The following is a 72089-nucleotide window of genomic DNA, read 5'->3' on the forward strand; positions in this document are numbered from 1 at the left end:
GTTTTGGAAGGAGCTGCTCTTGGGAGGCTAATCTACACACTGCCTGCTACTGGGGACGGAGGCTATGCAAGACAAAAGCTGGGCCCTTGGGAGCAGCAAAGGCAATGGGTATGCCCAGGAGGAGGAGCAGCAGAATGGCGGGTAGGGGCTCCCGACTCCTTCCCCGACCCCAGGTCTGTCCAGCAGAAGCCTCAAATCCTGTGCTGTGATCTCAAGTTTGCAGGAACAAGGCAAGAGGAGGGTTAAAGGTAGCGAGTAGAGAGTCCTAGAGGGTCCTAGAGAGACCTGCATGTAAAGAAAATGTCTCATTCACTCACCCACTTGCGGAAGGCAATAGTTGATTTCTCCTGCTAGCGTTAACCTCTGTGGGAGCCTGAAGAGTGCAGAGAGGAAGTAGGATGCAGCACACAAGCATGGAGGGAATGTGGGTGCAGCAATGAGGGAGGGAGGGAGGGCATGTGGACAGTCCCCCCAAGCAGGTTCAGACTCTGTGACTCCCAATTTCTCTTTTGACAGGGATTAAAGCAGTAGCCCTGTCATTGCCCAACCTCGTCTTGCACTCCTCCCCTGCTTAAGGACGGGGCTCAGCTAGGAAAGTCAACCAACTCTTATCTGTGTGGTTTTTTGTGTGTGATTTGTTCCCCCCCCCCCGCTTCCGATATTTATGGAGAGAGAGAGAGAGAGAGTCTATCCCCAACTGAAAGCCTTCCTTGTTCCTTTATGTGCTCCCACCACACAAAAAATGACCCTTGCTCCCAGTGAGGGTTTGTTGAGGAAGAGTGGAGTGAGCCTAGCATCCGGATTGTTTGCTAAATTTAAACTGGTTTTCCTTGTTATCCCTTCACCTGCCTTTTCAAAATGAAAAATATTGGATTTTTAAAAAATCCCGCCATGCTACAGCCCTGACAAAAATTGTTAAGCTTGGAACAGAAGCTTCCTTTGGAACCCACAAAAGGAGAGGAGAGCTGGACTTGTGGTAGGAAGCATGAATTGCCCTCTTGTATTTTACAAAGTTGATACTGTTGTATTATTTGGTTCTGCTGTTGTTTACACCTTGTAACTGTGTAGATTCCTGTCCTCTCTTAATCTACTACTCTATATTACACGTTTTTACACATGTCCTTAATGTTCTTCTGCAGCAGAGACATGGGGCCAGGTGAAGGAGAGGAAGGCAGCGAGGGGCCCATTTTAAAATCTTGTCTCGGGGCCCACTCCAATCTTGGTACGGCCCTGCCTGTTGCTGCCACTTTTTGAAGTCCAATTCTTCCCTATGTGCCCTGACTGTGTATTTGTGAATAAAGTAAACAAAGGGTACCATAATTGAGCAGTGCACTCTTATCCAGAAGAAACTAAACCCAGTAGCTCTATGCCCAGACTTACTACTTACCTTCTTTAACTCCATCTTGACTACAATTGGTGAATACTAACAAAATATTTCTTTTAATTTTTATCTGTATTCAGCTGCCATTATTAAAATGCTACCTCAGACAAGTATGGATAAGGGAGAGTGTGATTACCCATTTTATGTGAAATCTAACCTAAACCAAACACATTTTGTTATCAATGGAAATGAAGCCAGAGGAAATATAGGCTGTCACAGAAATCTTTATATTGGGCATAATGTTATGGCTTTTCCAGTGATAAATTATAGTAGATCCTAAAGGGGCTGTGAATGCTGATGATATATAAAGTAACACATCATATACTATGTACACAGGTCTATGGAACAAAATAATTTGTCACAAAGCAGCCTGATCTTTGAGTAATTTGCCTTCCAGTCTCTTTGTGAACAAAGACAAAGTATTAACATAATAGTATTTCCCTTTGTGAACATTTTTTAAATGTATTTTTTTAAATGAATTGAATCTCTGATTGTTTAATCTGGCTCGTAACCAACAAAGACATGAAGTGTCTATAGGGTACTGAAAACAACCATGACTCTGGGAGAACTGAGTGGGCTTTGTTCACCTCATTAAATGTATGTTTTCTTTTCCAAAGAAGAGAAAAGGGGAGTGATATTGTCTCACCAAATATTTTTAAAAGGTGGACTTTTAGTTTACTCATTACTACTACTATGAATATTTATGTGCCGCTCTTCAACCAAAGTTCTCAAAGTGGTTTACATAGAAAAACAAATAATACTTAAATAAGATGGTTGCCTGTCCCCAAAGGGCTCACAATCTAAAAATAAACATAAGATAGCCACCAGCAACAGCCACTGGAAGGATGCTGTGCTGGGGTTGGATAGGGCCAGATGCTCTCCCCCTGGTAGAGAATCCCCACTTTAAAAGGTCTGTTTGCTCAGCATACATGGAGTATTTGTATAACTGGTACTACAATGTAAGAAAATGATGATATGCAACTGGGGCTTCTACCTGTTCTTATTTTTGTACAAAAGGATTGTGATAGAACTGTATGGATTGAAAAAAATGCAGGGTAAAGCTGTGCCTTCAAGAAAGGGATAGCTTGTATTTTCCACACAAAACCCTATTGTTACAAATAATAATTATGTTATTTGTATCATTGAACTAAAGATACCTATTTCAGAACTCTTTATAATTTAACATACATAAACAGATTATGCCTTTAGTGCACAAATCACTTTCCCCCATTTTGTTTCTATGACTATGTAAATGTTTTGCAAAAAATGCAAAGGTGTGCAGTTTTATAGCCTCGACCACAGTATTTTATTGGAACAGCAATATAATGCCCTTGCATTGCTGACAGAATGCCACAATTTTTATTTTACGGCTACAGCATTCAATATGTACATTTCATTTGAACATCTTCCAACTAAAGAAATGTGGTCAGTGCTCTGTAACTGTATTCCACATTCCATGGCAGTAAACAGTAAAACAGCTGCTGGTTCTAACTGTTGATTGTGAACAATTGGTACTCCATTATTTACCTTACTAACTGTAGTAGCTTATTCTTGTGAAATGATCATGCCCCCAAATGAAGTATAGGTTTCAGTTCTCAATTCAGTCCAGGGGCTTTGATCTTAGTAAATTCTTAAAAATAAAGGTAATAAACACTTTAGAAATTGAGACATGTATAGTAAGGAGGATCTAATCTTGGAAAGTTTCCTATTGTTAATGGAACTGCCATGGGGTGATTGTGAAAACCCCTAAATTTTGTTCGGGCTTGTGTAGGGAAATTAGCTCAGAAAGGAACAGTTCCTCGTCAGATTTATTTTATTTATTTATTTAATTATTTAACACATTTTACCGCCCAAAACACAAGTTCTCTGGGCAGTTTACAAGGCAATAAAAACAACCAATAAAAAGATTAACACATTTCAACAATTAAAATTTAAAACATTAAAACTATTAAAATACAATTAAAACAATATCTAATTAAAAGCCTGGGTGAACAAATGCATCTTGACTGCCTTTTAAAATGTTGTAAGATATGGGGAGGCTCTTATTTCAGCAGGAAGTGTGTTCCAAAGCCGTAGGGCAGCAATGGAATAAGGCCCGGGCCCGAGTAGCCACCAGACGAGCCAGTGGCAACTGCAGATGAACCTCTTCAGATAATCTCAATGGGCAGTGTAGTTCTCTTAAGTACCAGGGCCCAAGCTGTTTAGGGCTTTATAGGTTATAGCCAAAATCTTGTACTTTGCCTGGAAACCTATCAGCAGCCAGTGTAGATCTTTTAAGATAGGAGTAATATGGTCTCTCCAAGATGACCCAGAGACCAACCTTGCTGCTGCATTCTGGGCTAACTGCAGTTTCCAGACTACGTACAAAGGCAGCCCCACACAGAGCACATTCCAATAGTCAAATCTGGAGGTGACTAGCAGATGTACTACTGTTCTGAGGTCATTTATTGATGCAGCTGGCGTATCAGCCGAAGCTGATAAAAGGCACGTCTGACCACTGCCTCAACCTGGGATACCAGGAAGAGTTTTGTGGCCAGAAGAACCCCAAGACTGTTTACCTGTTCCTTCTGGGGAAGTGTAACCCCATCCAGAACAGGAGGATCAAAATCATCTCCTGAGTTCCAACCATGAACAATAAGTATCTCCGTCTCATCTAGATTCAGCCTCAGCCTGTTAACTTTCATCCAGCCCATCACTGCCTCCAGACAGGCACTGAGGAAGGTTATGCCTTCTCCTGATGATGTTGACATGGAAAAAAAGCTTTGGGTGTCATCAGCATACTGATAACACCCTGCACCATATCTCCTGATTATCTGTCCCAGCGGTTTCATGTAGATGTTAAACAACAACGGAGTCAATATGGAGCCCTGAGGGACAGCATACCAAAGCTCAGTTTTCGAAGAACAACAGTCCCCAAAGGACACCATCTTGAATCTGCCCCAGAGGTAAGAGTGGAACCACTGCAAAGCAGTGCCTTTGGGGGTGTAACCACCCCCAACCCTTCAGATGCTCCAGAAGGATACTATGGTTGATAGTATTGAAAGTCTCCAAGAGGTCCAAAAGGACCAACAGAGTCACTTCCTCTGTCAGTTCCCATTTGGAGATCATCCATCAGGCTGACCAAGGCAGTCTCAGCCCCATAGCCCACCTGAAAGCCGGTCTGAAACAAGTCTAGATAATCAGTTTCATCCAAGACCTCCTGGAGTTGGGAGGCCACTACACTCTCATTTACTTTGCCCAGCCACGGAAGGTTGGAAACAGGCCTATAGATGCTCAAATCTGAGGAATCCAAGGCAGGCTTCTTCAGAAGCGGTCTAATAATTGCCTTCTTAAGGCAAAGAGGCATCCTGCCCTCCCTCAGAGAAGCATTTATGATCTCTACTAGATCTTTTACAACAACCTCCCTGCCAGATAGTATTAGCCATGTTAGGCAAGGGTCAAGAGAACAGGTGGTAGGCCACATCACTCCAAGCAGCTTATCCACATCCTCACAAATCACAAACTGAAACTGATTCAGCCTAACCACATAAGAGGAATCGCTAGACACCTCCAATTCAGACACTGCAGTAATTTGGGGGTCAAAATCCAAGTTGGCCAGAATTAGAGAGATTTTATGCACACACAAATCATTAAACATGTCACAGCAGGTAATAGATTCTCCCGAATTCTGCCTGACTTTTGTAGCCAAGATTTGAAATTTGCAGAAGAAGTTGGGAAAATCTTGGTAACATGGTGCAGTAACTTGACTTGGGTTGGGTGATATATTTGAAAGGCACCTGTGCTTTCATGTTAACTCTGGTTCCTGGATTATTGACTTTTGGACAGTCGTGTGAAGCCATACTCTGTGAATGCTCTGCCTTGAAAGCTAATTCGATGAGCTCTGCATCACTGAAAACAACCATTTCGAAGCATTCACACTGCTGAGGTAACTCAGGATATTCGTGGTGTACTGCTCAGTCCACTACTTCATTATTATTGTTGTTGTTGTTGTTGTTGTTGTTGTTGTTGTTGTTTACACAGTCAGACAGATGTTATTTACTGGTTTGTTTTATCCAGACATCGAGTTCTTCCCAAGGACCTGGGATAGCTGAATTTTCTTACCAATATGGTTGCTCTTGTTATTATAGATATTGTTGCAGAATATAGGGTGTTCTCAGTAAAGTTACTTTTTGTAATTGGCTGATTGTGATTTATGTCGCCCCTATGGTGTTGAGGTGCTCTTCAAGTTGTTTTGGAATTGCACCTAGGGAGCAAATTACCACTGGGATTATTTTGGTCTTTTTCTGCCACAGTCTTTCAATTTCAATTTGGAGATATTTGTATTTTGTGATTTTTTTCTATTTCTTTTTCTTCTATTCTGCTATCCCCTGGTATTGCTATATCGATTATTTTAACTTGTTTTTCTTTCTTCTCGACTACAGTTATATCTGGTGTATTGTGTGGCAGATGTTTGTCTGTTTGTAGTCAGAAGTCCCATAATATTTTTGTATCTTCATTTTCGACAACTTTTTCAACTTTATGGTCCCACCAATTTTTGGCTACAGGTAGCTTGTATTTTTTGTAGATGTTCCAGTGTATCATCCCTGCTACCTTGTCATGCCTTTGTTTGTAGTCAGTCTGTGCGATCTTCTTACAACAGCTGATCAGGTGGTCCACTGTTTCATCTGCTTCTTTACAAAGGCGGCACTTGCTGTTGTGGATTTTTCAACTTTTGCTCTTATTGCATTTGTTCTTAGTGCCTGTTCTTGTGCAGCCAATATTAAACCCTCTGTTTCTTTCTTCAAGTTGCCATTCTTAAGCCTTTGCCAGGTCTTGGTGATGTTTGATTTTCCGCTTATATTGTGCAAATATTGACCATGCAGTGGCTTATTTTTCCATTTTTCTGCTCGGTTCTTGACTTGTTCTTTCTTGTAGGCCTGCTCTCTTTCATTGTTGTTTAATAGTTTCTCGTTCTTGACCATTTGAAGTGCATCTTATTCACTGTCCTTGATATATTCTTCAAGGCCTCTTTTCTCCTCCTCTACTGTTTGATGGACTTGAAGCATTCCGCTTCCACCTGAGCTGCGAGGGAGGTATAGCCTATCTACATCAGTGTGGGGGTGCAGAGGATGATTGATGGTCATTATTTTCCTTGTCTTACGATCTAGGGTCTCTAGCTCTGCCTGGGTCCAGTCTATTATTATTATTTTTTTATTATTATTTTTACATTTATATCCTACTCTTCCTCCAAGGCACTGTGTCTGATAACAGGTATAGCCCAGGTGTTTATGGCTTGTATGTTGTTCCCACCATTGAGTTTGATTTTTCTAACTCTCCTGATGTATTCACTTCCCATTTTTCTTTTAACTTCAGTGTGTGCAATATCATCAGCCTGGAGAATGCCCAAGTATTTGTAATGTTCTTTCTCTTCCAGGTTCTTGATCTTGCTTCCATTGGGCAGTTCTATTCCTTTTGTTTTTCTTATTTTTCCACTGTTCATTATTAATGCAGCACACTTGTCTATTCCAAACTCCAGTGCTATATCGCTAATGAATATACGGACAGTGCTTAGCAGTGATTTAATTTCTGACTGGGATTTTCCATACAACTTCAGATCGTGCATGTACAGCAGATAGTTGATTTGAGTTGACGTTTTAGATGTTTGGTATCCAAGGCCTGTTTTTTTTTTTAGTATTTGTGAAAGTGGAGTCATGGCAATTACAAACAACAGAGGGGATAATGAGTCCCCTTGGAAAATGCCTCTTCTAATGCTAACCTGTCCAAGTGTCTCGCCATTGATTGTTAACTGTGTACTGCACATGCTTATTGCTTTTTTTAAAATAAATATCTGAATGTTTTTGCTGACACCAGTTGTTTCTAAACAGTTTAGTATCCATGTGTGAGGCAATGAGTTGAAGGTCTTGTTGTAGTCAATCCATGCAACACTTTGATTGGTTTTTCTTCTCTTGCAATTTTCTAAAATCATTTTGTCAATCAGCAGCTGGTCTTTCATGCCTCTGGTGTTTGGGCAATTTCCTTTCTGTTCAACTGGAAGCTGCTTATTAGTTAATAAGTGCTGCATTACTTCATCTTCTATTATTCCAGTTAATAATTTGAACATCGTTGGCAGGCAGGTTATCAGTCTATAATTACTTGGAACTGCACCTTTTGATGGGTCTTTCATGATGAGATGAGTTTTCCCAGTTGTTAGCCATTGTTCAATATCACCTCCTTGCAAATGTGATTGAAATGTTTTGATAGTTGTTTATGAAGGCTTGTTAGGTGTTTAAGCCAAAAGCCATGCAGTTCATCGTCACCTGGTGCAGTCCAATTTTTAATTTTCTTTGCTCTTTCACTTATTAATTTTGGTGTCATTATTAGATCTTGCATTTGTTGGTTGCATTTTTCAACCTCTTTTATCCAGCCTGCTTTTTTATTATAATCTATTGGATTGTCCCATAATTTCCCCCAGAACTGCACTGTTTCTTCTTCATTTGGTGTTTCTACATTTCTTGCAGTTTCTCCTTCTATGCTTTGGTAGAAACGTCTCTGATTCGACTGGAATTGGAGATTCTGCCGGTGTTGTGTAATTCTGGCTTCATATCTGCTAATCTTCTTTGACACTACTGTTATTTGCTGCTTTATTATTTCCAGGACTTCTCTAATTTTCCTTGAATCTAGGTAGCATTTTTGGATCAGATACTGTTTGGTGTTTTCATTCTTCAGCTTCTTGTCTTTCATAAATTTCAGTTTATTAACATCCATTCTAAGCCTGGCGATTTTATTTTCTAGTCTAATCTTCCATTTAGGTGATGTACTACTTTCTTTTTTTACAGGTCCACTGATCTTATATCCGAGCTCTTGTGTTGTTATTGTTGCTGCACTGTACATTAGTTGGTTTGTTTTTTACAAATTATTGGTTGTTATTTCTGCAGGTGCAGCATTGACATCTTTTAATGCTTGAGCAAGTTGTTTTTTGGCAACTGTTTTTAGAGGTTGAAGTTGAACCCTGGTGGTTGTTTGGTTCATGTGCTCAGTTATTTTTTGCTTTAGTTCTTGTTGCTTTTCTTTTAAACGGCATTCGGGTTTTGAGGTGAAGGCAAAGGGGAGGTTGCCTAGTTTTGATTTTGAAACAGTTTCGCAACAGTGGCATCCTCTATTTCCAACACTTCCTCCACCTGTACCTGAGCGACTTCTTCAGTTGGTGGTAATTCTTCTTCCATATCTTGAGCCTGTGTTGCTCTTTGCAGTTCTTCCAGCTCAACTCCTGTGAATACTTTATTTCTTATTATGAATCTTCTCTGGTCTGCTAGCCTTTGTTCTGTTATTTCTGTATCTGGATGCTTCTCTTTCTAAATTTGGTACATTCTTTTAAAATAACCTCTTCTACTTGGACTAGACTTGTAATAGCAGATCATTATTTCCTTGTTGGCATTTTTCATATATTTTTTCCAGTTAAGCGACGTTTCTTCCAGTAACCCTGCAGTCTCTAGCCCTGGTTGCTCAACTGAAGATCCTGAGTCCTGTAGCCCATTTGCCACCAGATGTCCAGGGACTATAGCACCTGGCGCGGTCCTTGTTGACCTGGGCGATGACTGATCCAGTATAGATTTATTAAAGTTATGTCTCACCATATTGTTGATTAATATTAATATTATTATCATTGTTGTTGTTGTTATATTCGATTTCTATACCTCTCTTCCAAAAATTGTTCAGGGTGGTTTACACAGAGAAATAAACAAATAGGATGGAACCCTGTCTCCAAAGGGCTCACAGATTCAGTCCAGACTTATTAAAAACCAGTCAATACATATTGAAAATAAGCTACATTAGTTAATCAGACCTTAGAATAAATACAATGCAATAGTTGCCATGTTGATATGATCAGAATCAGCACTCTAGCCTGCAGCATGGCAATTTTTGTTTTGTAATATACAGAATACCTATAATACTAATTTATACTGAATGACTTTTTTTACTTTGAAAAAACAAGTCTAGGGTGTGAGGTTTTTTGTTGTTGCTAATTTTCTTTCTAGGAAGTGTTCTTTCCTCCCAAAATTGATTTTTAGTGGAAAATGTATGCATGGACGAATGGACAATAGTTAGGTGTCTGCCTGAGATTACTTCTTTCAAGTTTAAGAAAGATAATTTGTCTTTAAAACTGATGGTATTTGAAGCCACAAAACAACTATCATTAAAGAAAAATGCCCTGCAATGTTAGATGTTATTTCTCAGAAGGTATGCTGTATATTTCATGGCTTCTTGATATATTATTAGGCAGGTGAGATCCTACTTCATCCATGCTTATATTTCCTAAGTTCTCATAATATCTGGAAATGAAATGAGAGTTAAACTGTTAGAATGTTTTAAAAGGACTTACGAGTCCTAATTCCTCAGAGTGTGTATGGTTTAAATGGCAGTGGTAAGTGAGCATCATAGTAAATATCTGACAAATGCATAGCAAGATTTTTTGTTGACTGCCTTGAAACTATGATTTCGCAGGAGAAAAATGTGATGTAAATAAATATAATCAAGAGCGCACCCTTCATGCCATCCTCCACAGATATCATGATGCCCTCCTGGTATATCCCTTTGTTGCAAGGGAGAGCTGTTAATCCAAATGGCTTCTATACACATGTTCGAAATACTTATTTAAACAAGTATTTCAAGCACATGTATTGAGGCTATTTGGATTAACACCTGCCCCACATGATGAAAGGATGTACTAGAAGGCTGTTGGGTCATCCACAGTGTGACTTACTGCTCTTGGCACTTCCCTTTCCTAAACATGTGTGTTGGAGGCTGTGTCATCCAAGCCCACTCAACAAACATATAAAGCAAATGGGAAGGGTATAAGGAATGAGTTGTGTGTATATGCTACCCAATCAGATTTCCATCTCTTTTATTTGACCTTTCTCTAAAGCTGAAGTCTCTAAAACTTAACAAATAATTATATTTGTGAAGTACAATGGAGTACTGAATGAGGGACGAGGATAAGCAACTTTATTAACTTTAGAAATGTTACAAAGTGATTTATATTTCTCAAAGAACAGCAGACTTGAAAGTGAAGGAGCAAAAATTACTTATTTTCTAAGGATTTGATGGCTGCTCAGGAAGTTTTTTAAGCACTAAAATTTATTACTGCTGCTTATAAAGAATGTCAACTTTCTATGGAAGGAAAAAGAAAAGAGGAGGTATTATTAAGATTATTATCTAACATATTATTTTAGATTCCATCAGCAGTCAAATCTCAGTGGTTTTTTTTTTTTTTAGTTATATCATAAATGTAAGTATCAATATTCCCAGGACATTTCAACTTTTACCCTTTCCTTATACATACAATTCTTTCTATAAAGCATGAATTGTTTCCCTCACTGTCCACAAATCTTGCAAATAAAACAGTAGCAGAAGGCCATAAATTCAACAGTTGTATAAATCACCCCAGCTGGGACACATGAAATATTTTCTAATGTACTTCAGAATGTGATTATCTTGAAAGACACCCATCTTCCTTAAAATTCAGCAATTCAAGATGAAGTTTGTAAAAGTTAGAATTTTGATCACACGCACACACACACACACACATCATGAGTCAATGTTTTATTATATTTAGCTGCATATGCACGTGCACGTATAATAGAGCTGAGCTGCTCTGAAGGAAGATAATAGGTTCTTAATGTGAAATCCTGGCTGCAATGAAATTGATGGCATTGGGGATACAATCCTACATGCACTTTCCCAGGAGTAAATCCCAATTAAATAAAATAGGACCTGTTTCTGAGTAAACAAGCATAGCTTGTTTGCACAACCAAAAGAACCCTACTGCTCTGCGCTGGTAGAAAACTACCAAAAAGTCTGAAGCGCAAAAGCTTTTTAAGATTGCATTCTATTTTAAATTAAAGGATAACACTGTTTGTTTGTTTGTTTGTTGTTACATTTTTATACCACCCTTCATTAAAATAATCTCATTTTACAAGATATTTAAAACAATATAAAACTATATTTATTATTTCTCTATGTAAACCGCCCTGAGCCATTTTTGGAAGAGTGGTATAGAAATCAAATCAAATCAAATACATACATACATACATACATACATACATACTGTACAATAACAATTAAATTGGAATATAAAAATACAAATCTAATTTAAAAGTTTAAAAAACATTTACAATATAACCATAGGATTCAAAACAGCAGCAATAAATCTCTCATATAAAAGCCCAGATATAAAGCCAAGATTTTACTTGATTTTTAAAAACTGTCGAGTCTGGAGAGTGGATGCCCACCAGGAGAACATTCCAAAGTTTGGGGTAATAACTGAGAAGGCCCTGGACTGCATGCATGAAAGGCAAGCCTCCCTCATTGTTAGCACACAGAGCAGGCCTCCTTCAATTACCTCAATGAGTCGGCAGAAACCCTTGAGATCAGCTAGTCCCTCAGGTATCCAGGGTCCAAACCTTTAGGAGATTTAAAGGTCAAAACCAGCACCCTGAATTGGGCCCAGAAACAGATTGGCAGCCAATGTAGCTCTTTCAGAATTGCTGTAATATGGTCCCAGTGGGCAGCTCTGGATTACATCCTGGCTGCCACATTTTGCACTAGCTGCAGTTTCTGAATATTCTTCAAGGGCAGCCCCACATAGAGTGCTTTACAGTAATCTAGCCGTGAGGTGACTAAGGTGTGAGTAACAGTGCCCGGATATGCCTTCTCAAGAAAGGGATGCAGCTAGAGCACTATCTGAAGCCATGCAAAGTCACCCTGACCACCATCTCACCTGAGCTTTCAAAAGCAGAGCTGGGTCCAGCAATACCCCCAAACTGTGTATCTCCCTTTCAAAGGGAGTACAACATCGATCCAGAATCTCTTCATCACCATTGGGTCTCCTACTGTCCAACAGTACCTCCATTTTGCCCGGATTCAATCTCAGTTTGTTAGTCCACATCCAACCCATCACTGTCTCCAGCACATGATTCAGGACATCCTCTGCCTTCCTAGGATCAGGTAACAAGAAGAGATAGTGTGTGTCATCTGCGTATTGCTGACAACACAGTCCAAGTCCCTGGATGACCTATCTCAGCAGTTTCATGTAGATGATAAACAGCATGGGAGACAAAACCAGACCCTACAGTACACCACAGGCCAAAGGCCACAGAACTGAGCAGTAGTCCCCCAGCAAAACCATCTGGACCCTTCTTCCAAGAAAGGGCTGAAACCACTCCAAAGTAGTGCCTCCAATCCCTATACTTGAGAGGCAGTAGAGAAGGATACCGTGGTCGATGGTATCAAATGCAGCTGAGAGGTCCAGCAGAACCAATGAGGACTCACTCCCCCTGTCTAGCTCTCAGTGTAGGTCAGTCATCACTAGAGTGACCAAGGCTGTTACAGTCCCATATGCAGGATGGAAGCCAGACTGAAAAGGATATAGATAATCCATATCATCCAAAACCCTCTGCAGCTGGTACACCTGCTCTACCACCACACACACGCTCTACCACCTTGCCCACAAAGGGAAGTTCAGAAACAGGTCTGTCGTTTTCCAGGTTGGAGGGATCAAGGGAGGGCATTTTAAAGTTCATTTTTACTGTTCATTCTACTACTCAGTTAACGTCTGATATGATGATTCAAAAACCACATTTGTATGTAGCTTAACATTGTGCATAGCTCTACATCAAAGACAGTGCACAAGATCCAATAGTAGACTCTCAGAGCAAACATGCTTTACCCACTTTCTCTCTTGCTGTGACCTGGCATGGTTCTGGGACAACAGCGTCCCTCTATGCAAGCACTGCAATGTTCAAAGGAGCATCTAAACTGCAAAAGGGTGCTGGAAGTGCATAAGGAAGATAAGGCTTCTGGCAGCTCCTTTGCTTCATCCTGAGAGCAGCCTCCTAGCAAAGGCATAGCTTTTTGCTAGGCAAATAATGTTACTAGGTGGACTGTAGAAGTTGCCAAGTCCAAACCCTTCAAAGGCTCTTGTGTCCATTAGGTACAACACAGTGAAATTTTGGTGTTCCTTTTGTTTCATCTCAGCAGTAAAGGGAAAAACTACACTGGGCAAACTACTTCCTTCTACAGAATTGACAAACATACATGAGCTCAAGGTGCAAGGTCTCTGCTTATGCCTCCTTAGCTGAATTTCAGAACTGATTTCCACATTTCTGTTACTAGGAGTATAGTATGAATTACTTCCCCATATTGGTCTCTATGCTGGTAAGTCTTCTTAAAACTATTTTTGAGATTTGGACTGGATATATTCCACAAGTTTTCATGTTTTTCTACAGCTTTCATTTATTTCTTATACTACAGATAGTATAGCAAACTTCTATTAAAAAATTCAGGGGAGTCCCATTATGTCTCACTGGAATAAACTGTTCCTGTCATGAGCTCTTTTTATTAATAACATTTCACTTTGAATTGCATTTAAAACTAAGTGCTGAAGTAGTTTCCTGTGTAATAACTAGAATTTACTACCTCATTCTTCGTTCAGCAACATTTCATCTTATACAGTTGAAAAATTACAAATCTAGCCAATTAAAATATAGGCTATATTTTTTCCAACTTTATTACTAGTGTTCACTTTGCCTAGAGGAGACATAATAGCTTTAATTGCTGTCACTGTTTACTTAGGAAACAGTAGTACATTTACCAAAAGAAAACTAGCATCCTTCAGAAATAATATTGTGCCGCTGCAGCCACTGGATCGATCCAGCCTTGCAATCACGGAAGTGCGTGGCCACCATCATGCTTAGGGCTCTTCTGTCTTCAGACAAGCATTCAGTGTAAACCATGGGGTATGGGGGTGATTGATATAGCAGGGCAGGACTTCCTCTCATTTTGCACCAATGTACACAGCTGCAGCAGGCCAATTTTACAACTTCTGAAGGAGGCTACTGTGTGCTAAAGTTAAGGGACAAAGTTCTACGGGTGGATGGGTGGATGAATGACTCCACATGCAGGTGTGGTGTTCTAGTGTAACTATCAGTCTGTTTCTGCAGCTGCTGGTTTTTAACATCTGTCAACCAGCCTGGCCTGTAGTTGATAGTGAAAAGGAATCAACAAATGCAGTGATTAACTACCACCACACTTTGTAATTATTCTTCTTTAATATTTTTGGTATTAGGAAACATTTATATTTTTGCCAAAAAAAAAAAAGCAAAAAAGCATGATGAGAGATAAGAATCCCTCCCAAATATTTAATTATAATCAGAAATATGTTTTATGTTGTGCATTAGCTTTCGGTTTGCGTTTATTTTATCCTGATTTGGAGCACTGGATCAAATTTTAATCTGACTCATTTGAGAATTGTATTTTGATCCATTTGAATATGATTTTTAGGCTGCAGTGACCTAAGTAAGCAGCCCCTTAAATACATGAACAGCACTATAAGAAGACCAGAGGTCCATCACAGCATTCCTTCCATTAGCGATCCTGCAGATCTTTCAGACCAGCTGAATGTTTCAAACCAACATTATATAATTCTGCTTATGGCAGTGATCTTTTTTAAATTTTGGGGCGGGGGGGGGCACTTTGGCAAAAAAACAAAACAAAAAACCCACCCCAAAATCTTCAATGGAAGAGCCATTTCCTCACTGTGCTCTTCTCTCAGTGCTTTTCTTTCAGGACCATTCAGAGAGATGGAGCCTTCTCTCAAGAATCTTCTCATCTCTGGTTGTTTTTAAATGGCTTTTGAAAACATGCCTGTTTCATCAGGCTTTTTGTTTATGATGTTTTAAAATGTCAAAGTTTTATTTATGGTAATTTTTATCTTCTTTTTTTTTCTTGTATGATTTGGTTTGGTTTGGTTCAAGTTGCTGTTGGGTTGTATTGTGAAGTGGCAGACATGTAGAAAACTGCCGCCAGTGTGAATCCAACCCACCAGCAGCAGCCCCTCTACATCTGGCATGCCCTCTGCATCTGTCATCAGACCCAGGGAGCATGGCCATATGCAGAAACAGGGCCGCACAGCCCCATTTCCACATATGCCTCCTGCATCTGATGGCAAAAGCAGGGGGCATGGCTAGATGAATAGGACAGTTCTACTTGGAGTGGCAACTGGGTTCTTTGGACCCTTCCACACAATGATAGCTCCACCCCTGCAAACTGCCCTGATATTTTATTTAGGATAGTATATAAATCCAATAAATAAATAAACAAATAAACATAACAACATACAGTGGTCTATGAATAATCCAATATGGTGAACAGGAGTATGTGGCCAAACCACTTTGGAATTTCTGCTAAATGTATTCATGGCTTTTTTCTAGGACAAAAGCCTCTGAAGTAACATCGGACTCTTTATTTGTGTAAACAGAGTCAAGATAACTGTAAATTGTAGGTTTGGGTGCACTTCTGACATAATCTCAGATTGGAAACCACACAAAATCATTAAGAACAAAATTTTCAATGTGACCTATCAAGAAGAATTAGACACAAAAGTTCCATTAAAAATAAATGGAGTTGCAGGTTTAATTTTCGCAGACTACAGCTGAAAATGTACCCGGAGTCTATTTTACCCTACTAAAATTGAACCAAGTGAATAATTTATATAGTTCAATTTTTGCATTATTCCTTGGCTGATTTCTAAAGATGGAATGCATTATTTCCTAGGATTTCCTTAAGAAAAAAAGTGTTTAAAAGGACAAACTAATTATTATTTCTAACAGCTAAAAGATTGGTTTTGATCCTTATAACACCCCTTTCACTATTAAGTTCTGATTGTAATCCCTACAGCAATGTAAGTTATCTGGAGAGGAAAATGATGGTATGGTAAGAAAGACTGAAATAAAATTAAAACCTCTCTCTATAGTGCATAAGATCCAGGTGCAGTCAAATGCTGCTGTTAAGTGAACTCAGGATAGAGAAAGTCTCTTGATGAGGTGTTACATCTCATTATTTGAGCAGGTTCTAGTATTTAGAAGCATTCACAATTCTGGTAGACTTGGCTAGTGGATTGCATCTGCAAATGTCTCACTGAAAGTTTCCTGCTGTACATTTTCTAACCTCTTGAGAAAGCTACAAAAGGGAAAGAAAGGGCCTTATTCCCCAACCCTAGATGCTGCTGCCTTTAACATGGTTAATTCCAGGAGCATTTGCAACATTACTTTTGAGACTTGTAATGTTGACTATTGATTGGAGTGTCTCTGTTCTGTAACTGCATAGAGAACAGGAATAGGAACTTTATTTGACTCAGGTAGGTTCTCTAGCAGGCCTTGAGGAAAGTGTCCATCACAGCTTTAAAAACTATTATCAAGTATTCCATCTAAGAAAAATGAGCTGTTTGTACACAGAAGATCCCAAGATATATTAACCTTTCTAGCAGGTCTTGTCCTTGTTTTTCTGTGAAGTTTAAAGAATAAAACAGGCATATCAAGGTTTCCAGTTTTTAAAAATCAAGATTCAGAACTGTGCATTTTGTTATTCTTTTAACAGGTGAATCGATTTCTGTGTATTAACACATTTGTCTCAGCCCCAGAATCCCTCTTATAATTTTATCAGCCTAGCTTTGGGCATCATTTGTCAGACAAGTTACCTGCTGCTAAACCAGCAGAGGGAGCACAGAACACATGATTAATTCCATTTAATTTTAATCAGACTGTTGAATTGCTAAAGCTAAGCATCCGCTTAAGTATTTTATAGGCTACAGTTCTCTCTAGCTGGTCAAAGAGGCACCTTTTAAAGTGCTGACTCTCTTATATTTAGTAGGAAGATAGCAGTTGTCTTTTTCATCACAGGATAGTTTCCTTTCCAGTGGCTGTTACTGGTGCTTATCTCCTCAGGTTGTGCATGCTTTTGTGACAGGGATAAAATATATTCTCATTTCTTTTGTCGTGTAAAGCAACTTCTTCCCTTTAGTTCTCAATGAATGCCAGGGGAGGTAGGATGCATCATGCTGTTGCTGGTCAGGCAACTGTATAGCTATATAAGCTGGCTCTTCATTGAATCTACTGGGCACCCACCTACCCTCCTGCTATCAGTGTGGGAAACCTGGTCACCATTGCTGCTAAGCTGGAAGTGTTGATCTCCACCTCAATAGACCTTAGGTAGAGATTTGTTTTTGTCTATTGCACACAGAACCCCAATAAAGACAGGATGAGCATGTTTGGATAAACTAGAGCCACTTTTATTGAATAATAACATTGTAAGGATCAGCAACAAACAATGCACCTAAGCTAGAGTGTGGGCACTCCACTCCCTTGTGGATAAGTTCAGCCTCCTAAAGAGGACAGGCCTCCCCTTCCAGTTAGGTGAAGTAGCCGGGCTTGGCAGCTGCCAGCTAAAGCCTCAGCATGGCCCCGCCAAGCCACACAGTTACCTATGTCAAGGAGGTAGCCATCCAGGTCACCACCACCCAAACCACAAGGCTCTGAGTGGGTAAATTGGACAGCCCCCTCCCAAGTGGTTCATTCCCAGACACCCCACAAGCTGCAAGACCCTGAAGGGTCTGTTCCATGAACTACTCATCATCTTTAAGGTGCCTCCGGCTAAACATCATTTCAGATATTAACCTCCAAAGCCTGCACTCACCTGCTACAGAAAGGGGGCAAATCTCAATTTAGCCCCCTATTCCCCACCACCTATGAACCACTTCACGAATGCCTTGCGGCAGATGTCTCAAAAGGATGTCATTGTCCTGTTCCGAAAGGTGAATGCCATAATCCCTGTACAAACGCTTCTCACTGTGCCTAATGGCCCCATGAGGGATACACATCCCTCCAGTCAACTGCACAATACTGCCCACCTCACGGTTGCCTCCCCCTATGTGCCCTGACTATTGCACAGGGGTCCTAGGCTCTGGGCCAGCAGTGCCAAGGAATTACACAATATCATACAACTATTAAATGTGGCCAGCGGGCCAAAAGGACTTGTAAATCTCCTGCAGCTTGCAGAATAAGGGCCTTGCCCTTCAACAGTCCTAGGTGGTTGCCACCAAGGTAAAGGACCAATACTTGTGAGTAAGGGAGGGGGTTAAATTTTGGAACAGCAGGGGCAGCAGCCAACACCATATTATGTCTCATCTTCCAAGCCAGTCCATCTGAGCAAAGATGGTGCAATCCAACTGGGCTCCTCAGTTACTACAGCAGGCGCGATGACTGCCCCTGAACATGAAACTATGTCTGTGGATCAAAATGCAGACAAACCATGGTGGCTCCCGACATCTGCAAAAGAAACAAAAGTTAACCACTGAAAACTATTTCCTAGGCCCCTCAAAGGGCCAAACATAACTCTGATAGTGAGAAGAGCGCCAATGACCAATACTTTGAATGGAAACTGAGGGCAGGCTGGCTGTTGCTGCTGTGGATGCCACCCCATCCTAAAAGAGTGAGTCCCAGATGAACCCACAGGCACTCCTGCCTCATACAATGCAGACTTGGTGAGGGCCCAAAACTGGTAACAAGTCAAAGGAACACCAAGAGAGTGAATAAAAAGAGGACTGTGAGAATCCCCATGGACCGAAAGATACGCCTGCATGGCTGATACAGGGCAAATCAATGGGTCAGAGCAATGCCTAAGCTGGGAAGTCAACCCCTGAACCTCTGATCCATTTTTGAGACCCTCAAATAAACCTGCATCACAGCCTGAGTCACCTGAACATCGCCCCTGAATAATGCCCAGCTTGATGAGTCCGATTTAGAGAAGACCACTAAATTGCTAATCCGCAAAGCCCCCCAAAAGGCCAGCAGTGCAGCCGCCTGAAAAAGCAGGGTCTTGAAATGGGACGCACAAAATGTCCAAAAATGGTCAACAACCTGAGCCAGAATCATTGGCAAAATAGGTGACCTTCCATCACCTGCCCGGGGTGGATTCCTAAACCAGTCTTCAATCATGCGCCTAATCCTGAAGTCCTCAGTATTATCCACAAAGCCACCCTTGGCTATAAAAGAAAGAGCTAAAAGCCTCCCTGAAATAGAAAGAGGGGCCAAGCCTCACTTTCTATTTTAAGCGCTACACAGTGCATTGAGTGCTCCACCAGTATGGACCAAGCTTCCAACAGGCCAGACTCCGATCTGAACCACCTAAATTCACTGCTGGCTGCTTCATACCAAACTCTGGTGCTGGCTGCAAGGGACTATTCTATGGCCTGATCAGCCTCAAACCTCCAATTGTCCACAGGTCCACAGGTAGTGCCAGGGGTGCAGGATCGGCTTCTGGGGAGAGCTGGCAGAATCGCTCAACCTGCATCTGAGACAAAGCAGCAGCTATGCTGTTATCCAGTCCCAGTACATGATGAGCAAGGAACATGACGTTAAATCACAAGCATCTCAAAGAAAAGATACACACTAGCTGCATGACCCTCCAGTTACGGGAAGAAAGGGTGTTGATAATGTGAACCATAGCCTGATTATCATACTGAAAGTGCACTAAATGATTCTGGAGATCAGGTGTCCAAATAAACACTCCCACCACAATAGGAAAAAACTCCAAAAATGTAAGGTCACGGATCAACCCCCCTTCAGCCCACCCTGGTGGCCATGCAGCCGTGCACCAGTGCCCCCTAAAATACAAACCAAACCCTTGTGCTCCCAATGCATCTGAGTGGATCTGCAACTCAGACTCCAGCTAAAACTCAGCCTTCCACAAGGATACTCCATTAAACTCACTTGGAGGTCCTACTGGATCGCACGTGTGATGCATAGCAGGTGATGTGGAGCACTAACCCCAGAGATTGCATCACACAGGTGCCGCAAGAAGGCTTGGCCAAATGCCATCAAGTAGTAGGCAAAATTAAGGTGACCCATCAGGGACTGAAACTCCTTCAAGGTGGCCTTTTAAATGCCCATATATCACCATAAATGGAGCACCACGGCAGATAGCTTCTCGACAGGCATATGGCAACCCCCTTGAATTGAATCAATTTCGATACCCAAAAAAGAATGAACTTGGGAGGGGCCCTCCATCTTCTCAGCTGCAAGGGGAACAACCAATTCATCTTCCAAACCCTGGAAAACAAATTGGGGAGCTAGCTGGCCCAATGAACAAATAAATCATCCAAAAAATGTACAAGGGCCACTGACGTATACACCATTCCAAAAAGGTGCTAAAACTCTCAAATGCAGAGCAGGAAACAGAACAACCCATGGGCAAAGCTAATCCACATAGATCCTGCCCTCAAAGGAAAATCCCAAGAGTTCAAAATATTCAGGTTGAACGGGCAGCAAGCGAAAGGCGGATTTAATGTCACATTTGGCCATGAGAGCTCCCCTGCCCTGAGAGCAAATCCTACGAATGGCTGTGTCAATGGATGTATATCTGACAGAGCAAAGATGATGAGGGATGGCATCATTAACCGACTACTCCCACAGGTAGGAGAGATGGTCTATGAGGTGGAACTTACCTGGGGCCTTCTTGGGCACCACCCACAATGGGGAAATCTTAAGAGATGATACTGGTGGGGGGGCAGTGTATGGACCAAGAACCGTTCCCTCAGAAACATCCTTCAAAAATTTAACATGCACAACCTGCTCCAACCCCAACACAGACTTGAGGTTGTGTGAACAGTACGGAAAATGAGGGCCACTAAATGAAATATGAAATGCAAACAAATAACCCTGGCCAAATAATTGCCGTCAACCAGATTGAACCCCTTGCCCACACAGAATCACCATCCCTGGGCTATGGGGCTGGTGATTATGTGCCCACTATCTGAATAGTCTCCCTGCCCAGGCCAAGATGGGCAAATAATTTGAAGCTACATCTGGGGATGATGCTCATCCCAAGGAGGGGTGGGGTTTAGCGATGACCTCATGTGGAATGACTCATCGTACCATGCCCACACAGGGCCACTGAATTTATAGAAGGCATGGTGAATGATGTCCAAATACTACACCACTGAGGCAGCCCTACGCGGCTTCTTCTGTTAAACTCCCATGTAAATCATATATCCAATCAGCCAATTTGACCATTTGCGGTCGACCTGCCTCTTCCTAATCTTCTCCAATTTCTTGCTATCCACCTTATCAATGTCCTTCATCTCAGTTTCCTGAAGTAACAGCAAGGAGATGTCCACAAAATCATTTTGCCAAGTTTTCTCTTTCATGGCAGGGTGCAAATGGTTACCAAATGGCATTGAAATTCCCCCATAAGGGTAATGCTCCTGAGCCAAAGAGGCACCCCAGCAGCACTTGAAGTCATCTCCAATGACGTGGCACCCCCACCCACCTTTTCACCTTTCCTTGGCTGCCCAGACCAGTGCTGTTCCCAGCAACTAAGCTGACCTGACCTTTGCTCATCTCTACCTTAGGAGTACCAGAGGCAGTTGCCTCAGTGGATTAAGTCAACTGTGCCTGTGCGGTTGTTAAACCCAGCCAGTATGAGTGCGGGTAGCCCTGCATATCCCACACCCCTGCTGGTGGTGGCCACCATGGTGTAAGAGTATGGCACTATGGGTATTCACCTCCAAAACTCATGTCAGCATTTGGCATGTTCAGCTCTGGAGGTTCAACAGGGTACACTGGTAGCACAGTCAGAACCACTTCAACATCTGGCACTTCCAAAGCCATAAGGCATTCTTGCATCTCCTGAAACAATGCAGACTTATTTTTACTGAACATACCCTTGCCACATCTCCTAGTGTGTTTCATCCGAGAAACTTCACCACAATCAGCCCCCTGACTCTTCTGCTTCTCCAATGCTTGTATCCTTGACAGCATAGCAGCTAGTGCAAACTGGCCATCATCTGATGATGAGGAGGAAGAAGATGGCTCGGGCAACTGAGGCTGAGGCCTTTTTGGTGGAGGGGCCTTGCCCTTACCCTTCTTGGTTGGCCCTTCTTAGGTGGCATGACTACCACTGTCCCGTTCCAGAAAAACAGAGGCAATGCCACTCACAAGACCAGTCTCCCTCCTTAAGAGCTCCTTGAAACAGATACCAAATGATCCACCAGAGTGGCTCAAAAGAGGGGGAGGGACAGCTGATGCAGTGAAGTTTCCAAATGATCAGCTAAATTACTCCAGTTGCCCCAGTGGGGAATCAAACTCAGAACCTTTGACTTCCCAAGCAGCAGCCTATCAGAGTCTGCCACAAGGGATACTGTGTGTTGATGCTACCAAAACTGCTGTAATACACCAAGCAGCAACAGCCATTCAATAAGCCCCAATAACAAAAGGAGGATGGGGGAGCAATTTTGCCTGAAGTGCAGACCAAACAGCCCGACAGTCCCCAACCCCCCCTCATTGCGTACCGCTGCCGATCTTATCCTGTCAGCATTCCCCTGCTATGCCTGCCACCCAACTGCCTGTCCACACTGATAGACAGGTGGGGGGATGGGAAACAGCCACCCGAAGGGCTGAACAGACAGCTCGAACCCACGGCTAACCACCGCTAAACTGTGTCCCAAATGGGCTGCTGCCGCTGCTCCTCTTCATCACTGCCTGGTCTTGCCACTCCTGGTAACCCGCCCGATGAGCCACCGTCTCTGTCCATTCCACCCACGATGCACTATGAAACAGCATGTCCTTCCAGCTCAGCCACCAAACTGAACTGGCACTGAACTAATGGCCGGCGTGCAGACCTAGCAACCTAGCATGCTGACCTATTGGACTCACAGGCCCACATGCTTCTGGGAGGAACAGCTACATGCCAGCCCTGTCCCAGTGGGCAGTGTGCAAAGCCATTCCCTCCCCCAACCAATGGCCAGGGGATTGAGCGAGATTCCACACAGATGTGTTTTTCTGGGCACTCTGATCTATAGTATAGTATAGTATAGTATAGTATAGTATAGTATAGTATAGTATAGTATAGTATAGTATAGTATAGTAGCTCCTAGTTACAACTGCTGGTGAGTGAAAGAACAGTACAATCATTATAGTACCATCATTAGTGAGCAACTGGAGGCACTGCTATACTTAAGGGGGGGGATCCTTATGGAACAGCCTCTCAAGGTTTGTGGCCTGGGGTGCCTGGGACCCTCTCTTGGAGATATTATTGTCTCACCCATTGAGGCTTGAGATGGAATGTCCCAGACAAAACTCCCTCTGCTGTGTAGATTGAACAGCCAGCAGCAGGCAGATGATTGCTGCTGCTCTTGCGCCCAATTTGTTCTCCCAAGAAAGAATGTGGCATTAATTGCTAAGGGGTTTTGCCTCAACCACAGAATTGTAAATTGGTGTTGCAGATATAAGTTTAAAATTTAATTAATAAAGTTGTGGTCCAAGTTTTAATTCATACAGGGTTGTCTCTTCTCTTATTTGGAGGTCTAGGTACAAAATGCTTAAAAGTTTTTGTTGTTGAAAAGTGGAACAAATATTCTTCATAATAATATGTCATCATGAACCTGAATTTCTTATCAGCTGCAACTCCACAACATTTTTTATTGAGTAGCTTCACTGTGTTAGCTAAAGGGAAGCAATATACAATCACGTTCACAACTGATTTGTAGCAAACTAACTTCCGTCACTTTGCTAATATGCTTTACGTTAAGAATCTAATTTATTGAGCGTGTTGCTTGTGGACCCCAGAGTTAACGATATGCACTATTGAGAAGAAAGACAGAGAAACTTCAGAGGTCATAAATGCTTTTAACATTCTGGAACCATCTCAGAACTATTAGGCTGGAAAGCTAAAACTGAGCACAAGCAAGGAACAACAAGAGGCACAACTTGCATAAATCTGCAAGTCAAACTGGACAGGGAAGCAAAAGTGTTACTCAGAGATCTGACCCAAAAGATTCTGAGCTCAACACTGTTCTCTTTGTTAGCTACAGTCACACTTAGCTACACACTTAGCTGTGTGTGACTAAGGTAAAGTGTATCGTCAAGTTATATCGACTCCTGGCGCCCACAGAGCCCTGTGGTTTTCCTTTGGTAATATACAGGAGGGGTTTACCATTGCCATCTCCCACGCAGTATGAGATGATGCCTTTCAGCATCTTCCTATATCGCTGCTGCCCAATATAGGTACCAGCTGCGATTCAAACCTAGCAACCCCATGCTTGCTAGGCAAGTCATTTCCCACTGCGCTATTACATACAGTAAATGTTGGATCCCAAACACAGACCATTGTTTGTGACATTTCTGTCTTACTTAAGGGCCATTCGCACTAACATTTTACCAGTTGTTGCCTGGTGGTATTCTACCTGAAATTTAAAACAGATCTCTGTCCAAAAGAAATGTGATCATATTTTTAAGGCAGCTGGAATTTCTATCTTCCTGAAAACACTTTGAGGCAGTTTCTTGAGCTCTACCCAACATTTTAAATCTTCCTTCTTTCTAGGAGAAAGTAGAACAGTTACAAAGAAACCCTAGGAAAAAGCAAAAAAAAAATAAAATAGAGATTTTTTTAAAAATGAATATATATGTTCTATCCATTGGTGGCTGAACCAATGATTCCAGATTGCTTAATACTTTCAGATCTATTTGCAGTTTCTGAAGACAAGGAGTTCTGATCGACAAAAGCGTAGTATAATGTATGTGTTATGCAACGATTAGAAATGTCAGTGTTGTGACTGACATTTTGTTCCTGCCTTGTTGCTATAACGTGTTACTGTCTTTACCTATATAAAATAGTGAAAACTTGGGCAAATGTGCATATGAGGGAAACACTTCCAGAAGAATTGAAAAAGTCTCAACATTTTAAGAAAAAAGAAGAGAACAAATAAATGTTGGAAGGCAGCTCCTTATTCTCTACATACTAAAAGCAAAATGGAAGGAGCAGTGGCAGATAGATGCTGATAAGATAATATGCTAGGGATATGACAGAAACATTTATGACATCTATATTTAGCTCAGGATCAAAGTCTAAGTTCAGCATGGAGACTGGCTTCAGAATTGTTGAGTAAGGACAAAACTAGAGAACATTTTAACAGGTACAGACTTAGACAGGTCAAAGCCATTTAAAGTGGAGGTCAAGCTGAACAAATCTGATTAACTTCTTCAAGGAAGTGACAATGACAGCTGACAGAAATGAAGCAATAGACATAATCTACTAGGACTTCAAGAAGCCTTTTGCCACAGAACTGTCTTAAAGAACAGCACAGAAGGTTAGAGAGGATGGTATTGCTAGCAAGTTTTTAAAGCAGAAATTAAGAGGAGGTCATTGAGGGTTAACAGCTAATTCAAATTTGAATTAGAACCTTTTAGAACCTGTGCCTCTGTTTTAAATATGTCTTATGTTTAGCTTCTAAATAAATCCCTTGATAAGTAGCGATCTAAGAACAGTGACTGACATCCCAACTAATGAAGTGCCAGTATTCTTTGTATCTTGTGCTGCAGATGAATTCCTGACTAATAAAGGACCGATGCTTGTTCAAGGGCAGGGGGGTCTTGATGACCTCCCCTTCACCTGGAAATCCCCTGTGTATCCCAAATGTATGTCCCTAAGGGCTGCACAACCCTCAAGGACATATTTTCAGATGACACAGATTGCTTTTGGAGAAAGGGGAGGTCTTCAAAATTGCTCCTGTTGTTTTTTTAAATTGCATTTGCCTCACAAGTGAGTGCATCTTAGAAAAGACCAGCATTTCATTAGTCATGATATCAGCCAGTGCTTCATGTAACTTAAAGAGTTAGCAGGATTTAGGGTTGCAGGATCAACATGATTATTATTTGGGGATGGGGGGGGGGGTTACCAGAGGGTCTACCAACCAGAGCCAGTCACAAAATGGAGATTCAGTAACAAAAAGGATGGACCCTGGTGAATCAGGTGGCAGGGACTACAGAAAACACACAGTTCATTGGGATACAATTATAGCATGTTCTTATAGCATGTTCATGGATGCACAATTATTGCATGTCCTTACAAGTCTACTACTAACTAGTGGTAATTAATACCATTCATATATCATATTGGGTTACTACCAATCAACCTAACACAATAAAGACAACATATTGAGGCTGTTGACATGAGCAGCCCTATCCAGGCTTGCGCTATTGGGATAGAGCTGTTCATGTGAAGCGCTGTTACCAGAACTGCCCTGGAGTGCAAGCTAGATACTCCAACAATACTTAAAGTGGGGAAATTAGGTTAGCTGGGGGAGCAGTTTGGTTCCAATATTAATTTAAGTAAGACTTGGTGTACTGGAAAAGATGAGGAGACAGAAATACGATTTAAAGTGTTATCAAAGATAAAATGGGGATACAGAAGGTAAAAAGAGTTTGGTTAGGCAAATGCAATAAATCTTGGCTAATAGTACAGTGGGGGAAATGACTTGACTAGTAAGCCAGAGGTTGCCAGTTCGAATCCACACTGGTATGTTTCCCAGACTATGGGAAACACCTATGTTGGGCAGCAGCAATATAGGAAGATGCTGAAAGGCATCGTCTCATACTGCGTGGGAGGAGGCAATGGTAAACCCCTCCTGTATTCTACCAATGACAACCACAGGGCTCTGTGATCACCAGGAGTCGACACCGACTAACGGCACACTTTACCTTTAATATTCTAAGCATGAGTATAGCTGGCAGTAATTTAGCTTAAAATGCTAATTGTAGATCAATCAGCTTGGCTAAGGTGCTTAGACCAGAGCCTGTATTAAGGCTTGCTGTGGAAAGTGCTTGAGAGTGTGAAGACTGAAAGAGGGAGAGGGAGCAAGAAGGCTTAGAAGGGCATGAGGTTAGTTTACCTATTCTTCCCTGGATTGTTAGTATGTTTATTGCATGCTGGTTGGCCTCTTCTCATAGGAAAACAGGCTGAAAAGTGGAGTAAAGATGCAAGGAGCAGGGCTACAAGTTTCCAGTATGAGAGTCCATAGGATCGTAATCCAAACGGTTCTGAGATTATGGGTTCAGGATTCTGAGTCCATGTGCTTTGTCCAGGGGTACTAATACCCCGAGATGCACCCTGAGGCAAATTCTAAGCCATGCTGTCTATCAAGAGGGTAGCAGATTCCATGAAAGACAAAGAAGCTCATTGCTACTTGAGCAAAATTTGGTTGAGTGGCTCTTGCCTAACAAAGTGCTAACTGGGCAATGAGGCATCTTTTTAACATGGTTATTCTCTTTATTTAGCAGCTGGAAAGTAACTGGCCCTATCCACCCTCAGCACAGTACCTCCAGTGACTGTTGCTGGTGTCTATCTTCTGTTTCTTTTTAGACTGTGAGCATCAGATCCCTGTGTATCCTTCAGGGACAGAGACCCTATGGATGGGTGTGTGTGTGTGTGTGTGTGTGTGTGTGTGTGTGTGTGTGTATTTCCCCCCTCTATGTAAACCGCTTTGGAAACCTTTGTTGAAAAGTGGTATATAAATGTTGTTGTTGTTGTTGTTGTGACATTCCAGACACTCTTGAGAGAAACTAATTATCTAGATCCATTTCAATCAGGCTTTTGAACAGAAACTTTGGGGGGGGGGCTTTTGGCTTTTGAACAGAAACTTTGGTTGTGTAGTGATCAGCCACAGCTCCCCTAAATAATTAACTGGACGTGAACCCTGTTCTGACTGGCAGGCTGGTGAACTCCAGGGCTTAAGACAATCAGCACACCAGGTGGGTGGGACCTAGAGAGCTGTTGGGAGGAAGAAAGAGTTCTTTGTCAGAAGAAGCTGGCTGGGGGTGCAGAGGATGACATGTGGCCATGAAGCTTGAATCCTCAACCAGAGTTTGGTGAGTTTAAGAAAAGGAAGCAAGGGCTTTGGCTTCAGGATGTTATTCTAGGGGAAAGTTTGTTTAGTCAGACTTTGGGGATATTCTGACGATCGGGAAAAATCTGGCTAGAAAAGCCTAGCCCAATTTTTCCTGATCGTAAGAACCTCCGGGCTTGGCTGCAAGCCTGGCGGTTCTCCAGAGGGTACCCTGTTTTGGTAGCCCGCCCCTTAGCCTGGGTTTGCGGAGCGAGTGCTCCGCAAACCTGGGCTATCGAATCGTGAGTAGCCGTGGTGAGGCTCCGTGCCGTGGCTACTCATGAGGAGACACCCGGAGGGGAGGCGAAAAGCCACCTCCTAGCTCCGGGGGTCTCGCCAGCATCTCGCCGGTCTCACTGGCTCCAACGCTCACACAGGGCATGCTGGAGCTTGCGGGAGCCAATTGGTCCCTGCTCCCCCCAGCCCCTGCCAGCTCCGTCACAGAGCTGGCAATCATGTGAGCGGCCGATACGGCTGCCCAGGGCTCCTACAGAGATTGTCTGTCAGGAGAGCGGGCTTAGCCCACTTTCCCCGCAGTTTCACCAAAAGTGGGTCTCACAGATTGTGAGACCTGCCTCTTTGTGTTAGACTTTCAGTTTCTTTGTGTTTGTGCTTTGTATATCCCTGATACTGTTCTATGGTTGTTTACCTGCACTATAAGCTTTTAAGTGTGCTTTTGCATTTTCCTACATACCTGCTCTTTGCAACTGGATAACCATAATTTTTAAAGTGTGCCACCCCAACATTTTTACCTGTAATAAAAAGTTGAGAAATCCACAGACGGAAGCAGTCTGTAGCATTTGAATAAAACTCTTTTTTCTTTTTGTTCTTTTCTTTTACAAGCCTCTCTGAGTGGGTTTTTAAATCAGGAGAAAGGGGGGCTGAAAGGGGTTTTTAGTCTGGTGCAAACACGCCTCAGGCGGTTCAGAGCTATCAGTTTTCTCACCAAATGCAGGCATACATGTGGAAGATATTTGTACTTTTCCATTAGGAAAAGAAAGAGAGTTTTCCCTGGGAATTCCACCCCAAGCCCAGGGAGGTAATAAAGAGGGGTAGCGGTAGCAGCCATTCTTGTATCTACCAAAAATAACAGAAGAGTTTTAGGAGAAGCCTAGTCATGCATCTCAGTAGGGATGATTCAGCATTTCTTTCCCTCATGTGAGCTTGCTCTGACACAAAGGCTTTAAGCTGCTACAGGTTGCCCTGTTGGGGAGGGGGAGAGAGCAAGAGCACAACCTTGTTAATTGTCTTGGACCTCTCAGTAGCTTTTGTTACCATTGACCATGGTATACTTTTGGATAGGCTGGCTGAGTTGTGTGTGGGAGGCACTGCTTGGAGGTGGTTCTGGTCCTACCTGAAGGCCCATTTCCAAAAGGTGCTGCTGGAAGATTACTGCTAAACAACTTGGCAGTTATGTCTTGGGGTTCTGCAGAGTTACATTCTTTCCCCTATGCTGTTTAACATCTACATTAAACCATTGGGTAAGCTCATCTGGAGACTTGGTCTGAGTTGTCATCAGTATTTGTTTGTTTGCTTATTAGATTTTTTTTACCAATAACTACCAATAACGCTGGATCAAGTCACTATCCTATTTAATAGGACTGTGCAGTGCTTCAGAGGTCAGTTTGGCTCTAATTGACCTGTTCAGCCTGAAGTGAAGCACCATCCATTTTGGATCTAATTGAACCTGAATCGAAGCCAGACTGGGCCAAATTGCTTCACAGTTGAATAGAAATCTGAATTTCTATCCCTGTGTTTACTAAATGGCCTCCCTGTAATATTCTTTTTCACTCCCAACAGTAAGAAGCAGCTGCCGAGCATGATTTGTGTTTCAAAAGGTCTTCCAGAAGACTTTCTCCCCTTGATCCTTTGAAGTCCTGGAAATAGTGTACATGATCCTGGGAATCATAGTCTTTTAAAGAATGCCGCAATGGCTGCAGTTTCTGAAATGACTATCGTTCTGGAAATGGAGCGAGTGTTCCTGAAGAATTTCTGGTTAGGAGTTTCTCTGATGCAAGTTTAGTTATGAAGTCTTTTTGGTCAGGACTCTCCTGCTGAAGCCACTAGTTACACAAGGTGACTATCATTCTGCTCTCGAACGCTCACTTGAAGGTCTTTGTCCAAAAGACTTTTTCCCTAGTTTCTTGCACTGTTTCCTCCTTCTGGGCCTCAGCTCTCTCCTTCCCTCAGTCTTGCCTATTGGGTTCCATTTCTTGCCCTTCACTTCCCACTTTTTCTGTCCTTGTGTTCAACTCTCTGTTCCTTGTCTGCTCTAGCTCTGATATGTGGGACTAATATTAAATACACTAACCCCTCAATCTCTTCAGTCAATCTGTTTACATCTCTTAGGCCAAAGGCTCATTGATATTATTGGCCAGAGCTGATGAGCCAAATAGAACATCGTATCATTGAACAAATCCTGAATGACCTTAAAGTCCCCCTTTTTGATGTCTCTGCAGGAGAATGCAGGACAACTAGCATCTCACCAGACTAAATAGTAATGCTGCCAGCCACACTCTTAGCAACAGTAATTGTTTCTCCTCCTAGCAACAATAACAGTTTGTTATATAGGCAGACTCTTCATAGAGGTCACAATAATATAATAATGTAAGTGTGTGTATTTAGGGTTAAGAAAGTAATCCAGATGCCCAATAAAATATTTACCTGAGACAATAGTATATTTAACTGTTTCTCCACTGCACTTTTCAACAGAATAGTTCACAAAGTGGTTAACGTAGCAAAAAGAATTAAAAGAATGAAATAGTTGTCCCTTGTCCCAAATGGGTTCACAATCTAAAAACTAAACAAAAAAAAAGAACATTGGCAGGACAAATTGCTAGGCTAAATAGAGATAGTTGCTATTTCCTTGTGAAATATAAGAGAGCCACCACTTTAATATGTACCTCTTTGCCTCGGTAGCATAAGATAATGTGTCTGTTTATAGCAAATCATATATACAGCATCCCAAGAGCATACCCTGAAGTTCACCCTCCACCCATGCTGATGCACTCAGAAGCCCCACTTGTCCATGGGTACAGCATTTGTCTTCAGAGGCAAACATAACCATGAACAGACTCTTTCCATGATTAGAGGGCTGGGGCGTCCCATTGTTTTGAATATGCACAGAATCTGTCCACAGTTACAGCATTCAGGGCTGTCCTTCATGCAGGGCAAGCAGGGTGACTGCCCTGGGCCCCTCTCTTTAAACCCCCATTAAAATCAACTGGAAGAGAACCCCACACTGACTGATTTGCCTCAGAGCCTGCACAGTGCCAGGGTTCTCTAAGGACAGCCCTGAGTCAACATTTGCCTCTGGACAAACACTTTCATTGTATACAGTGGGCAGGTGGGGCTTCAGAGATTGTCAACGCAGGGGTGAGGCTTCAGAGTATGCTCCGAGGATGCTATATGCAAATATAGGACCAGGTCTCACAATCCGTGAGACCCGGTTTTGGGAAGTGAGCGGGAAGAGCAGGCTAAGCCCGCTCTCCCCGCTCACGAGTGGGGAGGGAGCCCTGGGCGGCCAGATCGGCCGCCCACACGATGGCCGCTCTGAGACAGAGCCGGCGAGGGCTGGGGAGCTCGGAGGCCACGCGGCCCCCAGAAGCCCCAGTATGCCCTGTGCGAGCGCTCAGGGCATACTGGAGAGACCCCCGAGCCGGGAGGCTGCTTTTAAGCCTACCGGCCGGGGGTCTACTCACAAATAGCCGTGGTGCAGAGCCTCACCGCGGCTACTCACGAGCAGGTAGTCTGGGTTTGCGGCATGCTCACTCCGCAAACCTGGGCTAAGGGGTGGGCTACAGGAGCGGGTTAGCCGCTCCAAAACCACCGGGCTCGGCTGTGAGCCCGGTGGTTCTTACAATCACAAAAATCGGGCTAGGATTTGCCTGATTTTTGTGATCGTAAGAATAGCCCCATAGTGTCCCTGCTTTTTAAAACAATGTCTGAAAAAGGCTTTAGTAATCAGATTCAGTTATTCACACACCAATCCTCGTTAGTCAGTATGATTGCACAGTGGTGGAATCTTCCTTCCATCCATTTTTTAAAATGTTTGCCTGCCATGAATTGAGATAACATTCCATAATACCAGTCAATTATTTTTATTATGATTTGTTGTCACTGTCCCCAGTGAAAATATGGAAGAGGGGGAGAAAGTCTTTTCCTGTTGTGCTATTCTACTCAAGCCATCATGGTATTATTTTTCTTATTCAACAGCTCTGCAGAACTGTGACATTTCAGGGTAGCCTTAACCTGTGTTCACAGGAACACAGGAAGCTGCCATATACTGAGTCAGACCATTGGTCTATCTAGCTCAGTATTGTCTTCACAGACTGGCAGTGGCTTCTCCAAGGTTGCAGGCAGGAATCTCTCTCTCAGCCCTATCTTGGAGAAGCCAGGGAGGGAACTTGAAACCTTCTGCTCTTCCCAGAGCGGCTCCATCCCCTGAGTGGAATATCTTACAGAGCTCACACTTCTAATCTCCCTTTCATATGCAACCAGGGCTGACCCTGCTTAGCTAAGGGGACAAGTCATGCTTGCTACCACAAGACCAGCTCTCCTCTCCATATATAAACAATGATATAGCTGTTCACACTGTGCTTTCAATGAGGAAGAATAAGGTTTTATACACTTTTGTAAGGCATTTTTGCAAGTGAAAAAAAATCTAGGCATAAGTTCAAGATATACAAGTCCAGATGCTAGAAGTCATATGTAACTACAGTTCTTCAAAATTAAAATACATCAAAAGAAAAAGAATAGTAGACATGGGTGTGGGGGGCAGCACAGTTATCCGACTGAACATTTTAGAATTTAATATATCACAGCTCAGTGTATGCTACTTGCAGAAACCATCTTTACCCAATTGGAAGTGTGAGTTTCGAGGGCCATTGAACACTGAACATTCGCAATGTACTGCAATTACAGGAACAATTGTGCTAAATAACTTTGTGCTGATAGTGCATGAACATGTGCATTTTTCTCATCAACTCTCCAAATTTCATATTTCTTAGTGTTGGAAAGCTTGACTGCTCACTGGATTGAGATACTGAATGTTTTAGGTCATGGAGATATTGCTTCACTAAGTTCAAAACATGCTTGCTCCCTTTTACTTATTTTGCTAAAGTGGAAGTATTTTCATTTAGTTTTTTCTTCTATCTATCTATCTATCTATCTATCTATCTATCTTATTTATATACTGCCTGATATGTGTATCTCTATGTGGTTTACAAAATTTAAAGCAACAAATATAAAACAGAATAAAAATAATAATAAAAAAATTCACAGAATAAAAAGTAAAAACAGTTAAACAGTTTAAAATTAATTTCATTTAAATGCTTCAGAAAACAGGTATGTCTTCCTTCTAAAAGCAATGAGAGATGAAGATGCCTTCAGGGCTGTTCACATCCTTCACCACAATGCTGTTCACAGCCTTCACCATATCTGTGCATGGCCTTTGCTTGAGCGAGCATGTGCGGAAAACCAGCAGGGCAGCAGCAGAACAGGTAAGGACCTATTTACCTGCTCCATAAGGGAACTGCTTCCCACCCTGCCTGCACCTGTATGAACAGTTTGTGCATATCCCTATTTATAGGTAATAACCAGCACTTTGTCCTTTGCTTGGAAACATATTGGTAACCAGTGAGTGTAGTTCTTTCAGATTCAGTGTTATATGGTCCCTTCAAGTTGTCTCAGAGACCAGTCTGGCTGCCTCATTCTGTACCAATTCTAGTTTCTGGACTATGTACAAAGGCAGCCAAATATAAAGTTCATTACAGTAGTTGAGTCTGGAGGTTATGAGCATATGCACCACTGTGTTAAGGTCATTTACAACCAGAAATGGGTGTAGCTGATGTTTCAGCCAAAGCTGATAAAAAGTGCTCCAGGCCACTGCCTCAAGCTGGATCCAGGAGCACTCCAAAGCTACATACCTGATCTTTCAAGAGGAGTATAAACCCATCCAGAACAGGCAGATCTAAACCATCTCTCAGGTCCCAACTCCCCACAGGCAGTATTCTGTCATATTCAGATTCAATTTCAATTTGCTATCCTTCATCAGCCAATTAACACCTCCAGGCAAACATTTAGGGAGGTGATGCCATTTCCTGATGAGGTCTATATGGAGAAATAGATGTGGGTATAATCAGCATATTGATACCACCCTGCACCAAATCTCCTGATGATCTCTCCCAGTAGTTTCATTTGGAAGTTAAAGGCATTGGAGACAGTAAGGAGCCTTGTGGAACTCCATACCATAGTTCTCACTTTGCAGAGCAGCAGTCTCCATGTGAAACCATCTGGAATCTAGCAAAGAGGCAGGAATAGAACCACTGTAAAACAGTGCCACCCAGCCCCACCTCTCTCAGGCAGTCCAGAAGGATACCATGTTATTGAAAGCCACTGAGAGATCCAAAAGATCAGCAGAGTCACACTCCCTCTGTCAGTAGCCAATTGGAGATCATCCATCAGGCCAATCAAGGCAGTCTCAACCCCATAGCCCACTTGAAAGCCAGTTTCAAATGGGTCTAGTTACTCTGCATCATCCAAGCCTGCCTAGAGCTGAGAGACCACCACCTGCTCGATCACCTTGCCCAACCATGGAAGGTTGGAAATGGGTCTGTAATCAACTAACTGAAGGATCCAGTGGAGGTTTCTTCAAATAAGGTCTAATAATGGCCTTCTTGAGACAAGGAGGCATCTGTCCTCCTTCAGAGAAGCATTTGTAAGATTTACCAGACCCTCTCTGATAATACAGTTACCAGATGAAATAAGACAAGTTGTGCAAGGTTGTAGGACAGACAAGACTACAGGTTTTAGGACACACAGTCTGAAGCAGTTTGTCCACATCTTCAGGAGTCACAAACTAAAAGTGATCCAAACTAAACCTATAAGGGGAGTTGCTGGACACCTCAACAGTAGACTCTGTAGTAACTATGGAATCAGGTTTGGACTGAATATGAGATATTTTATCTGCAAAAAAATAATTAAAGATGTCACAGTAAGTGACTGATGTTTCCAAGTTTGAATTCAGGGGGCGGGCGCATACTAGCCCCCTCACAACCCTAGACAATTCTGCTGGATGTGAATTTGCAGAAGCAATGCAGGCAGAAAAGAAACGCTTCTTTGTCACCCTCACTGCCAGATCTTCAAACGTGCTCTGTGTTGTGATCTGTCAGATTTGCACTGCGGCTTCCTCCACTTGTGCTCTAGTCTACCTTACCACTTCAATTCCCATAGTTCTAGCTCACCGCTTTTGACATTTATGTGTGGCATATGTCTGACACTTAAACGTATATGTTTGGCATAAACTGAGACTTTATACGGCTTTGGTCCATGCTTGTAAGCAGTTTAAATGCAAGCAGAAATCACCTCATGCTTCTTTCTTGTCTCAAACTAATAAATATGCATTGCAAATGGATTGCATTGTATCACACTCAGTATGAAAGTAATAACTGGCTTTGCAGTCTACACAATATTCATTTTGAGTAGTGGTACAGTGCCAGTCTCTGGTAAAGATGTAAGCATAGAAAAGTTATTCATCTACAAATGATTGTTCATTTACAGTAACTGGTGAACAAATTGTGGTCCAAATCACTCATCATGAAAAAATGACTTCATTGTCTGCACTTATTACATAAGTCAGCCCTATCAATTAACAAAGAAAGTGATCTCTGGAATGGCAATGTTTTGTTTAAAATACCCTCTGTCAGTGGACCATGACCTCAAGTCATTTATACTAGGTGGTGATGGTGTGACCTTTCTCAGAGGAAATTGTGGGGTTGCCCCAGTTTCCAAAGGACAAATGCTTATATCCATCAAACTGAATTTTCCTTGTTATTAAGCAATCAAAATGCCTAGACAGAACACACAGTGGTTTGAATCTTATAAGACCACTGCAGAGAGCTTTTGTAACATCAGAATGATCAAAACATTCAAATCTGTCTGTTAAGAATAAGCAGAAGGCTTCTAGCTTTAGAAGTATAAAGTGTTCAAGAAGCTCAAAATATTCATCAAAGAATATTAAATTCAACTGAATTCTTAGCATATGTTACAACTTACAAGGTCACCTAATACCTCTAGTGTTTCTCAGATATAGAAAGAATGACTCCAACATCCTACTTTCAATATGAGAGACAAAACAACCCCTACAGAATGACAACTATCACTACAATTACTATTTATATACTGTTTCTCAACAGCAACAAAATCCCAAAGCAGTTTACACAGAAAGAGGATAATAAGGAAATGATGACCTCCACATCCTCAAACAATACACATAGACTATTCACACAATTGCAGAAAATAGGGCTAGCCTCTGCTAGCCTGATTTTCTTCAGTCGTGAGATCCACTGGGCTTGGCTGTGAGCCCGGTGGTTCTTGAGCGGCTAACCCGCTCAAGTAGCCCACTCCTTAGCCCGGGTTTGCAGAGCGAGCACTCCGCAAACCCGGGCTATCGGATCATGAGTAGCTGCAGTGTGACTCCGCGCCATGGCTACTCATGAGGAGACCCCCGGAGGGGAGGCAAAAAGCCGCCTCCCCGCTCCAGGGGTCTCACCAGCATTCCCTGCACGCTCGCACAGGGCATGCTGGAGCTTGTGGGGGCCAACAGGGGGCCAGCAGGGCATGCTGGAGCTTGCAGGGGCTTGTCATGGAGCCAGCAATCGTGTGGACAGCCAATCCGGCCGCCCAGGGCTCCCTCCTCACTCACCACCCCAAACCGGGTCTCACGGATCGTGAGACCCGGCTCACAGTCTAAAAAGAAACTCAAGGTTGACCCAGGCAACAGAAACTGGTAGGGGTGTGCAAGGCTCCGAACCAGTCCGGACGGGCACAGGGGGGTTGTAGCTTTAAGGGCGGGGGGGGGTGCTACGTCGACGTGTGACGTCAGCGGAGCACGCGTGCAGTGGCAGGTGCGCACTCGCGGCAGAACGGGTGCATGCGTGATCTTTACTTCGGCACTTGCAGGCTAACGACGGGGCCAGGGGCGGCAGGGAGGAATGCTGCCACCCCAGGATCTTTGTCTAAAACCACAGCGCCGGAGGGGGAAGAGCGGCGGGGGGGTAAGTACCACCCCCCCACCCTTAAAGCTACAACCCCCCTCCATGCCGAACCGCCGGACCGGCTCGGAACTGGACCAGTTCGGAGGCCTCCAGCGTGGCCTCCGAACCAGTTCGGGCACATCCCTAGAAACTGGACAGATGTTGTCTTGTGGTCGAATAGGGTCAGTTACTTTCCCCCTACTTAATATAAAGAGAATAACCACTTTGAAAGCTGCTTCTAAGAGGAGTTCGCTAACCTCTGCTGAAGGATAACTTATGAAAGAGTATATTCAGAAAAAAACTATATTCTACAGGTACATAAGGAAGTGGAAGGGTTGTCTGATGGAAACAAATACAAATTATTATTTTTTTAAAAACTAATATTATATCAGGTAGCTAGGGAACAGGCGGCGAAGTGCCAACTTACATAAGAAATGAGACATAGCTCAAAGCAGTGGTTTAGGCTTAGAAGTTTTCCTCTTAGCTACCTATTTCTTTTGCTGTTTTCTATCTTCAAAGGAAGCAGTACCCAAGACAAACTAATTATAGGCAAGAGACTATCATGAGACAGATAAATCAATATCTGTAGCTATGAGCAAAGATGATATCAAATTTCCTTTGAGGGTACCTGTAACTATAAGCTAGGGGTATCCATGAGGTTGTTGGTGTGATTCGGTCTGAATTTGAACTGAATTCAGACTAAACTACAGATATGTGAACCAGTTTGGTTGAATCAAATGAATGGGTTCATCGGTTCAACAAACCAACTCGAACTGGTTCTAAGCAGTTCACAATTGAACTGCTTGAGCCGACCCAGTTTGCAGCAGTCTGTTTTGCAAATGAAATGGTTCTGCACATCCCTACTACAAACACACTGATATTATACCGTGTTAATTAGTATAGCTTCCAACGAATATTCTGATGAGGTACTGACAATTCTGTGGGAGGGCCCTAACACTCTCCCTATAGGGTATGACTGTTAAACCTTCTTAAATTTATATTATATATGTTCCTCAAATATTTGGGGGAAAGCCTCTATTGTTTGTACTTCAGCAGTTGGGTGAAAACCACAATGAGCCTATTCTCACAATCACTAGAAAACGGGCTAAGGGAGCCTAGCCCACTTTCTAGTGATCATCGGAACCACCGGGCAAGCCCGGTGGTTCCAAGGCAGCTAACCCGCCTAATCCCCCCTCCCTTTAAACTAGGTCAACGAAGCGCTCCATTAACCTAGGTTTTTTTTAAAATCATGTGCCACTGCAGCACACAGCAACCCACGAGTGGACCTTTGACCAAGAGGCTACAATCAGCCTTCTGGTGTCAGGAGTCTCCTCCCAGAATGCCCCACGTGCTCATGCGGGGCATCCCTGGACTTCTGGTGGCTGGACGGCCCCTGATCCTCACAGTCCCCACAGGCTCTGTGACAGAGCCAGTAATCGTGTGAGCAGCCGATCTGGCCACCCAGGGCTAGGGGTTTGATCGTGGGCTAGGAGAGCGGGCTAAGCCCACTCTCCCCACCAAACCCCATCTGGCACTTCACACAGGACATGTGAAGTGCTTCCATGTATTTTATGAATTATAAGTTATGGGAATTTAAAGTGAATTTAAAGTGAAATTTAAGGAATTTAAAGTGAAAACCACAATGGAAATTATAGTCCATTGAATATATAATTATAATCCATAGCAACCATTTCAATGAAAGCAACGAATGGTTAAAACAGGTGTTGCCAGTTGTAGTACTATTTTAAGGTAAATGTTTTAATGCACAATTTATGAAAGTTCAATTTTTAAAATACAGTGTCTGCTGAGCAGCTGGCCCGATTTATAGAAACCACAAATATGATTTTATGACTGAGAAGGGCTGGCATCAGCATCAGTGGGCATGTATCAACGGCCCAAGGCCCTCCAGAAAGCCAACTGCTTATCAACATTGAGACCAATCCCAATGCCTGTAGCCTCTCAGGACCCACCCAGAGGTTGGAGGGTAGATACATTGAGAGTAGTTTGCTAAGAACCTCCTAACAACATGAACTGCCTTGTAACTAGATCACACAAAAATCATATTGAAGCGGCTATTTGACTTGTCATGCTGACAATATAAGTACAAAGTTTTATCAAAACAGATGCCAGATATTTTTATTGTGACCAGAGTTTCTGCATCCCTCTGATTAACGGTTGTGCTTTCCAATTAAAAAGTAAATTAGGCTGAAAATGGTGAGTGCTGCAAAGTCTATGCTTATGCAGCTTGATAGTATTTTTAATCTTAATAGAACTGAAAGAATAAAATGATTATGATTATTACTTTGTGTCTGAGAGACTGATCTTCTGAGAATAAGGTTTTTATAGCAGAGTAAAATGTCTCTGTGCCTGAGAAATGGAAATAATTATCTGGTGATCTGAAAAGCAAAGATTGCAGGTATTACATACCTGCTGACTGAGACCTAAATCTTGCTGTGGCCAACTCATGTAGTAATGAGTGTAAAGCTAGGCAAAGGGAAATATCCATTATTCCCTGCTAGCAACTGCATGGGCACACTTAATTATAACAAAGAATATATATTAAATTCAAAATGTTCAGAACACTTTGATAGCTTAATGAGTTAGGTCTTGTAACTATAGGCAAAGGCAACTGATGCTGTAGTGTCGATGCTGATGCAAAATAATACTTGCTCATCTACAAATTTAGTGAATACTGTACACCATATATTTATTTACTTATTTCATGTATTCATTCTTTTTTCTGATAGACCTCAATATGGTGAACGTAGGGTTCCAAAACTGTTTCCCATCTAGGCAGTGACCAGACTCAGACCTCCCTAGCATCAGCAACCTTGCTCCTGACTAACTCATGCATTTTGCTTATGCTATGCATCATATGGTATAGCTTAAAGATACAAGGAGAGGCACAACAAGAATACTTGAGACAAACCAAAGTGGTTCATTTATGCCTCTTAAATAAAAAAGAATATTAATTTTAAAAAATACATAATAAGAGGACACGTCCATTTTTTGAGAAAGTAAACTCAAACACTGCAAATAGCATAATCTATAGACAAATAATTTATAGCTTAATATATTAAGCAAAGTCCACAAGCTCACTTTTTATCTAGTTCAACAACTCAGCCTAACATCTTTCTCCTTTGTATGCCATTCCTGATGACCCCAGGAACAGTAGCAAGAAAAGCATGTGGATTATATTTTAACTAGCTTTCAGACTGAGTCCTGCAATTCTTGGTTCCCTTGGCTTTACACTGTGATAACATGCCTCTATTTGCTTTATCCAGGTGTGGTATCTTGTGGTGTGTACAGAATACCAGCCCATATCTTCTCTTCTCTTCATCTTTGCCTTTCATCCTTTGTCCTCAAGTGACTCCAGTGTCCCTCATCATAGTAGTTGTAGTAATAGAACAATACTACTTCCACATAATTTCACAGTCTTTTCCCCACACCATTTCATGTTAAAGTGGCACGAAACAATAGTCTTTGCACCATCACCAGTACTACTGTCATTGCTATTTAACACTGAAAACATGATTCTCTGAAAGCCAGTTCAGATTGTTCACTAAGCTAGTTCAAGATTGTTCACTATGACTGAGCATGCCAAGGTGCCTGAAATTGTAATGGGTACTCTAATCAGATCAATACAGTTGACAATATGTCAAGGTATGTGCATATCCAATTGACCCAATAAGCAGAGATGTAACTAGAGAAAATAGCGCCTAGGGCACGCACTGATATTGCACCCCCTGTCCAACCATCTTTCAGATAACTTTACCATAATATCAGCTGAAAAATACAAGTCAAGCTCATTAATATTTTAATATTTCAAAAGCTCTTTAGCAGTGGATGTAGCCAGACCAAAAAATGCTGGAAAATTACAAATTTCAGTATGCTGGGGCTCATGAAATACCCAAATACTATCTGGAGGTGTACTTGGAAAACTAAACAGAAGTGCCTGTCTAATTCTCTACTATGCATTGTAGCATCACTATTACATAAGTTTTAAAAATAAATGGAGAATTTGACTTTTCCCAGATACTCTGAAAATAATTAAAGGATATGCAGAGTAAACTGTGTCACTGCTTGGAATATATTCTAGTATTTCAGAAAGACAGTTAAAATGAGAGAATGAGAGCAAGAAACTCCCAGTGGGTCTTAATACTAAGGATTTCACACTGATTCAAAGACAAACTCACCATTAATAGCCATATTATTAAGTCATTACATTTAACTCACTTATCACAAGAAGCAAAGTAAGAGCAAATGAATACAATCCTAGCTTATAAGCTTCAGCTCAGTATTCACAAGCCCTGATTCTCTGTACATAGTGCCAATCTGAATATGTGTACAGTGACTTATATTATATATATATATTTTAAAAAATTACCTGTAGCCCCTTTGGTGGGCTTCCTAAAGGCCGTGGGCTTGTAGCCCCTTCGTTGAGTTTCCTAAAGGCTGTCTGCAAAGGTTCCCCAACCCCCCGCTGGCCTCTAGGGCATCGCAGGGACCATTTGAGCATGTGTGGTGGCCATTAAATTTTTTTTTAAAATGGCCACTGGCCACCACACATGCTCAAATGGCTTCTGTGAAGCCTGACATGGCCTAGAGCCTCACAGAGGCCATTTGAGCATGCACAGAGGCCATTTTGTTTTCAGTGGCCATTTTAAAAAAATAAAATAAAAAATGGTGCCCCCCCTTCAAGTGGCACCCGGGGCACGTGCCCTGCCTGTCCCACACTAGATATGCCCCTGCCAATAAGTCAGGGATCAGAGGACTTACTGCAAGTACAGAGTGTAGTGAGTACCTGAGGTGCTCATTTTTTGTGAGGCATTATACCTAGAAACCAGGATTAAACAGCCACTAAATAAACAATATAAGTAGTATAAACAGGCATATTCATGGAAGGTTCAGTGGCACCTTTTATTAGTGAAGTAACTTGGAAATCCTTGCTCATGGAAGGTGCCACAGGGACTTTCATAGGTATGACTGCATATTCTTCTGACACTCAAGCAATCAGTTTTCCACACAATTGACCTGGTAGACAAACAACTCTGCGAATGGCTGCACCATGTAATGGAAGATTGCTTGAATTTTACATAAGACTAGCCCCTGTTGTACTAGCGCATCCAAAAGTATTCTTAGTCCAGTTTTGTTGTTGCACAAGGGTGCTATAGACAGTCTTTAAGGTGCCAGAAGACTCTGTTGTTTTATCAACACATGTAGGCATTGTATAACTGGGGGCCGTGAAAAATTCAGGGTTCTTGATCAGGTGGCGGGGAACACAGGTGCATACAATGTGCATAGACATTGACACCAAGGGACCCGCAGGCTTGATCCTGCTCTTCATGCCTTCACATCCACAAATGTTGTATTTGCACCCAGTGTTGCAAGGATGCATGAGGATGCAGTCCCAGTATTTCTTTTCCTACAGGGGGGGCAGCTGAGCAGGTATGCAAAGCAGCCAATAGAGGGATTTTGTCTTTTTTGTTGCTCATCCTGCCTTTTTTACAGCACCTCCCGCCTCTGCGATCCTTTCTTCCTCCACCTGTTGCTTGGCTAAACAAGCAACAATCTCCTTCCTCCTTCAATGCAATTAAAACAGAAATAATATGCTGCCAATATTCCAACAGTTTGTTACATAACTGAATATTAGACTACAATTGATTGTTTTCCCCTTTTGTCCTGTCTTCTGTTACAAGGAGTATCCTCCACCCTTTGCTCGTCTAGGCGTATAACCATGAGGTTCAAGCTCTGTAGGATTAGGAAAGTATTCTTGACTTCTTGTGACAGAATCCCCCAAATTATTACAGCTGAGTAAGTGGAGGAGTGGCTGTTGCAGTGAGTGTGGCTGCTGAGGTGGGCAGTTTATTTATTTATTATGTCAACCAATTTGGAAACTTCTGTTGAAAAGTGGTATATAGGTGCTGACATGGAGAGCATCTGCACTTCTGAAATTTGCAACTACACTGCTGTTTGCATCTTTTTCTACTTCAATGCACCTCAAAGCAGCACTTGAGTCTGGACAGTGTTGTATAAACCTATCACAGGATGATCTTTTCTACTGTAGCTTGGAGGATCCAAGCTGCCACAGATGAATGCCCCATACTGATTTCTACCCCGCCCCCAGAGGCACTCTTACCCCTGGACTTTGGGGCCCAAGTCCAGGGCCTCCACACCCTCTGGGGGACTCCAAATCCTCTTTAGTCTGTCCTGGGTGGTGTGGTTTGTTCCCTCAAGAACCCATGTGTTAAAAAATGATGCTTAACTGGCAGTGGGAGGCCTCCAAAGGACTTTAGGTCTAGGCTCCAAAATTACCTAGGTGCACCTCTGCCAGCCCCCATGGAATTAAAGCAGCCATTTGGACTTTGATTGTAATTTGTCATGTGCTAATATAGTTACACATGTAATTGGGGTATAATTATGCAGGATTTTATGTTGTTGTGAACTCACAATATATACCCTCTCAGTACATATACTTTGAATGCAAAACCAGTACATTCCATGGTGATAAAGGCCTGCTATATTTTCTCATGGTATACAAGAAATGACATTACAATAATTTGTTCTGAGTACAGCATTAGTGTTTCTCTGAATTAAAGCCACCGTCCCATATATCTACTACGTTGAAAGGATTCAAAAAATTTAAATGTGTAACCAGTTAACTGAACATTTAGTCTTTTGAAGTTAATGCATTCTTAGCAATAATAATTTATTTTCTGTATACATTTTGGCTAAACTATATAGGGTGATCCTACAGAAATGGAGTTTGACCAGGAAAAAAGTTGAATACAGATGGATGATATTTTCATTGTACTGTATTATTTGCTCTACATAAACAGTGACATATGTGATAGAACAACAATTGCCCTATTGAAAAAAGAGAAAAGAAACAATCTGCTGCTTGAAATATATGTGCAGGTTTATTTGTTTGAAGGCTAAATTTAATACTTGTTCTTCTTTCTATACAGCTGCCACCTTCACACACATTTGCCCCAAACCGGTGGCAAATGAGCCAGAGTTTCAATTTCATGGATGTCCAAGTACATGAAACTGTGGTTTAGTCGCCCATCCAACCTGAGGTTTTCCACCCCAAACCATAATTTGAACCTTTGGTTTGTAGTGAGTTTTGCTGCTGTGACCTCAGGTTTGAAGGCAGCATTGTGCCATTCGGATCTTGCCAACATCCTAACCTTGGTTTTGTGCTCTGGCAGCTTCCAATATCACAGAGAGAGCAGCTCAGACCAACCCAGAAATGTGTCAGCTCTGTGCCTGACATGCTTCTCTTTCTGAGCAGTTGCCCCACCCTCTGCAGTCTCCACACTTCTTCTGCTGGTCCAAGCCCAGAACATTTGAATGTGGAGTAGGATCTATCTCCTGTCTTTTCCTATTCTGCCCACTCAAGACCACCTGGACACATGGCAAGACCTGGACTCCTTGGGAGCATGTAACAATTCAGGGGACAGGGAAAGGTATGGCATATGAGTTCTATTACTAATTAACCAGAGATACCCAGGAGCCCCACAACAGCAGGGGCCCTAGAGTTGGATGGCCTACCTCATAAGAGTGCAGTCCAACAGAGACGCGAAGTTCATTGAGCCTATGGTTCTCCCCAGTGCTGGCCCTCTCATGAGAAGGCTAATCTCTGGCTGGCAAGCCAACATGAGGGCAGGGCTGTGGTGGGGCTTCCTGTATGGTTTGGCCAGTGTTTACAATTACAAGAGCATCCTTTGTCACTGTAGACCAAACCCCAGGATCCTTTGCCAGCCCTCATATAATCCTTGCAGGAAAGCAAGAAGAACATCTGCTTCCCAGGCAGATCCAGTGTGAGAACCTGTGCACCTGGCTCGTGGCTGGCTGCTGCCCCTCCCCCCACTGCTTGCTGTCTGCCCTGTGGGACTGGCTGCTGATCTGTGGGGAATCTGTGCAGGACTGGGGCCCAGGGGTGACTTGGCAGTTCCTGAACTCCACCTGCACAGAGTAGCCAACCCTAGGCCTATTTTGGGTTGCCACAGAAGGGGGGAGATTGGGGGATTTAGAAGGGTGAGCCCCAGGCCTCCTGGGCCAGGAACTTACATGTGTGTGGTAGTGGTGAGAGAGTGGGTATTTTATATTTTCGCTTCTGTTTTGGTGAGAAAGTAGATATTTTATATTCTGTCTTCTGTTTTAAGACCTGGGTCAAATTGGTTTATAATGTATCTGGGTTTGTCTGGAAATGGGGAGAGAGGGGATGTACAGGTATCCTCTGATTTTGGGGTGGCTATTCAGTGGTGGGAATAGAAGAAGAAATGATGGCAAATTAGTGGGCCATTACGGGGGAAGGGAAATCAGAAATCTAATGGCAGTTGCCCTTTTTTGGCTGTCCTGCCAGCTCTTTGACCTCAGGGAGCAGTGCCAACAACCCACAGAACCTTGCCTTAGGGGTGTGCACAAAACCAGATGGCCTGAACTGGACTTGGCCAGTTCGGTCCGGCACGCCCTTGAACCCCCCATTTGGTTCAGTTCAGGGTGGGTCATGACCCAGTCCGCACATTGCAAATGCATGGTGGCCTCCAAAATGGCGATGGGGGAAGGCCTGGAAAAGGCCAAAGAATGCCCAAACTGGGCAAATTTTGGCACGAGGAAGGCCAGCAGGGGTGGGGGACTCTGCAGACCCCCCTGCTGCCTTGGAGAAGCTCCTGGGAGGGGGTAAATACTAAAAAAATTTACAAACCATAAATCACAGATTTGAAAATTTACAAATTGCAGCGGCAATATGTATTTAAAAAATAGCTGCTTTGCTGCATGTAATGCCTGAGTACAGATCTTCAAAATGTACTCTCTGTTGTAATCTGTCAGATTAATCAAGCCTTCCTCCACTTGCACTACAGTCATCTATCCAAGCCACTCAGAGACCCATTAGGCATGCATGGTGACCTCCAAAATGGCCACTACGACGGGGCTGAAGTACAGAATGGACTGAAAAGCTCCTGGCCAAAGAGTGCCCGAACTGGACAAGAGGGGCAATTTCTGAGGCTGGTGGGGGAAGGCCAGCCTCCATAGCTTGCAGTATTCATATTGCATCCATGAACTCACACCCGGCAGAGTTGTTCAGAGTTGTGAGGGAGCCAGTGCATACCCCTCCCCCCCCCCTTGAGTCAGAACTTGAAACCATCAATTACCCATGTGACAAAATATATGAAATTGTGGATAAAATATCTTGTATTTGGGCAGACTTAGACTGAGAACCATCTTGAGGATGTGGACAAGCTGATTGGACAGTGCAGCCTAACACCTGTTCTCTTGACCCATGTCCGACTTGGCTTATACTAACAGCCAGGTGGGGTTGTCATAGAAGACCTGGTAGAAATTATAAATGCTTCTCTGAAGGAGGGCAGGATGCCTTCATGTTACAAGGAGGCAATAATTAAACTTCTGAAGAAGCCTGCATTGGATCCCTCAGAGTTAAGCAGCTATAGGCCTGTCTCCAACCTTCCATGGCTGGGAAAGGTAATTGAGAGGGAGTGTCATGGGCATGCTGGAAGACTCTGAGGAGGAGCTGGAGGAGGGGGAAGAGGTTATAGCAGAGGAGGGAGGGCAAGGACTAGAAATTGCAAAGGAGAGTGGGCCCAACGCACGGGGAGTTGAAAATGAGTGAGAGGCGGGTGAGGCAGCTTTTGTGGAGGAGGCGCGACCCGTCTCAGCTGTGGAGAGGCGTCGGTCCAAGAGACAGCAAGAGTTAAGGAACCGCATGCATAGAACAACAGGCAAAGCTGGTGACTCAGGAACTCTTGATTAACAGCACCGAGGATCAGCCTATTTTAGACGGCTGCACCACAGCTACCCTGCTGCTGGCAACGTCAATTTCCTGTGAGCTAATCGGCTGTGTTCATGTATTGCCTTGACCGTGTTTGGACCCTGGACTGTGTTGACCTTGCCCGTGAATGTCGATTTGGACTTAGTTGGATTGATTGGATTTGACTCCTCAATATTGCCATGCCTCTCTGGGAGTTGTGGTAGCTGGGAGGGGGCGCACAGTGGGATGGGGCACAGTGTTGATGGCTGGCTGCAGGGAGGGTGGAGAGGGATGAGGAGGGAAGAGTACCCCCATTTCTTTACCATTTAAAGTGCCATATAGATAACTCCTCCAGTGGCCCGTCTCCTCCAGTAACATTATCCCTCACAAAGGAGGCATCACCGGGCTCACCGCTCAGCTCCAAAGCTAAGTGAGCTCTTCCCCTCTGTGTTTGCTGCTTGAACAGCATTTATTTCACTTTCTCTCCCTCCAGCGAGGGACAGAAAAATAAATAAATGCTGTTCAGACAGTAAATGGCTGCCTGAAATGAGGAGGAGAGCTTGCACAGGCTGACTGGAGCCAGGGGCCACACCCCCTTTGCACATGACATCACACACGGGGGCTTGGCCTCAAGCTCCAGAGAGCCTGAGCTCTCTAGCCACTCTCCCTCATTTCAGGCAGCCTGAAATGAGGGAGAGAGGAGAGCTCACTCAGCTTTGGAGCCAAGCGGTGAGCCTACCCCATTTGTGAGGGATAATGTTACTGGAGGGGAGGGGCCGATGTCAGGCACCGCCATGGAGGAGTTATCTATCACTTTAAAAGGGTGTACTCTTCCTCCTCACCGAACTCCACCCTCCCTGCAGCCAGCTACCAACACTGCCCCCCATCCTGCCATGGCAGCAGCGATTTTTATAGGCAAAAGGAGGGACTTCCCCTCGCATCCCCCTCCCCGCGGCAGCTAAAAATCCTAGGTGGCAAAGAGGTTAATCTGCCTCTGAAGGTGGCCAGCTTCTCAGCACCACCTCAGACTGCTACCAGTCTTATTCTTCCTCCTTCTTTACATCTTCTCTAGTATACAACAGAACTGCTAGGGCAAAGGAACACATTTTAACACTATGGCACAAAAACTGTCTGTAGGTTGTTGCATGTCTTGCTTCAGTTACATTGCCTTTGGCAAGACATCCAAAACAACAGGAGTTGCATAACAAAGTAAAGTAAAAGATTTGTAGTCCCATTTTTAATATTTTTGTGTTTTCAAGGAACAATTTTTGTTAAGTATTGGGACTGCAGATTTTCTTTTTTGGATCTCTGATAGATACAGACTTGACCTAGTTTAAATGAAAAACATAGTTTTATGGCTTACGGCATCTTGAAGCTCATATTTTTGTTTTGCCCAAATAGAAATTTACTTTTTCTTATCCCATTAGCCTCATGGCATATAAATAGGGTAAACTACAGTTCACAATAGCTTACACAGTTGTGTATCAATGTTTTAATAAGGAGAGATTAGATGTCAAAGAAAGTACAGATGTTTTATACAATAAAATCTTTCAAGAGCAAAGGAAAAATGAAGACTTTTTACATGGCTACATTACCATAGGCTGAAAACTAATATGCTGATAGAATAGTTTAATACTAAGTGCCAGGGAATGCAAGAGAATATAGAGGTCATTCTCATGACCGCAGGAGAGCAGGCTAAGGGAGCCTAGCCCGCTTTCCTGTGGTTGTGTGCTGCAATGGGAGCCGCACAGCTCCTGGCAGCAAATGACACAAAGTACCCCTGCCCTTAAATGAGGTTAGCAGAGTGAGCACTGCGCGAACCCCATTTATCCGAGCATGAATCGCGCAGCTCCACACCACATTGACTCATGAATAGACCCCTGACTGGGAGGCTACAACAAGCCTCCCAGCTTGCATGGGGCATTCTGGGACTTCCGGGGGCCAGGCGGCCCCCTATCTCTGCTGCCCCTACTGGCTCCAGGACAGAGCTGGTAGTTTTGTGGGTGGCCGATTCGGCTGCCCAGGGCTAGCCTGGGATTGTCTATGGGGTGAGCGGGCTAAGTCTGCTCTCCTCGCACAACTCAGTGAGGATCTACACACGGATCGTGTGTAAAGCCTCATTATCAGGTATGTATTATTTATTCTTTCTGATATATGTTCCAAATGGGTGTATGGCAATACATAAAGCTCTTATACCTGAGGGACATTTAAACGTACAGAAGAGCTATTTAAAAATAGCCAAGTACTTGGAGCACCTTTTCTTTACAAGAAAAGATAAAGTTGATGAGCTTTTTATTGGAAAAGAGAGAGAGAGAGAGAGACCAACGTGGGGACATAAAGGAGACATAAAATTATGAACGATGTGGAAAGAGTGAATACAAATAATTTTGGGGGGGGTCACAAAATAAAATATGGAATAACTCAAAAGAGATATGCAGATACTTCTAGAGCATCAAAATAATGTAAAGAAACAACGCACAAACATAATGGAATTCCCTAGCACAAAAGCACTATTCTGACATTATATGTAAAGCATATGCATAGATCCAGTGTGTGTTCAACTACTTTTCCAGAGTTCATGTTTGCATCGAAAGACCTTTTTGCACTTAGGATGTATATACACACTAAATTGTACATATGGAGGTCAGGAAAAAAGATGGCATGCATGATTCTTCTCTTCCACATGTTTGGTGCACTTTGTAAATAGAGCTAAAGTGTGCTGATTGCTGCTTACTCAGATGGCTTTTTAAAAAAAAACCCTAGATAAATTCATGGAGATTAGTTCTATCAAAAGCTGATAGCCAATAGCTTAATTAAAAATGAAAGCTCCATGGGCAGAGATAGTGAGGTCATTCTCATAACCAAAAACTGTGTTCTACCCGGGTTTAGGAGCTGTGTGTGATCCCAATTTTCATTTGTGTGGAAGCAAAGTTGAGAAGCTGAGATGTTCTAGCTAGCTGGAAGGTCCCTTTTATGGCAGCTGAAATAAGCAGATTTCAAATAAATATCCAACATGCCTCATCGGACTATTCACCTTTTCTGGAAGCGACATCGGCTACATGACAATCCCACTCTGCTAGCTGCTCTGAAGTATTCTGAAGTTGTATATCCAGTCTAAATCCTAGATAGAAATATTTTGACATCTGCAATTAAAATAGGAACTTTAAGCTGACATTTCCTCCTGCAGTGTCTGGAAGATCTCCAGGCAAATTTAAAGAAACTGAACTCTTGTTTATGGATTATTCAAGGAGAATATGAGGTGAACATGAGGAGAATGTTCAAAAGTGGAATATTACCCAAGTGACTTTGGATGATGAGATGGAACCATTTTACAAGAAGATGGAGAGGACTATCCAAGTTATGGGGAAAGAAATGGGATTTGAAGTATTTTCCTTGGTGGGGCACACTTTGTATAATGTCAGACGAATTGCGGAGCTAAACAAGGGAACACCTCCATTGACATACAAGAGGTTTCTTCAGATTTTGACTGCACTTGGGACTGACAAAAGGAAGTACCTTATGACAGAATGTATAATCAACTTATGGAATTCTCTACCACAAGATGTGGTGACAGCCAACATCCTGGATGACTTTAAATTTAGATAAATTCATGGATGATGGGTCTACCAATAACTACTACTCTGGTGGCTAGAGGCCACCTCCAGCCTCAGCGTCAAGATGCCTCTAAATACCGGCTGCAGGATAATACAATAAAAACAACAAATAAAAAGGTTAAAACATTACAACAATTTAAAACAACATTAAAACTATTAAAAACCATCAAACTCTTAAAACAGTATCTAATTAAAAGTCTGGGAAGCTCTTATTTCAGTTGGCTTTTCCGCCTACCTTGCTTCCACACAATCACTTTTACCCAGGTTTTCCTCTTACCTTGAACATAAGAATAGCCCTGCTGGATCAGGCCGAAGGCCCATCTAGTCCAGCATCCTGTTTCACACAGTGGCCCACCAGATGCTGCTAGAAGCCTACAGGCAGGAGGTGAGGGCATGCCTGCTGTTACTCCTCTGCAACTGGTATTCAGAGGCATCCTGCCTTTGAGGCTGGAGGTGGCCTACAGCCCTCTGACTAGTAGCCATTGATAGACTTCTCCTCCATAAAGTTATCCATTGTCATTCACTTCTCCAGCTGCAGGGGACTAAGAATAGGAGAGAGGGCATGTCCTCAGATCATGCCTATGGGTTTCCCAGAGGCATCTTGTAGGCCACTGTGTGAAGCAGTATGCTGGACTAGATGGGCCTTGGGCTTGATCCAGCAGGGCTTTTCTTATGGGGTGAGCAGTAAGTCCGCACCACCTCCATGGAGCAGAAGACAATCAGGATCCTAAATTTTGGGGCTGACTGCTAGACTGAAAGAAAACCTGGTGAGGCCTGTAATACGGGGAAATGGGTTAACAATTAATGTTATACTGAAGAATGATCTCTGTTTTCACTAATCCATTATACTGAAGCATTTATGTCTATATTTAATGTTGTCCTGTGCAAGCAAACATGTTCACTGGGTTCAAGAGAGTTCAAATTAACAACAGACAAGCAGTTCACAAACAGTTTGGATTCTTAATTGGCCAAGTAAGCACATGAAAGTAATTTATTGCTTTGATTTGTATAAAACCAGAAAGTATTCTTGGCTTTGAACATCTAACACATATATACTTTGAGGCTTATCAATTACATGTTTTTAAAAATCAATTAAAAACAAAAAGACTGTGAATTACAGTTGTTTGCCATTCTTTCAAACTCACTACAAAGACCCATCTACCATTTTCAAAGTAAACCACAAAGTAATTCTTTGTGATTTAATACCTGTAACTGATTTGTCGAGTCTCAAAGTAGTACACACAATTCCTATTTGCAAAAAAATCTGGATATATAACTAAGAAATAACTTTCACATTATATCCTTAAAATGATATTTATGATAACATATTTGTAAATTATTTCTAGCATAAAAGCGAAGCATTAAAACTTATTTCAATATGTGAAACCTTAAATGGGGACCGAAAGAAGCTGGTGAGAAACAGCTGATAAGAATAATATTTATAGTATTTGTTATTAATTTTATTTTCTTTATTTGTTAACTGACTGCCAATTCCTGATGTCATGTGTTCTTAAATAAAGCCATGCACTCTGTTCAGTTATATGTTCTGACATGGGTGTATCTAGAATAAATGTTGTCCCATATTACATTCTTGTCTTGCCCTCACTCAGGAAGAGATATTATAAGAGATTACAACTGACCTCTAATGCATTCGGTGGTGGCACCTGTTTATTTACTGGCCCTATCTACCCCCAGCACAGTACCTCCAGTGACTGTTGCGGGTGTCTATCTTGTGTTTTGTTTTGTTTTTGTTTTAGAATGTGAGCCCTTTGGGGATAGGGAGCCATCTTCATTTATTATTTCTCTGTGTAAACCGCTCTGAGCCATTTTTGGAACGGCGGTATAGAAATTGCATTATTATTAATAATAACAACAACAACAACAACAACAACATTTAGTGTCTTCATTGACCCCTGGGAGCTTAATTGACCCACAGCCTTCAGTGGGTACCCAGGTACATCAAAACGGGTCCAGGAAGCAAGGTTGTATGAAAGACCTTTATTTATGCTTAAAACACAGGAGGATTTGCACAATCAAGGGTTAAACAAGGAGTCTAAGATTCAGCTTGCCAGGGCCAAACTACACATGACAAGTCACTGAATCTCCTGCCCCTCCCCACCTTTTCAATTATTATTTTTGCTAAAAGCAGCTATGCAAGAGAAATTGGATTGGAAGGGGACCTTTAAATTCTCCCTTGTGCCAATTCCCTGAAATTCCCCCCAAAGCTTCTGTTAGGGGTGTGTGTGAGAGAGTGGGGAGATGGGGGCAGGCAGGCAGTCAGGCCTGGTACACATATTGCAGCTCTCTTTTCCCTCCACAGCAAATAGTAGATTTTGGTGGGCGGGGGGGGAGGAGGTAAACTGGGAAAATGTTAACTTCATGATTCAAATCATCTACAAGTAAACAAGTCGAATGAGTAAACACAATTCAAATTAACTGCAGAATGTTAATTTGGATCCTTCTTAATTATTTAAGGCCAAACTACACATTATGTTAAATCATTTTTAACTAGCATGCCTAAGCTGCATGCTTTTCTCTTCTTTGTAAAAAGCAGCCACCGAAGATCTGATCCAGACTGATATTATAGCATGGCAGAAAGATTAACTGTTTTGCTGTGTGTAGATTTCTTGCTTAAAAACACTTCCTCTTTGCTGCAAAGGTGGCAGTTCATGCAAATAGCAACTTCATTGGGCACCTTTTGGTGGGAAAATGTCATATGGAGCTAAAACCCTCACACTTGCACCATGGCTCCAATCTGGATAGGGGTCACCATGGTGGCTTTTTGCTAAGGCCTTTTTGCAAGGTAGGAGGACAGCCTGGGTAGCTTTTCTTCCATACTTATTTCTTTTCTTGTTTCCACACAATCACTTCTACCAAGTTTTTAATCCTACCTTGCTTACACATAATCGAAAATTGTTTGTGAGGTAAGCAGCTATAAAACAGCTGCTGTAGGGAAAATATAAGATTTTAGGAGATACTGGGGCTATTCTTACGATCACAAAAATCGGGCTAGGAAAAATCCTAGACCAATTTTTGTGATCATAAGAACCACCGGGCTCGCAGCCGAGCCCGGTGGTTCTGGAGCGGCTAACCCGCTCCTGTAGCCCACCCCTTAGCCCGGGTTTGCGGAGCGAGTGCTCCGCAAACTTGGGCTATCTGCTCATGAGTGGCCGCAGCGCGGCTCCGCGCCATGGCTACTTGTGAGTAGAGCCCTGGCTGGGAGGCTTAAAAGCAGCCTCCCGGTTCAGGGGTGTCCCCAGTATGCCCTGCATGCCCGTCTCGGAGCCGGCTATCATGTGGGCGGCTAATCTGGCCGCCCAGGGCTCCCTCCCCGCTCATGAGCGGGGAGAGCAGGCTTAACCCGCTCTTCCCGCTCACTTCCCAAAACCTGGTCTCATGGATTGTGAGACCCGGTCCATGATCACAGATCTTCCTACATCACACTATGGTCTTAATTTTCAAGTTAACAATAGAGCACAGTTTTTACAAGAAAAGAATTGCATTTAGATCATATTGGGCACCCTGCCCTACATAATCAGTGTGATTATTTTGTTTTTCCCCAGTGTATAAAGGTAAGTCTTTATCCTTTGTTTTGTCACATTGTTGTAAAAAGAGAGGACTAGGCAACCTTTTAACTGCTCTGACTTTATCTATGCCTCTTATATGGAATTCCTCATTTTCCAAATATTCCTCTCTTTTTTTGTGGTGTCTGCTAAACATAAACTGAATCCTATTGAAAAATGCACAGAACATTCAATAAGTTTTTCAGCATATAAAAAAACCATTTTTCTTTGTGACAAGAATGCTATGATAAGGGAGGATATACAGAGGATATGATGATAAGGGAGAACCTTTCCTTCTGGGATAAGTTTTCTTTTTTGGCTCTGAAGAGAAGGCTCTGAAATTGCTTGTTTTGCTGCATCTTTTCTCCACCCCTTGATATCTACAGTCCATGTTTTCCCAGAAGCATCACATCATCAGCATATTTTTGGATGGGGCCACTGTGTTTCTCAGAGGTTGTCCATGTGACATTTACCCTTTGCTTTTAGGTAAGCAGTCACTTGTTTTTAATCTCCAGTTTTGTGGCAGGTTTCCTCCCCTCTAGAGACTTAATTGTGATGACTGAGGCATACTAAGAATTCTGTGAAAGTGTCGTGAAGTCAAACCTATTGCTCCTTGCATAAACTATTAGCTATAAAAGCAAGTGCATGTCATTAGGCATCCACCACAAGGCAGTCGAAGAAAGGAGAAAGGACAGAAGGTGGCTGAAAGGCAACGAGCCAAAAAAGAGAAACATATTGATGGTTTAAAAGGAAGGAAAAACACTGGAAAGAAAAATGCTTTCTGTGCTACATTTCCATTCTCTGAGCTGACATAATGCCTGAATGCATAATGCATGAGTAATGAGTTCTTTACTGGTGCAGCAAGAGGTTATTTGCATTGCATGCTTCATCCCACCTGGGCCTGATCCAAAGTCAAATAAAAGAAACAGAGACTCATTCAGTACAAAGGATTTAAAGACAATAGAATTTCAGCTTTTGTCCTTGAATGCCTATAGACAGAAGAGATCTTGTACTTATAGCAATATGTACAATATTTGAGGTAGCTATTATCAGCTGTATGAAAGGAAAAGGCTACTCCCCATTAGAATAAAATGAAAGAACAGAATCAGCTGTGGGGAGGAAGCAAGGGTTGGGCAGAACTGCCTATCCAACTCCACAAAATCATGGCAGAGCATTATGAAATCATTTCACTGTGCCCAAACTCCAGAGTGAATTGCACAAGCTGGAACAGAGTCTACAATCCTTTATGGGCACAAGAAAAGAGTCAGAGACTTCCCTGTTCTGTTTTGCAGAAGAGAACCCATGACTGAGGTTGCAACACCACAGATAGGACAGGTTATTCCAACACTAGACAGCGGTAGTCTGGTCCTTTACCTCAGGACCAGACTCAGAGTTCCTTCTCAAGCCCGGGATCATGACTTGCCCAAGCTCAAATGTCCTACTCTGCCTTCATCTTCTATTCTAGGTCCTCCAACATGGTTGGTGTGTGTGAGAGGGGGTGGGATTGGGCCAAAGAACAGCACTTTTCTGAAGCTATGATGAGCAAGGCATAAAACTGACAAATGCTCTGACTCTTTAAGCCAGGGTAGGGTCACCTAGGTATGAAAAAATAAATGGTCAAGACAAATTATCTGCCATGGAATGAGACTTACATACTTGTACTGGTGTTAAATATAGTTTGACATTTTAAAATGTCAGTTGTTAACAATGGTTAAATTATATAAAATTAAATTAAAATGAAGTTAATGGGCCAGCTTGAAAAGTCAATTAGCCCTTCTGCCTAGTCCACATATACTATCCCCACAATTGTTGCACCTTCTACCTCACGTACTCAGGCCATGAAATCCTTCAACCATCCCTAATTGTACAATTCTAATGTAGGAAGTGTTGGAAGTTAAAGGACTTTGCACTGTCTCTTTGTCTCAGACACTGGAGGACAGACTAGTAAGTCAGAGGGCTAGAAGGTCAAGACATTGGTCATCACTTCTCCACTGCTCTGATGCTATCCCTTTGATATGTAGATTGCTACTCTTAGGGATCAACTTCCTCTTCCTCTCTCTCTCTTCCCTACCTGCCTGTCTACCTTGCAACATGGCAAGGCTCTCTCCCTGCACCATATGTGCAGAGAAGATGCAGAATCCATCTGCATCCAGCTAGATAGATAGATTAGAGATCCTAACTCCTCACTTTCCTATCTAGAATGGAGTTCCTTAATAAATGCCTTTTATATTGATTTGAAACTATGAATTGGCTCCAAGTTACTTTACTCTCAGGATACACACATGCCTAACTAAATTTCCGCTGTGTTGTGCCTCTGTGCACTCTGCTATAATGAAAAAGGGATTCTCTCACCACAGAGAATTTCCAACAGGAAGATCCAAAGAGAGTTCTGGACTCTGAACCTACTAGCCCTTAGAAGCAGGTTTGAAGGGGAAATATGTCCTTCCCAAAGTGATGCCCTAAGTATCATAACACAACTTATTTTAATCAAGTCATCCCATTCTTCAGTAACATACTGAGGCTATTCATATGCATGTGCAAAAGTGGGCAAAGGAAACCCAGCCCAGTTGTGCACAGGTGTGTGAACCACCGGGATCACATCCAATCCCAGTGGCACCCTAGTGGCAAACCCACTTGAAGAGCCCCCCTTGAAAATGAGGTTAGGGGAGTGGACACTCCCTTAACCTTGTTTCTGTGCTCACGTGTCAGCCATGGTGGCTTGCACAGAGAGCTCGGAGAGAGCTCAGGGAGGGGACTGGGGTTACCCATGATGCACTGTGCACTCATGTGGTGCAATATGGGCACTCCAGGGGCTGGGACAACTCATCCTGTCCCCCAAATCTCTCCACTGCCTGAGCCTGGGGGAATTGTCTGGGCATGTGGGGAGCATGCCCAGCAACACTGGATCAATTGTCTGCGGGAAAGATAGGTTTAACTCGTCTTCCCCACAGCCTGCCCTCAAGCCTTTCACACTGTTGTATTCTATCCAGTATCTTTTACATTTTGTTGTTCAGAAGTTTGTCCCAGTTGGTATCCTGTAAAGAGTAGGGGGTGGGGTAGAATCAGAAAGGAAAAGGAGAGAAAGGAGAAGAAGAATAAGAATGGAGTTGTTTGTGAATAAACCTTTAGTTAAATCTATAGAAGAATATTTTGCGTTTGTAAGGGAAGCAGCTATAAAACATACCTTATTTAACCCCTAAAGCTGCACTATCCTTAAAAGACCAATTTAAAGGTCATTTAAGCTGGATCAAAGGCCAATCAAACCCCCAGCAGGCAGTCAGCTAATCCCACACTGCAGTTCTAAGCTAAGAACGGTCCACAGCTGTGTGTACTTTAGCTAGTCAATGCCCATCTTTGATTGACTAACCTACATAAAAAAGGAGAAAGGCAGTCACAAACTGTCCCCTCATCTCTTCCATGATCAACAGCCATGCACAAACCCCCATGTAACTATGATATCGGAAAGGTGAAGAGAGCACATTTGTACTCATCATTTATATGAATCTGGTTGCCAAGGGCAACACTACAGCAAACATAATGATTGTGAGGGGGGTTATTGCAAACATATATACACATATGAAGCTGCCTTATGCTGAGTCAGAACATTTGTCCATCAAGGTCAGTATTGCCTGCACCAGTAGCAACCTCTCTCTGGAGTTTCAAACAGGAGTCTTTCCTAGACAATGCTGGAGATTGAACCTAAAACATTCTTCATGCAAAGCATATGTTCTACCACTGAGCTATGGGGTTTCCAACTCACATATTTTTATTATTGTTGTTTACACAGTCAGACAGGTGTTATTGACTGGTTTGTTTTATCCAGACATCGAGTCCTTCCCAAGGACCTGGGATGGCTGAATTTTATTGTCAATTGTTATAGATATCGTCACAGAATATAGGCTGTTCCCAGTAAAGCTGCTTTTTGTAATTAGCTGATGGTGATTTCCATGGCCCCTATGGTGTTTAGGTGCTCTTCAAGGTGTTGTTGTTGTTGTTGTTGTCCTACTCTCATATTATTATATGTTAAAATATTGATACCCCAGCACTTCTTTTGAATGCTCAAGGTGCTTTCAAATGGCATGTTTTTAAAAACAAAAAAACCCAGCATCAGCAAATAGGATACAAAAATAAAGATATGAAAACAGCAGATATAGAGGTCATTCCTACAATCAAAAACTGTGTTCTATAGTCATCACATCATCAAAACTATCCACCTGACTGACCAAATATCTGCTAGATGAATACGGTCTTCACAAAATGGTATCCTGTCATTGGCGAGAGAGCAAGATGAACAGGCCTCCTTAGGAAAGAGATTCAAAAGTCCAGGTGCAACTGGAGTGAAAGGACTCTCATGTCCCAAGCAAGCATGCCACAGATGTCAGTGGGACACAGCGAAGGGCCTCATTGATTGATATCAGTGTATAACCAGGAACACTTGAAATCACGGGGCTGGTTTAATAAGCAGCATTTTCAATTAGTGCTGAACTAGACCAGAAGCCAGTGAACCCCCTGAAAAGGCGACATGCTTGCAAAGCCCAGGTCCAGTAAAAACTTTAACTCACATAATTTGGACCATTTAAGAGCTCAGGCTCTTTTTTTCTAAGGCAGATACTAGTCTGAGGCATGTGTGAACACAGAACAAAATGGTTATTATTTGATATGACTGGTTTAGCCTCCATATGTTGTCCATTCATCCCCATTAGTCACCATCATTGATCTAAATTGGACCCAGCTTATGTCACTTCCCTCAGCCTGATGTGAAACTTGGAAGCACCAAGGTCTCACTATGGTTTGGTATCAATGAACATTAACACTACAATGAAACTGAACAGAAATATAATCCAAGTACTTGATGGACTGACCTGTGTTCCCAGCCAGTTACTGCTTAGCAGTAATGTGAAGAAATTCTGGTGGGACCTGGGGAGGTGAGAAAGGAAATACCCATTTTTTATCAGAATGATCATGACCAACTTTAATGACTTGTTTGTAAATAGGGCAAAAATGCTTTCATTCTAATAATGTACTTGCCTGGTGAACAACATAATGGGGTCATCCCTTTTGTTACAATTCTGGTCCCCCAGCTTTTGCTAGAATGCTACAATGATTATCATAATGTGTTTTTAGTGAACTCTGTCAGCAAAGCATGGTGTGGCTCATCAGACACTCATTGAGGATAAATGTAAGATTTAATATTCTTATCTGGCTGTTGGAGCTCGGTAGTCACTGACCCTTTTCCCACTCATATCAAAGTTGCTCACACTCCTATCTGCTCATAGAAAAAGAAATTCTGTTTTATATCTGACTGCACTTGGTAAGTATTAGTGCTAGAACAACAGAAAATGAGGACAACTGAATGCCCCCAAGATAATCAGCAGATAATGATCTGGTGTTTCACAAACCTCTACCCTCAACTTGACTATTGCAAATTGATATAATTTTTCACACACCTTGACATTTTTTATTCATATGAAGATTACATTGGGTATTTCTGATATTGTAACCCATCCAGTATCATCTTCGGAGTAGCTGATTATACATAACCCTTTCTAAAGAACTTCTAACTTTAACATTCAAATTTAGTATATCATATCATATGCAGTATATCATACTGTAGTTTCAGTTTAGTAATCCACAGTTTATATTAATCCCATTTAAAATTTTCAAATCTTTATTAATTCCAAATGTTAGAGTAACCAAATTTTAATTGTTACAAAATATTTTTACTAGGCATCTTGTGAATCTTGTGTTTTTAACTTAATAAGCAACTTAACTTAATTTAAAAAAAAATTATTTTAATAATGCAAATTGAAAACCTACATTGGCTACAGTGTACATTAGACTACAGTTACATCAGATTAAGACTTCTTTTCTAGCAGTCTGTGCATACTGATAAAGTGTCCTTGTGTGACATATATTTTGAGACAGAAGCTCAAATGCTTTGGTAAACTTTCATGTGTGAAAACACAAATATTTGAAAGTGTATGATGCTGACCAAGTTGTATGAGATACAATGAGGTCATTCACATAATCAAAAACTGTGTCCTACCCAGGTTTGGGAGCTGTGTTTGCTCCCAGTTTTCATGTGTGTGGAAGCAAGGTAGGAGGAAGACCTGGCTGGTTTTTCCTCCTATCTTGCTTCCAAACACTCACTTCTACCCAGGTTTTCCTCTGGCTTCTACACAACTGAAAATTGGGATCACACACAGCAGCCAAACCTAGGTTGTTTTTTTATTGTGTGAATGACTTCACTATATTCCATTCTTTGGTAGATAGATGACTATTGTATTCAGAAAACAACTTGAAAACTTACGTTTTCCAAGGCCAGTGTGCCTGCATTCATTGCCCTGTGGCGCACTTGCCACCTGAGGCTGTTGCCTCAGTTGGCCTATTGGGGGAGCCACCCCTCACACATATAACTCCTGTTTTAAAAGAATTACACTGGCTGCCTATATGCTACTGGGCAAAATACAGAGTACTAGTTAGTATCTATAAAGACTTTAATGGCTTGGGCCCAAGGTATTTCAGAGAACTCCTTTTTCATCATGAAACCTACCACCAACTAACATAATCAGAGGTGGCTTGTTCATTGTTCCCATGGCTCATCTGGTGGGGACTCATCAGCAAGCCCTTTCTGTAGTCCCCTAAGGTTGTGGAACATGCTCATATGTTTTGAGGACACAGGTCCAAGAAAGTGCAATAACACCACCTGGCATCTTGTCAGCACAGAGAATGAGAGGGAATAAGAGGTTTCCAACAGGGATGTGCAAATTGATTCGAGGTCAGATCCATTTGACTCTAATCTGGTCACTTCAAGTGATTTGACCTAGAAAAGCATCTGCCCAGTCACCCCTGACCAATTTTAAGCTCGAATTGAATCTCCCCAGATTTGATTCAAATCAATTTGAGATTTGCCTTTCCCTTATTCATCCCCTCCCCCGCTTCACAGCTTTCATTTTTTTTTTAAAAAAAAGCTTAGCTTTAGCCCTTGTAGAAGTTGAGTTATGGAGCAAAATGTGCTGTCACTATTTTTGAAGTGTTTAGACTCTTCAGTGTGTAAAGACTTTTCCTCATAATGAATCTCTATGAGGATTCGTTACACACCAAAGAGTCTAAGCCCATCCAAAATTCCTATAAAATGAACTGAGTACCCCACTGCCTTGTGGGTAGGTGAGAATTAGTGGCACCCCGTGTTCCAACAACCCCCCAACCAGCAAGCCAATGGGCTACTCAGTTTATATTTTAGGAATTTTTTAGGAGTTTGGACTCTTTGGTGTCTTATGATTTTCGTCATAATGAACCCCAAAGAGTCTAAATATTTCAAAAATTCCTTAAAAAATAAACAAACTGAGTAACCCACTAGCTTCAGTGTTTCCTTTAAGGTGTGTGTACATGTGTGCACATGCACAAGTGTTTTGATGTCTGCTCAGTTAATTTTAGATCCCACTCACGTTCAATCACGAAGGCCCCACTCTGAATGCATGTGCACACATACAGCCTTGAGACTGCTGCCCAAAAGAAAACTCATTCTGGACATAGATGGGGGGGGGGAATAGAGAGAACACTGACTAGTTTGCAGGTTGGTGGGTTAGTTTGCACATGGGGTGCCACTTGCAAGGCAGTGAGGTACTCAGTTCATTTTGTGGGGATTTTTGAATTGTTTAGACTCTTTGGGTTGATGGATCCTCATAGGGATTCATTATGAGGAAAGGTGATTACACACTGAAGAGTCTAAACACTTCAAAAACAGTGACCCACACATTTTGCTCCATAACTACACTTCTGCAAGGGCTAGAGCTAGCTTTTTTTAAAAAAAGAAAAGAAAAAGAGAGAGAGAAATGAAAGCTGGGGATCCAGTTTAGGATTAGGGCTGCTTTGAATCCCCATTATTCCCTATGGCAGAAATATATGAAACCATTAAAATCTTAAAAAATACATTAAAGAATCAACCAACTGCCCCACCACCTTGAAATTCTGGTGGTAAGTGGCAGCCATGGGGCGCTACCCACCGCACCAGTTTGGTGCCCCTGGACCTTCAAAAGTGGGCTGAATAAATTTGAATCCATAACAAATCTAATCCAACTCGAATTGAATCTGATCAGATTTGAGTTTTGAAAATTCGTGTTTGAATTGAATCTGGCTGATTTGATTCAACTTCAAATCAAATTGCAAAAACTGATTCATGCACATCCCTAGTTTCAATTGTGGAAAGGGCCAATTGCTTGGAGAACTTAGATCCGGGATGTGTTGTCTCTGGAATTCCCATTCTAGACTGTCTTGACTCACAGGCCCAGTGTTGAGGCCTGGGTCCCATGCTAGCTGATGACAGCAAATATTTATATACCACTTTTCAACAAAAAGTTCCTAAGGCACTTTACATGGATATAAATAAATAAATAAGATGTCTCGCTGTCCCCAAAGGGCTCATAATCTAAAAAAGAAACATAAGATAGACACCAGCAACAACCACTGGAGGGATGCTGTGCTCCATAGGATAGGGCCAGTTGATCTCCGCCTGCTAATTAAAGAGAATCACCACTTTAAACAGGTGCCTCTTTGCTCAGTTAGCAGGGGCCATCCAGCTGGACTTGCTTGCTGGAATCTTGCTTGTTGGAATCTGTGCTGCAGATCAGGATCACGACGTTTAGCTTTTTATCTTCATATTTAGAATGAAGATTTTCCACAATAAGCACTATTCTTCCTAGGAGCACCAGAGGATGCCTCCCCAGCAATCTGCAATTTGGTTCCTGAATACATGTATATGTTGTTTAAGTTCAGATAGATAGATAAATTGATTATGTGCCTTCAAGTCGGTGTCAACTCTTAGCAACCACATAGTAGATTATCTCCAAGATTATCTGTCTTCAGCTTGGCCTTTAAGGTCTCTCAGCGGTGCATTCATTGTTTTCATAATCGAGTCCATCCACCTTGCTGCTGGTCATCCTCTTCTTCTCTTTCCTTCAACTTTCCCCAGCATTATAGACTTCTCAAGGGAGCTGGATTTTCGCATAATGTGTCCGAAGTATAATAGTTTGAGCCTGGTCATTTGTGCCTTGAGTGAAAATTCTGGATTAATTTGTTCTATGATGCATTTGTTTGTTTTCCTGGCTGTCCATAGTATCCTCAAAAGTCTTCTCCAGCACCAAAGTTCAAAAGCATCAATGCTTTTTCTATCTTGCTTCTTCAAAGTCCAGCTTTTGCATCCATAGAGTGTCATGGGGAAAACCACTGTCTGAACAATTCTAATCTTTGTAGGTGGAGACACATCACGGCCTCTAAATATCCATTCCAAAGCCTTCATTGCAACCCTACCAAGTGCTAGTCTGTGGCGTATTTCTTGGCTGCTGGATCCTTTACTGTTGACAGTAGAAATGTATTGATACATGGAATCAAAAATGCAATTTCTCACAGAACCCAAGTTCCTTATAGACAAATATAATGTTCCTACAGTCCTGGGGGGTGGGGGTGGGAATGCCAAATTGTCTGGTATATGCCGTACTATTAATACAGCTTTTAAAACAATTGTCTTAATATTTTCACTCTATACATAAAATCATTTAAAGCTGCATAATATAAGAAAAACTTATATAATGCAATTATATGCTCCAAGTATGCACTGCATCTTGTGATTTGTCATGCGTGCTGAAACTGATTGAGCATACTGGCAGAATCAATAATTTTTTACATGTCAGAGAATGTGTTTCTTGGTTCGTCAGGCACATTCTGGCAAAAGCTCACCAGCAGACTGCAAAATTGTTCTTTCAAGAGTGTGTGTGTTCAGCAGACAGGGGGAATGGCTTGGTCATAGTTCTGCTGCTCACTGTTCTTTTTTACTATGCTATTTCTGCTCCTTTTCATGTCACTGAAAAGAAAACATTATTCATAGATCATGGTTTTGTTAGGAGTATAGTCAAGGGAGCAAAATGTTCCTTTACAATTGTAGGCATGCACTATTGAGCATCCTCAGAGATACCTCTATGTTCATTACAGATTCAGATTAAAAGGTGTGTGTTTGTTTTTAAAATGATCACATTGTATTGTATATGGTTGAAGATGGCATTTGAAGCCTTTGATTACAATTCACAGGTTTTTTATTTCAAGATGCCAGTAATATTTCTGGATAATATTAACTATTAGATATGCTAGGAGTTTCTTCCCATTCTGATGTATAGATTGCCATAACCTTTAATAGTAATGATGGGATGATGAAAAAGGTCAGGAGAAATCAAACCTGGTATTGTCTCCATTTTGTATTGTATCAGTAGATCTGATTATCCAATCCATGAACATGAATCACCCTAACAGTAGCAAAGAGCTAGTATGGATGATATAGCCTCTGCCAATGTAATTAGGAAAGGGATGCACTGAGAACATACCCATCAGAACTAGAGATGTGCATGAACTGTTCAATCCCAAACCAGTTCACCTCAAACCGGGCCAGTTCAACTGTTCATTCCCAAACCAGACTGGAGGTAGTCAGGCCTGTGATCCAACTGAACTGTGCCTGGTCCATGATAGATTAGTCCAGCAGTTCAAGGGGTTATGCTTGTAAAGGGGAATCCTTGTTGAATTCCCTTTTACATGTATACCCACCCCAAATTGGTCCACACACCAGTTCAGCCCAGCTTAATGGCCAAACCAGACTGCTAGATTGGTTTGAATCCAGACCGGCCAAACCAGACTGGGCTGGATTGGTTTGAATCCAGTCTGGATTCAAACTGAACTGGCCAAATGGGGGATTCACACATCCCTGCTCCCTAGATGTTCCAGGACTGAATGTCTAGATGTTCTGAAGTCCACAAGCAGAGCATCCGTGGAGGCTGGAACTGGGCCGCTGCTGGACAGGTTACTAGACGGAGCTTGGGCTCCACCAGTGGGGTTTCGAGGAGTGGTGTCCACTGCCACCGAGCTGGTAACAAACTTAATCTACTTTTAAAGGTGCCCTCACGCTGCCCACCTGCCACCATTTAAAAGGCTTTTCAAGGATTCCCCCACCCCTTTGCTTTTAAAAGGGATCCTCACTGGAGTCTCCTTTATAAGCATAGCCCCTTGTACCACCAAACTGGTTTGGTCACATACTGGACCAGCAGGTCAGTTTGGCTGAATTGGTTCACAGACCAGCAGTTTGGTTCTAATTCAGTCCAAATTCAAACTGAACCGCAAAATTCAGTTTGTGCACACCTCTAATCAGAAAATCCTTCATGGATGTTCTGACACCTTTCCAGCATATTTCTTTATTGTAAGGGAGGGGGTTGTTCATCCAAATGTCCCCTCTAATTTGCATTTTAAACAAGTATTCAGAGTGCATGTAAAGGACCCATTTGGATGAACATTTCCTCCATGCTATAAAGAGACAAGCTGGAAGGATATCCACAGAAGACATCCCATTGGTTTCTGCACATTCCCTTCTTGATTGTGTGGGCAGGGACAGTATCCTCCAAACTGGTCCACGGTTAATTTGAAAAGGACTTAAGATCCTGTTGTTTCAAACCAAGGATTCATCGAGATCAGCATCCCACCTCATTCCAGGACCGAATGTCTAGGTGTTCTGAAGTCAACCAGAGCACTGAGGCAATAGGTCTCTCCTTTTATTTGTTCTCTAGCAACTGATATTTGTTGGCTTACTGCTTCTAAACATAGAGGGTTTATTTAGCTGTCATGGCTAATATTCCTTGATATATCTCCTTTTCTGAATTTGCCTAGTCTTTTTAAAATCATCTAAATTAGTGGCCATCACAACATCTCATATTTACATGTGTGTGCGCATGTGTGAGAGAGAATATTGCAGCACATGCAAGAGTGGCACATATATTATTACCATGTTTGCTCAGGCATGGGTTTAATACCAAGCCCTGTGGCTGCTTATGCCTTAAACGGGGGAAATTAGCTCTGGAACTAATTGCAAATGTGCATAAGGCAATACGTTTTTGAGACTGTTGGCTGTGAATGTAAGTGGATCAGCACTAGGGTACTCCTGTGGAGCAACAGATGAGGCAAGCCTCTTGAAAAACAAAGAATAAGCTTATTGACATTAGAAGCATACAAGTTAACAGTGGTAGTTGGCAACCCCCAGAGACCCTTACAATGCTGTCCAGCTACAAGCATGCAGTTCCTTAAGCAAAACACCAACCTGCCAATTATCACCCACTTTAGAGGACTCTTAGCATACTGGGGAGGAGGGGAGTGATATAAAAAACTGACAGAGAGAGTTGACAGAATATACACCTTATTCTGCAAACCTTGTGTATGGAGACTTTGAGTATGCTGACTGGGCTAAAGGTACAGATAGACAGTGGCATGTAAATGTAGCACCCATGGAGGCAGAGTACTAGAGGAACCTACGCAGTCCAGGATATGAACTTAGAACTCACAACCAACCCATTTTACGGAGATGACAGCCTCTGTTGTAAGTATTGAAGACAGCCAGAGGATCCTGAGCAGTCTAAGAAGCAAGTCCTGGGTAGCAAGTCCAAGCTGGCCAATGTCAGAGTGAGATCAGCCTTGATGTAAGTTACTAGTTAAGGGCAGAAGCTCAAGGTTCAGCTCCTTCACCTCCTTCTTCCCACTCTTTACTGACCCCACACTGGCCAGGGGAAGGGTTGCTAACCCATGGGGTGCTGGGTTCTGCTGTTTCTGTGGTGTTCTGAGTGTAGATTCTCTGGTAGCACATGAGAGTGGATTCTTGTTTTTCACTGAAAATCTCATGCTACCAGAGAATCTACAATGAACACCTCAGAAACAACAAAACCCAGTACCCCACAGGCTTGTGGGTATGGGGGTGGTTGGCACCCTATGTGTACTACACAACCCCTCGGCCCCCACAAGTGGAATTATGGGGCTGCTGAAACCTCCATTATTCCCTATGAGAGAAATCTTAAAGACACGTAAACTTCAACAAATCACAAAAGATCAGCCCTTTGCCCAATTCCTTTGAAATAATTCTGGAAGTTTCCTTCCCCCATTGGTCACTACCACCCACCACACTCTGCTCTGGGTCATCACTTTCCCCTTGATTTGAAGTGATACATTTGCTGGAATCTCCATTATTCCCTATGGGAAAATTCTTAAAGATGTGTAAACTTTAAAAAAAAATCACAAAAAAATATCAGCCCTTTGCCTAATTCCTTTGAAATTTGGGTGGTAGCTTCCACCCTTTGGACACTACCACCACCACCCACTCTTTTTGCCCTGGGACCCTTTTTAAAAATCCAAATCGATTCAGATTCGGATTCAGAAAATTTGGCTACAAAACAAAACGGGGATGTTTTGATTCGGATACAAATCGAAACAAGAAAATTCCTAAATGCACACCCCTACTTTTAACACCTTTTGGGACCAGGCTAGCAAATCTGGGACAAGAGAAGGGCCCATTTGCAACTCAGAGATGCAGATTTGCTTTGGGCAATGTCCCCTCCTCAGGATAGCAGCTAACAGAAGATGAAATTGAGATCTCTCTGGACTGGCTGAGTAATTAAAAGATGATATCCAGAAGGTAACAGCAAGTTGTCATCTTTTTGGGGACCCAAGAAAAAATGAGGAGATTTCAAATAGACTCTATGAGAAATCAAAGGAAAATACAACTATAAAGAATGAAGCTTACTGGACAGAGAACTAGCAGTCTTGTGCCTACAAGCAATCTTGTGCCTACAAGCAAGATCTGCTCATGAGCAATCCAAGGGTTTGCTGCCCAAGCCGCAGGGCTAGAGGCAGGAACTCTTTCCATGGGAGAAGGGACTGTTTGTGACTTCTGCTGCAAAGTGAGAAGTCAAGACTTCCCCAGCCATGGTGCTCTGACTCTCAGCCGTGCTTGATCCAAAAGCTCCTGTCTCCAGCCAACAGCTTCTCTCCTTCAGCTGAAAGATCCACCACTCTCAAGCCTCTGATCCTGGTAATATGCTGCCTCTACAAGCCTTGGATCCTTCCATCCTTTCCCCTTCTTCTCCTTTCCCCTCGTCCCTCTACTAATTCCTGATCTCTCCAAACCATGCCAGCCCTCAGCCTTCCTTACCTCCCCCCCCCCGCTTTTTCCATCTGTATCTGAATTGTATTAGGCTCTAGGAAGATTTAATACACACACATATGTTAGTTAGGAACACTGGGTGAATATTGTTGCTGGTTAGGGTTGAAATACTGTTAGTAATATTGATAGAATGTTCTGCTTTCTGCTCAGTTAGATTGATGTTGTTATTCTTTTATACTCAATAAAGCCCATTGAATCATTTAGGATTGGTTTGATCTCCTTTCTGCCTTGCGCCCAGATCTATATAAAAGAACTTGGTCACTTGGTGACACTATGAGACAGGCCTAATTTTGTATGCTAGCTAATGAGCATATTCAGTATATAAATCAGGCCTGGACCACAACAATACTTGACCTTTCAAAAAGCTTTTGACGAAGTTCCTCATCAAAGACTCTTGAGAAAACTTAGTGGTCAGTGGGGTGTGGCAGAACAGAGGCAGGCAGGTCTGCCAGGGAAGGCAAGCAAGCTCCATTCTTCCCCGCAGCCTGCCCTCCCTCCCGGCAAGGTCATGTACACAAGCTCATTGCTTATTTATTGACTTGCTTGTGAGGTCTAAGCCAGAATTCAATATTGCTTTCAAACTTTTTATTATACTGAGTTGTTCAAGCTTTCTAAACAGTACTAAGCTTTTCACATTCCTTATCCTAGAGAACTGCAGTTTGGAGCAATCCAGACAAAGGAAGCTTATGTGTATTTTATGTAACTTCTAAGCAATGAAACTTGATTAATTTCAGTATGATTTGGTGTATCTTGTTTTTACCAATTGCATTCAGTGACTAGTTACAACTTACTTGCTTGGATCTGTCTATACAAATGTCCCAGATTACTTGACCATATGATTATTTCACCTAAAACGTTTTGTGAGACAGTGTCACTCTCATAATGGTGTTGCAGCTTGTCATCCCAGGCTGTAGGGAGACCTAAGGAGCATATATACCTGTTCCTGAACCAATAATCACCCTGCAAGCCTTAAATAACCTTATTCTTCTGAGTTGGCTTCCCGGTTTAAGCAGCTTGCAACTCAGTACATCTGTGCTAACATGAATATTCTTCCTTCCACTGCTGTCTTTTGCAATCTGAATGCCTACACTTCTGTCATCTACCTTTGGCCTTTGGAGTTTTCGTTGCTGCTGTTGCAACTTGACCTCTTGCATCCCTTTGACTGCACTGCCTGTCTCGGTCCCTTTTGAATGCTGTCTCTGAAATGCACTACTCATGTCTGGTTCCATTAATTGACAACCCGATAGACCCCACCTACCTGGAAGTTGGATCTGACTTGGCCTTGGCAGTTATTTGGTTTTTAGGCCATTCGTAGCTCAAGATTATCCTGTATTTTGTTGGCAAATAACCACAATTGGGCTTGTAGCTTGTAGATTCAGAGAGGATATCATATTCTACTTTGAACCACAACCTACACATGGCTTTAAACCACTGTATTACTACTGCCTTCACTGAGATCATCACATCATTATGACTTTGATGATCATAACCAAAAATTGCTGGTCAACATTCATTGGCACTATTGGAGAGACAAGATAGTTTTCACATGCAATCTTCTATCGTTCAGAAGTTTTTGGGTGTGTGGGGGTGCTTCAGGGTTCCTACAACACTGATTTCTCTCACATTGCTTCTGCCTTATTTCTAAGAAGAGGCCTTTCAGACACTCACAAGAATGGCAACTCACTTCTAAGGCCTGTTCTCAGCAACTATAATCAGAGGTATCCTATCTCTGAACATGGATGTTCCATTTAGTTATCATAATTAATAGGCCTATTCTCTACGAGTTTGTCTAATGCTTTTTAAAAAGCCATCTAAGTTAGTGGCCTTACCATATCTCATGTCACACTGAATTCCATAAGTTAATTAAGGTTGTGTAAAGAAGTCCTTTCTTTTGTCTGATAATAGCAACATATATTTGTTAATGAAAATAGTGATGGCAGTACATTTCATGCTTTGGAAATGTTCTGTGTGTGTGTGTGTGTGTGTGTATTGTTCTTGTTTTAAAAAAGTGTTAAACCCGGTTGAGTTTCTATCATGCCTTTCATGCCTTCCAGGTACCTCTGTTTTTCAAATTATCAATAATAATAATAATAATTCATTCCATAAATTTAGTAGATATGACATCATGTACTACATTGCCTGAAAATGAATAGCTGTCAAGAAGGGAGTACAATAAAAAAAGAACTAAACATAAGAAGCAAATGCTAGATAACAACCATTGAGTTCTTGATTTATCAAACTGCCACAATTCATATTTTGGTTAAAAAAAATTGTCAAGTCTACCTTTGATGAAAAACAGCAAATGGAATTTAAAATATAGCTTGATGGGATTTTTTTTTTAAAAAAATAGTCCTTTTCAAAGTAGCCAGAGAACAGCAGCAGAGGTATCTCAAAAGGATTCTGAAGAACAAAGCAACGAATTTTAAACTGTGCACTCTTATATAAGCTTGAACAAATTAATGTGTCAGCACTGTGAATGGCTTCTTTTGGAAAGAGGATTGTATCCACAGCACACACACTATATGTATAACAAGTCATCTAAATCAATGTTATACATTGTCTTTAGGCAATTATTTTCTCTACTATTTGTCAAAGGCAAGAAGTAAATTGTAAGCAGTTTCGAACTGTTATTTTTCTGTAATTATACTTCCCTTTTACAAAGATATCATGATTTATGCTGCTGGATAGATGCTTCAGGGTTATTTTGTGGCATTTATTATGTCATGGAAGAAATAATTAAAAAAATAACAGGTACACACAAGATAGGTAGATGCAAGGGTGTGCAGTGCAGCCTGAAATTAATTTGAGCATCTAAAGATTTATATGAGCACTTTAAGTATTTTATGACCACATTAGGTCAATTTACTACTGTGTGGGCATAGTGTACCTCTGTATGAAAATTTAATTTTGACCTCTGCCTGCCTGCTAGGAATGGTCTCGTAAATAGAGACAGCTGGTCATGTATACGAGGTTCACAAACGTCATCAGGGATCTCAAATATTTAAGTTCCAATAAGGTTAACAGTACTACAATATTTGATATCACTAAATGACTTCAAAAGTGACTGAGTTGACAGTGGTGTTGTGCAACTAATTTTTAGGACACAGTTTTCTTCTGCAAGACTATACTGTAACAATATTTTTCTCTTATTTAAAGAAAAATCGCTGTATGGCTGCCATGTTTGTACAAGGAATCTTATAGGTATTTTAAATCATGCTATTTCAGAATGCACTTTAAGTATTCCAGATAATTTAGATCACTGTATATGTCCTGAGGGAGCCCCCGCCAGCCTTCCCGGCTCCGATGCTTCCTCAGCAGCCAAAGCCAGAGAGGCCCCAGGTGGGGCAGGCAGTCGGGCAGAGCAACCCAATGAGTGGCCTGCTGAGATGCTGTGGGACCAATGAGCCGGGCTAGAGGGGCCAGGGAAAGGGCAGGGGTGAGGGAGGGAGGAGTCAGCAGCAGACAGAGGCACAGCTGAGCGGGATAAGGGAGGGAGCAGCCTGATATGGCAGGGTGGAGGTCCAATTAGTGGGGTTGTGAAATGCATCGGTTTTGTCAGGAGGGATTTATTTATTTATTTATTTATTTATTTATCGAATTTGTACATTGCCACAAACTTTTGACTCTGGGCGGTTAACAATAGCATAAAACAAGTTAAAATATATACAAAAACTTAAAACAATTTAAAAATCAGGCAGGCTTGGCCAGTGATGAGGGGCAGTTGGCGGGTGAGTGGTGGAGGCCTCTGGAAAGAGACTGCCATAGTGACCCCGAGAAGCCTGGAGGAGGAGTACTTGGGTGAAACAAGCCCCCTCCTCTCAAAAACTCTTGAGGCCCTGCATGGGGGAGGTGAGAAGGATAAGTAAACTAGAGAATAGCACGGAGAGACACCAGTGTTGTGACATATTCCATATAATTTAGATCATTGTATAAAAACCAAAATAGCTGAATATAGGGGAGAAAACCATATAGATATTCATCTAGATATTAATAGTGAATCGTGAGAGATGTGAATTCTAATGAACTGAATCTACTTATTACTCATGTGTTATGCCCAGATAGTTCAAATAAGAATGTATTTGAGTGTGGGCAGCATATTTCCTCTTCAAAAGGGCATGCTTGCACCAGGATAAGGTTCATCTGACCAACCCCTGTTTCTGCAGTTCAAATGCTACTC

Source organism: Hemicordylus capensis, chromosome 3 (assembly GCF_027244095.1).
Source record: "Hemicordylus capensis ecotype Gifberg chromosome 3, rHemCap1.1.pri, whole genome shotgun sequence".
NCBI classification, from domain to species: domain Eukaryota; kingdom Metazoa; phylum Chordata; class Lepidosauria; order Squamata; family Cordylidae; genus Hemicordylus; species Hemicordylus capensis.